The sequence below is a fragment of the Miscanthus floridulus genome, chromosome 10, assembly GCF_019320115.1.
Source record: "Miscanthus floridulus cultivar M001 chromosome 10, ASM1932011v1, whole genome shotgun sequence".
Lineage (NCBI taxonomy): Eukaryota > Viridiplantae > Streptophyta > Magnoliopsida > Poales > Poaceae > Miscanthus > Miscanthus floridulus.
In genome coordinates, this window is record NC_089589.1 from 141,666,983 (window position 1) to 141,739,071 (window position 72,089).

Below are 72,089 nucleotides of genomic sequence, written 5' to 3' on the forward strand. Positions count from 1 at the left end.
TATATATGAGTTTTGCGTGTTTGCTTTCGAAGGAAAGCAACAAACAAAAAAATAGCAAATTTTCCGGCTTTGCCGAGTGCCAACACTGGGCAAAGAAGTCTTTGCCGAGTGCCAGGGGTGTGGCACTCGGCAAAGCTGGAAAAAAATGCTGCAAAAACAACCACTTCCCCAGTTTTGCCGAGTGCCACAGCCTGGCACTCGGCAAAGAGGTCAATTTTGCCGAGTGCCAGGTGGTACCACTCGGCAAAGACTATTTTTAAAAAGATTTTTTTTAAAAAAAAATGGTTTCTTTGCCGAGTGCTGAGCCCTGGCTCTCGGCAAAAATTCAAATTTTGCCGAGTGCCAGTCCCTAGGCACTCGGCAAAGCCGGCGTCAAATGTTGACGACAGTTATTTTTTTGTCGAGTGCGGGCTTGGGGCACTCGGCAAAGACTTTGCCGAGTGTCGATTTTTGGCACTCGGCAAAGAAATTTTTGCCGATAAAATCTTTGCCGAGAGACCTTTGTCGAGTGCGGCACTCGGCAAAGCCTTTGCCGAGTGCTTGGCTGGCTTTGCCGAGTGCCCCCAGCACTCGGCAAAGAGGGCGTCTGCAGTGGTGTATATATATTTTGGCATGCATATTGCGGTCTCAAGATTCACAACCCAATAGATCTTCAAAATAAATGGGGGTAAACATAACCTCGTTTTGTTACTAAACCTATCTTTGTTAAGAAAAGGATGGCAAAGCCCCAAAAAGGGGTACAAATAAAGGAATATGGTGATTTTCTGGTATATATATATATATATATATATATAACTAATACCCTGTAGCTGGCTACAAAAATAACTTATTCTGTAGCCAGTTTGAGTTACGATAATTACTATGTTAATTTACGAGATTATAGTAACTCCTTACTAAGTGGTTTACTACAACATTATGGTAAATATCTCCATGTGTTATAGTAACCCAACTATCGTAAATATGTATTGACATTATCGTAAATTAGTATATAAAATTATCGTAAATGGAGGTGGCTACAGAATAACTTATTTTATAGCTGGCTGTTGAACATACTCTCCCTCTCTCTCTCTCTCTCTCTCTCTCTCTCTCTCTATATATATATATATATATATATATATATATATATATATATATATAAACTGAATTAAGTTGCAGGTGATTCAATGGACATTTGGTAGAGGGTACACATTTTCTTGTCCCTAGCTTTGCTTATTTACTTAGTTATAAATATGAATATGTTCTTTGCTTACCTTTGCATATTCAGTTGATTGTGCATTATGTATGTTGGAAACTCTGACATTAGCTGGTAAAGTCAACTCCTATTATTAACAAATCTTTCGTTTACTTGGGATAGTGCCTTTTTTTTGTAAGCGTGTGGTTGGCGGTGACGACGTGTTGCGCCCTAGGAGTTTGCATTGTTAAACCGCAATGAAAAAAATTGGGTGCACGATGGCATCCATACAAATGTTAATCTTAATCTTTAACACATAAAATTTGGAATAGGAGTATCAGGACAAATCATCGTTTAACTATAAGTAGGGGAAATGAATAAGCTTTGTGTCTATGTGGCATGTACTAATTTGTTATGTCGATCCCAAGTGATTAACATAGGGTTAACAACCAGCCCACCACCACTGCCGTCCAGGGCCACTCTACGTATTCCTCTCTGGTGAGTCTGCTGGGGACAAAAAGGGAGTGTGGACTCATTTTTCTTTTACAATACTTTTTAGATTTAGTTTGTTTAGGGTTATTACAACAAATAAAAGTATCGATGAAATCAGATGATTTTGTGTTAGGATCTTGTTATCTGCGATGACTTTGGTTATTGCCATGACAAGGGGCGCTGATTTCATAGGCAGGTGGCCAATTTGCGGCCACCGTCCGGAAGTGCTATGTTGTCACTCGATCCTCCGCATGAAGATGGAGGGTAGGGCCGGGAGGTAAAAAGAAGTGAGAGACCAGGTGAGAGACACGTTTGTAGAGAGAAGAGAGAGCTGGAGGGAAGGTGGGGGCCTGTTTTTGGAGATATGAATAGCCTGTTTGTAGTACCCTCGAGGAGTTCAAAAAATCATGGGGTTAAGGTCCGTCCACCTTTGTTGCTAGAGAAGAGTTCTTTCAGTTGGCATCTTTGGCTTGTCAAACTGGGAGCATAGCTGCAAAACCTAAAGTGGATCATAAATAGGCCCTAACTAAACCCTCTGTTAATAGATTTATAAATATGGTTGTTTTGGACTGCCCCCATAAGTAAACCCTAAGAATATTTTTTTATTAATCAGGGAAGTCATTGGCTGCTCGTTGCTCATGTCAACAACTTCAGACAGTTTGGCACGTACGCATGACAGGTTCAACGGCAGTGGAATTTATACAAATTTATAAATATTTTGTTCTCTGGACGGATGCTTGGAATAAACCAGCAGTGGGTGGGCGGCCGTCTTCTTGTGCGCCGTATCTGTCCCGGCCGTCTGATGACTAAAACATGGTCTTACACTAGTTTATTCAAAGTCAGCGCAGCTCTGCTTAGTGCGCAACTGCACATTTCAATGGAGGTGCCATCCGGTCAGATCACTATAAATACATGCTGCATGGATGTGGAGTAGCATCTCATCCATCCCATTTGCACTCTACATCCATCGACGATCACTCTAATTCCGATCTTTCGTACATTATACATTTATACAAGTCAAGAGATTGAGAGGAAGAAGATGGTGGCTGCGCGCATGAGCAGGGCGGCGCGGTGGAACCTCGCCGGTGCGACGGCGCTCGTCACCGGCGGCAGCAAGGGCATAGGGTACATTACGTGCTGATGATCTCTTGATTGGGATCTACTAGTACGTTTGTACGAGTTCACTTACATTACATTAACATGCATGGCAGGCACGCGATCGTTGAGGAGCTAGCGGGGTTCGGCGCGCTGGTGCACACGTGCTCACGGAACGCGGCGGAGCTGGAGGAGTGCCGCCGGCGGTGGGAGGAGAAGGGGCTGCAGGTCACCGTCTCCGTCTGCCACGTGTCCGTGCGTGGCGACCGGGAGGACCTCATGGCAACCGTGAGGGCCACCTCCGGCGGCAGGCTCGACATCCTCGTGAACAACGCGGGGCAGTCGATGTTCAAGGACACGCTGGAGTGCACCGGCGAGGACTACTCGAGGATCATGGCGACCAACCTCGAGTCGTGCTTCCACCTCAGCCAGCTCGCGCACCCACTCCTCGCCGCCGCCGGCGGTGGTAGCGTTGTTAACATCTCCTCCATCGCTGGCTTCATCGGGCTCCCGGCGCTCGCCGTTTACTCCATGACCAAGGGCGCCATGAACCAGCTCACTCGGAGCCTCGCCACGGAGTGGGCCAGCGACAGCATCCGCGTCAACTGCGTCGCGCCTGGGGGCATCAGGACTGACATCAGCAGTGATGTAAGCTTTGATTTTAATCTCAGTCAGCTCCTTCCTATGCATATTTTTGTATGTTAATCTTTTCAATTAAAAGCTATAAATGTTATTATTACATGATTATATATGACCTCATGGGATGATTGATTTATTTTGGATTGATGAGCAGAAGACGATAGACCCGGAGCTGGTGAAGAAGGAGATGGCGCGGCTGCCCATGGGGAGGATCGGCGAGCCGGAGGAGGTGGCGTCCATGGTGGCATTTCTCTGCATGCCGGCGGCTTCCTACATGACCGGCCAAGTCATCTGCATCGACGGCGGCCACACCATAGCTTAGCTTGCTAGCTAGTCCACTTGTCACGTTCATCATGTATGTATGCGTACATGACAGACCAGCTGCCGGCACACGTACATTCTGTCTGTACATTTGCATGCATTGTGCTGAGGATGATTTTCTCGTTCTTATTTGTAATCTTCTTGCATCAAATGCATCGTTTAATATAATCTAGTTTTCCTGTGTGAAAGTAAGTCCGAACCTAATGGTTTCAATTGTTTTTAGTCAATCACAAGTAGTAGTGACCTGCTAAGTTGACACCACTAACCGAGCTATATAATGCACCACCGGCTCTTATATCTTACTACATAGATAAAGTAATGGCACCGTTGACATTACTTTTTATAGCAAGATGTCAAAGGTAACAATTACTACTGTAGATCTATAGAGCAATGCCAAATCCATACCCGATATTAACGCTGAAATCAGACCCGGGACAGGGTATAACCGGCAGTGATAGATTTCCCTATCACTGTCGTTTTCCAAACCCGGCAGTGTAAGGAGATATCACACTGCCGGGTCAATGTCAGGTCAAACATCTACCCAGAAATGAGAATATGATTCTCATTGCCAAGTCGGTGGTATTTACCTAGTGTTGGTGGGTGACTTAACCGAACTGACAGTAAAAATGTATTTCTACCAATGGTAAGGTCATTGCCTGTGGAAATATTCTATTTTCACTAGCCTTTTATACTAGCGGTTAAAAACTAGTGCTAGTAGAAATCAATTTATACCCGCCAAAAAAATAGTTTTTGTACTAATGAAACAATGGAAATGGACATGAGTTACTTTTTTTGTGTTTGGCGAGAGGAGGTGATAGACTAAGGTTGAAGAACCTTACCCGGAGGTAGTTGGTCGACGGGACAACCATCATTCTTCATACATAACGAATGTAATTTTCATTCATTTATTAATTAGCATAACCCTTTATTTGCCTATAAATTAGTCTGAATTAATTTATTTATGAATTAAAGCTTATATGTGACCTTAGATTACTTATGTTGAAATAAATAGTTGTGCTCTAGAGGCTCCACTAACACTTGAATGTTATATGCAATGTGAGTCGAAAAACTTGTGCTGTGTAGAGACCCCAAAATGTTTCACTCAACACAAAATTCGTAAATGTTCTATCTGCGTCTAAATGACTCGTGTGTTTCCTAATATCACAATATAGATGATCCACATATATATCTTTTTGTCTGATGCTGATGAGCAATAAATTTTGTTAAAGTCCTTGCAAAGGTGCCAAATTAAGAGCAGTCACCATTCGTGAAAAGCTAGAAAGAAGGTAGTACAAAATTTATACCAAACTTTTTACCTTTTGGTATCTTCTGTAGAAAGGCTCTCTCCTGCTCACCCTCACATAGAATTTTTACCGGCCTTAGCCTTTTGGTATTTTTGTGCTGTTTCAACTGAGCCAGCCAAAATGGGCAATTAAATTGTGTTAACTTGGTTCACTTACACTAAGAAAACAGAATATTCTGGATTTGACTTACCAGCGAATCAGGAACATACACAATTATCTTGTGTCGACTTGCATCACTTGCTGACACGTATGCACCTTCGACATCATTTGACTTCGATTTGGCTCTTTAAAAAATCTCAGCTTCATCTCCTTGCGCGTGATCACCACTACTACTACGAGCTTGTCTGCATAACCATATGTACCGTATCTTCTACAATAAGTAATATATGCCAGTATCCCAGTCTCTATAGTAGGCCATTTCTATATAAGATTAATTAGTATCAGTTTGTGACTTGTGAGCTACCCTAATCATGCTCATGGGAGTTAACTCTAACAGCCACTCCAGTTGTCAGCAGCCTCAGGGGCAACACACCACTTAGATATATCCATATATGTAGGTCAATTTCTTGATGCAACGATGAATGCACCCAAAGATAGTGATGGTCGAGCAAATCCCCCTGCCATCTTCCTCTTACATAGTTCCTTTTTTATACTTATATTATATTAGAGTGTTCCTTGTTTATATTTATATTATACTAGGGTCTTCTTGCCGACATACGATTCAACACACACTATATATATGCATGAATTTGATGCTCAGATAGCAAGAAAAAAAAATAATACATGAGAATCATTATTTGCGATACGTTGACACTGGACAATCAATGGCCGGCTTAGGTCAATGGCACATTTGATTTTTGTAAATTTTTGTCATTTAGCTCAAATGGCCAGATGGAACTTTCTTTTGAGTATCTCAAACTGAGAAACAGAAAAGATATCGACGGCACACCGAGATTGCTCTATCCAATGTAGTCGCTAGCTGGCTGTATAGCACAGATAACACATTCTAGGCCGAATGTCGTTCTCATGCAAAACTGTTTGTTAAACATGTACACTAATAGAAAATATAAAACTAATAGAAATCGTCTCACAAATTTCAACATCTGATGCATGCATTTCATCCTTAGATGGATAGTAGTATATATGGAACCGGTCCAAGAAATGAAGTGCAAGAATTCCGGCTGAGAAAACACAAAGAAATTGAGCTCAATGTGCACTGGAGTGCACTATTGAAGCTCTCCGATGAAGGCACCAAAAGATAACATGAAGTCAAGTCTGAGGCTAGCTGCTGAAGAGTGCACCAGAACCCTTCGATGAGGCATCAAAGCTTCAGTACAAAGAGTACTGCACAGTCGTAGTGGAGAAGATAAATATCATTAGAGCTCTCCAAAGTGCAAGGCATCGGGTGAGCACCAGAAGATAAGGTGCGATCCAGTGAAGAAATGAAGGCTAGGACAATGAACACTGTCCATTGTGGCACTGGAAACATCACTGGGGAGATGAAGCAGCAAACGTCGGATTCCAATGGCTAGTACATATGGCATCACCAAACATCTCTGGTGCTCACTACAAAAGTGGAGTTCGTGCACAACGGCTAGTTTGGGAAGTTGGGGTTATATATACGCCTGTACATGGTCATTTCTAGGGAGTTAGAGTGTGCTGAAGCGGCTAGTGAGTTGACGCTTTCATCCAAGTGCTTACGGGAAATTTAGGTGATTAGTGTTAGTGCTTTGTGAAGGGCTTATGCTAGTTTAGACCACAAAATAGAACTTTCTCTAGGCTTATTCATAGTGCTTAGTGACGCCTGCATTGCTCTTGCTACTTGGTGCTTGCACGCACCTAGCTTGTACTCCAAGGATCTTGTAATCTTGTGAGGTCACACCAATCGTGTCCATGGTGTAGCCGCCGACAGTGTACCAAGGCAACGAGACTTGTGGAGTATTGGTTAGAAGCTCGGTTGTGAAGACAGTGAGGAGCGGTCCAGGAGAAGGACAGATGGGGACCCACTTACTGTGCGTAGGGAAGTCCTATGAGCTATGCATGGAGTTACCCAACCAGTCCAACAAGGACTAGGGAAAGCATGAGCTTCTCGATACCTCTAAAAAAATTGTCGTTGTGGGAGTTTGCTTATCTCTATCTCATTACATTTCCATTCTTACTTGCTTCCCTTAGGTTGTGTGATTTACCTTCCTAGTCTAGCTTGCTAGGTTAGTTGATAGCATTGGACCTAGGGTGCCAAACTCTTTTGCATTAGAGATAGAAACACTCAGCAAAACCGTAGTACACATTTTAGATAGTATCTTGCATAGATTTTGATATGTATATTTTAGAGGCGATTAGTTTTAAGTTACCTAGTCCCCCCCCCTCCTCTTAGGCATCACCTAGTACCCTGCAGTTGTGTTGTCATCTAAATCATAGAAACCATGTGTGACCATGCATATGGGCACATGATCCGTACAATCAAGAGCAATGGTATGCCCTCTACTAGGTCACTATCTTATATACTAGCAGCTTGGATGTCAGATACCATTTGGATTTACCCCGGGCTAACCTATCCTTGAGAGGTTCACCTATTCATGAGTAAGTGGGGTTTTTTACAACTACTGATTAAATCCTTCATGGTTTCCCTGCAAACAAAAGAAGATGTGTGCTTTGTCAGGCAACATTTTTGGACTTGTTCAACGGAGATGACTAAAGCAGGCTCATGCCAAGACCTTGTCAAGATTGCAACAACCTGATCACAAAGGACACAGGAGCTACATTGGATGATACGACCCGTAGATATTACCACAGAGGACAAACCTGGCTTCCTAGCTATAGTGTTGGCTAGTATGAAGCCCCCCCTAAAATATGAGGCGCCAAGCAATACAATCGACAAACCCTGGACTTTGTGTACTATGTCCGACCATCAAGTTCTTATTGTCATGCTATGCCCCATAATTATCAACCCATTACAAATACACTGACAAGTACCAATAGGGTCTGTAGCCACAATAGGTTGGACCCGTTTTCATTTGTTTCTAAGGCTAGTATTCGTGTGTTGCTCTGAAGTAAGCAAAGTTAACACTAATCTTTAATGTCACAAATACACTTGGCTACAAGGTGGACCTTGAACCCTCTATATCCTTCTATACTTTATTTTTTTTGTCTTCGATCCACGAACCAAATTTGATTTGTAGTTAATCACCTCTCCTTCCCCATAAAATTTGATATTGTCGAATACTCAAAGCTACATTGGTGTCTTTATGCTTGTTGATTTATCTATGTAGCTAAAGACTGTCAACATTTACCCTCAATGGGTCTTGGTGCCTAGGACAGTGCCTATGTAAATAGAATAGGCCCTAGGGGCATCACTATAATTCATTCTCTCCAAGACATTATAATTATATATTCATGGACTGGTGATGAGATCCGAGTTTTTCCTAGTCAAAATGATTTGTCTCCCACTCTTTCTTCCACTTATCTCCAAGCATTAATCTCTTTTAATTTCCTACTTACTCTCTCCCTCTTTCTTGCACTTATCTCCAAACAATAATCTCTCTTCATATTGACTCTCTGCCTAAGGTTAATGACAACCATGATTTGTGATGGCACCACCAACTCTAAATTTTGTGTGCCATGTGGTTTGTGAATAATGTTTCGTTTTATAGGCTAATGGTTCATGTAGGAAATTATGATGGATTCTCTTTTTGTATAATTACCTAGCTTGTTTAATACCCCTAAAAATATCATTTTGGTCCCTGATCTACTATGGTGTTCGAGTAGAGGTCCAAAGCCTTCCACACCACCTCTAGATGCCTATGTGTCTGTGCTAGCATGAATGAAAATTGCTAAAAAGTATCTCCTTCCCTATCCACTCAATTTTCCTCCTTCGTACCGCACGTAGACTCCACGCACGCCTCTGTGTTCTGCAACTCGGCCATCGCGCTTGCCTGCATCACTCACCCCTCATCGGACTAGCATGATGTGGCATGGCATGGGGTGGCCTGGATGCACCATGGTTGGCATGACAGGGCTCATCTTCAGAGCTCTAGCTTGTCAGCCAACTCCCACTTTTCCACCTTGACCCGAGCTACTGGAGTGCACCAATACCTTTGCCACCCTCTTATCCTTCCTATGTGCTCACTCTTCAATCCAATCCAAGCTAGAGCCCCACGTCCTACCACTGCTTCATCACCTACCTCACTAGACTGCCACTAATGTCTCCTTGGCATCTGTCCCCATCACAACAACGCTCCTTCCTCAAACCACAACACTACTTGTCTCCATACGTCTAGGAACCCGCTATGAACAAGTGAATGTATCTAGGCCCCAATTTGGTGCTATGGTGTTTTGGCGATTGATGAACACAACTAATTTGTGTTTTGCAATGGTAATCCCATTTGAGTTAGTCACAAGTTGATTGGTCACAAGTGTCTTGGCCCCAAATAATTTGATTGATGATTGGGGTAAGGCATATAGGATATTCTTGAAGACTAAGGATACTATAGAGCCAATTTAGGCTTGATGCTTGGATATTAAAGCTTTATTTTTTCTTAGGTTATACTATTAAAGGGGTCCAAGATATTCGTCTTAAGGGAGCTTAAGTGAGAGCATTTGGATACACTAGAGGCTAACTTGTTGTTAAGATCATGATGGTAAGTGGCTCCATCAAAGTTGTTTCAAGTCAAAGATCTCAAAGAAGTTAGATTGATCGAGATTAGTCTTGAAATGGACATTGAGTTCCTGATGTTTGCCACATGCACCATTCTTGGACATTTGTGCTCGGCTGCCATCCATTATAATGGCTCAAGTGTTAGTTGTTTTCCCAAGCCAAGTACAGGAGGCTCCATATTTGACTTCGTATGATCTTCCACGCATATCTATAATCATTGATACCTTCTAAAATGTATTTTTAATATCTTAATTTATGAGATGTTGAGAGCTAAGTGCTCCCTGCATTCTAAAGTATAAGACATTTTGTTTTTTCTAGGTACATTACTTTTACTACATATCAAGACATAGTGTGTAAGTACAAACGTATCTTGAAAAATCAAAACATCTTATCATTGGGAATAGAGAGTAGTTTTTAATACAAAATTTGCACATATATCTCATTTCCAATCTATATACTTTAGAAGTTAATGATACTTGCAGTAATTAATTTTTAAGATTTGACTAAATTTTGTCAACAAGACATGATGTTATGTTGTTACGACGACTAGAGATTGTAATAATCTAAGTGTTTGTTGTTAAGTTAAATGCATACATAGTTTAATGAATGGTCCTTCATTGACAGTTTTTTTAAATTAGACTAATGTTTTGAAAGAAAAAGGGATATTTCGCAATGCAACAAATGGTTAAACACAACACTCATAAATTAATTAATAAGATAAAAATATATAGCACTTGGCATGAAATACGTGTTGTGTTATACAATGTGCTATACTATATATAGTTTCTTTGCTAATTAAAACTATAGTAAATCCATATCGGTGCATGCGCGTCTTCTTATATATAGAATAACGTTGTAGTAGATTTACTGAATAATAATTAATTGTGGATAAGTCCTATGAGTTTAATATCCCAAAGAAGCACAATGCATGCCCTTGGGACATGGGGTACCGTTCGTTGCCTCCGGGCTGACCTACCATGCGCCATGGTGAGTCTAGGAGGAAGACGCACGACATAAATTTTGCCATCATCGTTTGAGAATTTTGTAAATATATGTAAGGTCTATTACAACAGGTGGATATGCTATAAAACAAATACTAGTCTAGCTTATCTATCAACGCACTCATTATATAGTCGGCATAGGCTAGCACAGGTGGATTACATATTTAAATATTTAATCAAGCATATTTTAACTACTTCCACTATTGTTTAACGATCACTTAAGAGAATAATATTAGGACCAAAATTAGTACCATTTCTTGAAATAAGCGTTACATGTTGTTGGGGACTTGCCGCCAAAGAGAGAGAGAGAGGGGGAGAGTTACAGGTTGTTGAGGAATTGTCCTTGTTGCCAAGGAGAGATAGGGGGAGGATCCTAAAGAGAGGTAGGGAGGTTGAACAGTGAAAAAAGGAGAGTGAGATGGCCGAGGGTCATTTCCCTCTAAGCCTTAGTGCACCATTTATAGGAGGGAGAGATGGTTGTTTGTATTTACTTCCTCCGTGAGGCTATGAGTTACTAACAAGTCCTCAAAGTTTGCAATTAGACCACAAGATGTTTATAGATATGACCCTAAACCTAGTATCTACATTATACTAGATATACAACCTATGCTAGTATGGAAGTATAATGGCCAACGGGTAGTTGGGGAGACCATTAACGGATGGCCAACGGGTTAAGGTACCTATGCCAATATGAAAGTATAATGGCCAATGAGTTAGGGAGACCGTGAATGGCCAACGGTTATGGTCTTACCGACGATTATACAAGTTCAAATATCGCTCTTATTTCACTACCCCAGAACAACCCTTCATTGCCAATTCAAAAACCTCGTCACTGTCGATTTCTTGAACACACAGTAGAAAGTGGCATTGATGGCAGGGCTCATCACTTGATGAGGTTTTCCAGAATACCAAATTCATGCTGAAAATATATAGAAAAAAATTAATACTGGGAAAGACCCCACTTGGTACCCACATGCACGCGCTGCCACAAGTCATGCAATTTTTCACGCAAAAAACACGCGCTTCGCGTTCGTCAGTGTTCAAACCCACGACCTCAGGATTCGCGCGTTCGTCCCATGACCACTCCACCATAAGACACTTCTGTCCATTTGGGATATTCATCCTCCTCATTTTATGTTCATTTGGTTTTGAAATGAGTATTTGGGACCCTAAATGTTTTCAAATGAAAACATTGTCAACCACAAAGTTTTATAACATTTCAAGATCTACAACTTGGTTCTAGTCATTTCTCCATCCGATGTCGTTTGAAGAGTTTGAATTTTAAATACGAGGAAATTCAAATATAAGTTTTCTTGGATAGATGACTTCAAATGAAAAAGTTGTCAACTACAAAGTTGCATAACTTTTCAAGATCTACAACTTTTTTTTGGTTGTTTCTTCATCCGTGGTCGTTTGAAAAATTCAAATTTCAAATGTGAGGAATTCAAATGTAATTTTTGTTGGATAGATGGTTTCAAATAAAAAAGTTTTCAACTAGAAATTTGCATAAGTTTTTGATATCTACAACTTTGTTTTGGTTGTTTCTCCATCTGAAATCCTTCCCTAACACTACACACTTACGTGTGACTATAGAGCTTATGGATTCCTTAGTTATTAACTCTATAAAATCTTGTGAATCAAATATTTCAACATAAAAACGACTTCAAATAAAAAAGTTCTGAACTACAAAGTTGTATAAATTTTTGAGATCTACAACTTTTGTTTTGGTCGTTTGTCCATCTAAGATCCTTCTCTACCACTACACATATGACTATAGAGCATATTGATTCCTTTGGTATTAACTCTATACAATCTTGTGAATCAAATATTCAGCATCAAAACGACTTCAAATGAAAATGATGTCAATAACAAAGTTGTTGATCTCGTTGAGTACTACAACTTTGGTATAAAGTTCGTCTTACTCAGACCTAATATGAGAAAGTTATGATGTTTTTCATACAGTCTGTCACTATCGGGCGGGTCATGTCCCAAACCGGTAGTGATAGTATCACTGTTGGTTCAAGCCATGAACTGGTAGTGATGATAGAATCACTGCTGGATCACACCAATTACCGACAGTGATGACCGAATATCACTAACCCAATATCACAATCGGTTCGCCTATCACTGCCGGTTGATAAGAAATCGATAGTGATGGGCTGGCATTTTGGTCCCTGATCTAATTTGATGTTCGAGTAGAGGTCGTCCAAAGCCTCCCATACATCACCTCTAGATGCATATGTGTCTGTGCCAGCATGAATGAAAACTGCAAAAAAAACCTCCTTCCCCCATCCACTCCATTTTCCTCCTCCGCAACACACACAGACTTCACGCATGCCTTGGTGCTCTGCATCACGGTCATATGCGCTTGCCTACGTCATTCGCCACTCATCGGACTACCATGAAGTGGCATGGTGTGGGGTGGCATAGATGCGCCACAGTCGCCACAACATGGCTCATCTTCAGAGCTGCAGCTCATCAGCCAACTCCCACTTTTTCCACCTTGACCCAAGCTATTGGAGCACACCAATACCTTCGCCAACCTCTTTTCCTTCCTATGTGCTCATTCTCCAATCCAATCCAAGCCAGAGCCCCACGTCCTACCACTGCTTTGATTGATAGATCATATCCTCTGTTGTAATCCTTACTTGATGTACAAGACACGTTGAGGGTTGTTCCCGGCCATATAAAACATAACCGAGTCCTTATTTGGGGCAACTCATTCAACCCATTTTCTCATATTGGACCTCTCTCGAATGGAAAATATTTGTTATTTTTTTACCTAATTTGTAAATATTGGAAAATGATTTATACTGGCACTTTGTGTAAGCATGCGGCCATTCCAGATCGATTTACACCAGCAGTATCCTTCAGAAAGCCATTAGTGTAAATACTTACACATGCGCTTCATAAGTAATGCTAGTGAAATATGTTGATTTTCACTAACCTTTCACATTGCGGTTCATAAAAACGCCAGTACAAATTCAAAATGTACCACTAGTAGAAATGTTGTCTATACTAGTGCACCATTGGTTACAAACCGATGGTGATAATCAATTAACAAAATAATAAAATACCTGGCAACCGATAGCCTGTGCTGCTGCCGCCTCCTGTGCTGCCATACATGCTGTTGTTGCCCGCGATGCCACCCTTTGAAGTCGTTGCTGACTAAGGGGTTGTTTGGGCATGGCTCTAGAGCCAAACTCCAGGCTAGAGATGGCTATAGCTAGCCAAACACCCCAACTCCAAAAAAAGTTGGAGTAGCCGAATTCCATGGAGTTATTGGAGCTCTAGTTCATTCTCTTGGAGCACCTCTTTTCCAGCTCTAGAACCCTCTGAAATAAACCTAGACATAGAGTTCCAAGGAAATTACCTGCCTTTGCCATCGATTACACACTCCAACCCAGCGAACCATTATTAAACTTGTTTCTGACCGCCCCGCCTTGACCCTATCCAGCGCCATCCCCGAATCGGGCCGTCACTCTCCCACTCAACGTCGCAACCCCCATGCTCGCCCTCACCCACGTGGTCGCCGTCGCCCTTGCTCACCCTCACCCGCGTGGTTGCCGCATCCACCGCGCCTCCATACTCCTGCCGCCCTCCCCTCCTTCCCCCGCGCCTCCACTCCTCTGGGATGGGTGACTGAGACCCTAAACACTCTAGGGGAAAGCCAAACAATGCTTCAGATGTGTTGGGTCGGGTTGAAAACATGATTGTGTCAGGTTGTGCTGTAAACTTTTCAGCATTCGTAGTTCACCATAACCCATGCATCAATATCTTCATGAGTTTCAGGAGACCAGCGAGCCAGTAGATTTTCAGAATCTAAATAAAAGTTCTGGGACATTTCTCGCAGTCCGTTTGGGCCGTTTGGGCCGTAGACGAGCCTGGGGTTCTTCTTACCACGTGGGCTGGCCCACCATACGGCACAGTCCAATGGACCGCATATATTGCTTTTGTTCATCATGTGGACCATGTTTTGGGCCCGATCCGGAATACCACAGCCCATAGGGCTATATACATTCATTTATTTTATTTATTATACATGGACAGCCAAATTCTGTTTTCTAACCAAATCATTTCTACACGACGTTGCACCTTCCACATTGTTCCGACTTTGATTCCATTTAGTTTCACAAAAAAAAGACTTTGATTTCATTTCTTGGCTATAAAATCAAAATATTACGTTCATAATAGCTTGTTAGAGCAACTTCAACACAAGAGCTATCCATCTTGTGAAATCTATATTTGAGTATTTTGGGAAAAAGAGGGAGAGTCCAACAGCTATTGTATCTCGTTTTCTAAAATAGCAAGTCATCTATCCTAGAATTTTCACATGCTAGATATAGCTTGCATGTGCCACTAGCCATTTTTCTCACCCAAATGGAAAAGCTATTGGAGTTTTCTGTTTTTTTTGCTGGGGTTTCTATTTTAGAGGTCGGCTAAATCATGAGTTTAGCCATCTATTTTTACCAACTCTGTTGGAGTTGCTCTTACGAAACTCCCAATGCAAAAATCATAATAGTTCTTATAGATATTATGATTAGCTGATGGAGGAGCCAAAGCCCCCCGACCCGCTCCTTCACACCGTCTTCCCCACTGCGCCCCCCACAACGAATCCTCCCAGATCCGCAACACTCCCGGCTTCCCTATAGCAACAAACCTCAGATCCACAATCACCTCCGAACGATCTACTGTTTGATGGGTCCATCTCTCCCTTCCTCACCCAGCACCCCGTGAGTTTGAAGACCCCAACCCAGCGCTGCTCGCGAAGCCGTTCTAGGCGCAGCTGCGGATCCCTAGCTCGCCGGAGGCAACTTTGGCAACAATGGCCTCCTTCAGCACTGCCTGTAGTGGCCATGGGGCCTCCTCCCTAGCTAGGACGGGCGCCCTCCGCCGCCAACGTGCCAGCCCGCCGAGGGCAGTCTTGGTGGCGCAGTAGCAAAGTCCCAGCCCTCGCTCACCCTTCTTTCCCAATGCCGCATCCTTCTACCCCAGCGGTGCCTCAGAGGGTCGCCCCAGTTCTGCCGGTGGGTGGACGATGGCTTATGTGACAACTTCGACGACGAGCCTCCACCGATGGCCTCACCAACTCCCTACCTCGATGCAGTCCACAAGCTATCGCCGCGGGGACCTTCTCCAGTCAGGGAACCAGTGCCATCCCAGGCTAACGCTCTCGGGGATGGGCCTTGCATGGCTAGGCGCTCCATGAGGCCTCATCATAGGAAGCTGCAGCGCGCTCTCCGCGGTCCTCCTGCTCCTAGGAGGGAAATGCGAGTGGGGCTTGCCAGGTCATGAGCGTTGTGGCACAGTGTGTGCCAGCCCACCTGAGACTCGGAATGCGAGTCGTTGAAACCCCCGGCGTCGCTTCTCTGACCCCGATGCGGATCTGGGGCGCCGCGAGCGTTGGCGCAGGCGTCACCGTCCCCGCTGATCTGGTGCAACCATGGACGTTGCACAAGGCATTGAGCCGATGCTAGAGAGGCTCCTGGCCTCTCTCATCATCCACCCCGCGAGGATGTATGTGGATCCGGATGCTGAGCGCTTCCGCCAAGTGCACAGCAGCCGTCGCGGGCCCCGTCGGGTGCTGCCACGGCCAGCAAGGCCAGTCCCTCCGAATCTCATAGGCCAATGCTTCAACTACCTAGCAAGCGACCATGTCAAGGCGCCCTGCACTTCTCTGTCATGATGCCTCAACTCCCGGTGTGAAGGTCACCGGGCCTGGGATTGTTCTCAGGTGGCGGCTACTAGGGGGCAGGCGAGGTCCCCCACTATCGCTTTTGTTCAGCCGTCGCCATGGGGTGCCACACAGGAGGTCGTCGCGACAGTCCAATCTGCACATCGTGGATGACTCGACGTCTGCTCGCTCGGCCTCCATGGGGTGCTCAGCTTGTGCCCCACAACCAGGAAGTCACCCATCCACTCCCAGCAGTCCCTTCCCCAAAGGTGCTGATGGCGGAGACGTCGAGCAGTCGTTGGAGCCAGAGTGGGGCCCCTCGTTTAGTTCCCTCCATTCCGCCTTCGTGGAGACCATGTCCCAGTTGGCTACATCCCTTGGGACCCCATGTCCTATGAGTGGGGCACGATGTCAAAGCCGGGATCTTTGGTTGTCGTTTTGTGTGAGCTCATGGTGGACCGGTGGGGTGCAGCACGTTGGTGGCCAGAGCTTGTGGTGGACCGTCGCTCCGAGGCTTCGCACCGAGCCTTCGACCCTATGCTTGTCGAATTGGACAACTCTCTACACCCTAGGTCGCTGTCTATGGGTGCGGCAGCCCTAGCCTCATTGGGAGTGCTGGGGGCTTGTGAGAACCTAGGACTCCGAGGACTGTGGCGCGCTGGGGGTTGACAATGCCGCCCCTCCGCTTTTCGACTTGCACTACTGGAAACTCGCTTTTTTCTGTGTGTGCGAAAACACACAGAAAAATACGAATACCGTCAGAAAAATATTTTTCTGACGGTGTACCCTCAGAAAAATACCCACAAAAATATGATGACAGAAAAATTCAATTGTTCTGTGCGTTCGCCGTCAGAAACAATTTTTCTGTGGGTGTTACACGCACAGAAAAATTCCGTTAGCCCAGATTAAATTTAAATATTGTGTGCGTTAATCCTCACAGAAAAAAGGAACGGCCCGACAGAAAAATAATTTTTCTGTGGGTGTAACACCCACAGAAAAATTCAGTTAGCCCAGATTAAATTTGAATATTGTGTGCGTTAATCCTCACAGAAAAAAGGAACGGCCCGACAGAAAAATAATTTTTCTGTCGATGTTGTCCCGATAGAGCCGTAGAGGCACACTCATAGGAAAATTTTATTTTTCTGTCGGTCTCGTTTAACGCACAGAAAAATATCAGACCACCGATAGAAAAACCCTTAATCATGCAACAAATTGGATATAATAATTATATACAAAGAGAACAGTAGCAACAACATATTAAATATGAACTGTCCATACTGTAATTTCATCACAACATAATAGATAGCATACATATAAAGATCCAAATGTTCAGCACATTCATTAATGGCATCCGGGCTACATATAGATGATGTCCAAATGGTCCGGCATCGATACATTCAAAAGCATTACCATCTCATCTCAACAGTTCAAGTCTCAGTCAAGAACATGCATCATTGAGTCATATTATAGCTAAAGCTAAAGCTAACAGATTAGAGCCACTACTAGTTAATGTGCAAAAGCACAACTCTACAAAAGAAGAAACCACCATCACATCCATGTCTTGCAACTAAACACAACCATCATATTATCGATACATGATCGCCATTGTTGTCGGAACCTTGATTGTTGTCAACGTTTGCAGCATGAAGATCCCCATTGGTGTGGCCAACATCATTAGCATTGTTGGTAGATTCCGAGGCAGCATGAGAAGACCCAGTTGCCTGAATGTGAACAAAGTTACAGTAAGTGGAATGCAGAAAAGTGAAGGATCCACAACGCTTTCATCTTGAAATGCACAACAAGGCTATTAGGATTTGTGTGATAATATACCCATGTGAGCCTACAACAGTGTGCTTCCCAGAACTGAATTTTGCATAGTACTAAATTGATCTATCAAAGTACATTACCATCCCACTAGAGAAGTCAATCATGCATACAAATGTCAGCCCGATGCCCCCATAGCAAAAACATCATATGACATCACTGATATGAGAATAAGCCAGAGCAACATGTCGATAATGCTTGCGATGCCTTGAAGGTTAATTACCACTTCAATACATCTCCCAAAAAAATATAATGCTCATGTGCATGTTCCAAATCAAGTAGCCAAACATCTCCTCCTTATCTAGAGGTACAAGGCAGTACCAACTGAATAATGCCAGGAACCATCTAAATTACTAGTACCCAAAAGATAGAAGCAACAGCCAAAAAGAGAAACAAGAGAATCAAGGTCTGAAATATTACAAACCAACATAAGGCCACTTCCTCACTGCAATAGCCATGCAAATTCACTGCAGTAGCTATACAACAATCAACATGAGGCCACTTCCTCATTGCTGCACTGTGTGTTGACATTCTGAATAGTACCCCACAAAATACTAATCAGTTTCTACTTCCTTTCCATATTAAAATCTCTAAGTGATGGATATGACAGCTACAAAACATGTTCATGGTGGAATGAAGATATACTCACAATTGCTTGCGTAGCGGACAAGTGTCGTAACGCTTCTTCTGGTACAACCCTTCCTGTCTCCTGGTAAAGGTTCTACAAGTGTATTGCAAGCACATATATTTCAAATTTAAATCATTAGATAATTCACATATAATATTGGTGAATTATTTACAAGAGCATTGCACATACCAGTACCAAGCCTACAAGAACTTTGTTTTGCTGCAGTGCGTTGTCCTTTTCACGATTCTCTCGTTGCAGCCTTCCATTTGCATGACGTAGCTCTTCCATTTCTCGAGACATGTTTTGCATAGTCACTGAATTTGATGGACGCACACTTATTTCCCTTCCGGCTGCCCTGACATCTGAAGACTTAACCGCACCATTTGCTATGGCAAGACGCCCATGCTTTCTCGGGGCACCACTAGACACATCATATAGCGCCTTTCCATTCAAATATTGTTGTCGCTCAACCTCATGCCCATCCACTTCCATGTCTGCACCGTCTCCATCCTCTTCGTTTGTACATTCTATCCTCTTAACAGCAGCAAGGTAGTCATCCTACAAAGACCCAGTTCTAGCACTAGTTAGAAACCCAGTTCCTGAAAATTGAAGGTAGCTACTGTCTGTATCTATTTGCTTGCAGGTAGCTAGCAGCATGGCAGCAGGTCCACCACTAGTTGCAATAGGTTCCAACCAGATCTTGAACCAGTTAGAACTCAGTTTGCACTAGTTACAAACCCAGTTTGACCAGACCCAGCAGCAACAAGTTTCAATCAGACCCAGTTTGAACTGGTCAGATCTAGTTCTAACTAGACCCAACAAGATACGATACTGTACATTAACCCGCCCTTCATACATATCAGTTTAGCGAAAGAAAATATACATCTTGAAAGCTGTATAGCACAAACCAGGTTCAGGACAGGACAAGCCCAAGAGCAAAAAGAAACCCCAAAAGAACAGAATAGGCTTTGCTTAGCAGCATATATCACTTGGTACTTTGGCAACAGCTTAATTGAGCACAGCATATATACAGTTCCTATTCACTAGTAGAGAAACGACTTTTGATCCACTTCGAAATTTGGCTTTAGTCCTGGCATTTTTTGCACCCGGGACTAGAGAAACCTTTAGTCCCGGTTGGTGTCTCCAACCGGGACTAAAGGTCCCTGCCCAACGGCTACTGCGCTCGGCACAGTGGCAGGGGACCTTTAGTCCCGCTTGGAGACACCAACCGGGACTAAAGGTGGACCTTTACTCCTGGTTGGAGCCACCAACCGGGACTAAAAGTCCTCCAACCTTTAGTCCCGATTGGTAACATCAACCGGGACTAAAGGTAGACCCTTTAGTCCCGGTTGGTAACATCAACCCGGACTAAAGGACCCTTTAGTCCCGGTTGGTAACACCAACCTGGACTAAAGCTTGAAACTGTAACCGGTAGTCTTTTGAGCCGGGACTGACAGCGTGCTGTCCCGGTTGCATTTATTGCCATGCTCTAAGCTCTAAGCTCTAAAGCTCTAAGTTTTAGTGCATTTATTGCCGTGCTTTATGAGCTGATGACCAGCACTGAACTTTTAGTCCGGGTGCTTTACTTGTACCTGCTTGCATTTACGACCTGATGACCAGCACTGAACTTTTAGTCCCGGTGCTTTACTTGTACCTGCTTGCATTTACGAGCTTTAGTCCCGGCTTGCATTTACCTGCTTGCATTTATTGCTGACACTGAAAACGAAGACCTTTAGTCCCGGCTGGTCCGATGCAACTGAACACGACCAAATCAATTAGTCCCGGCTGGTATTACGAGCCAGGACTAAAGGTATACCTTTAGTCCCGGCTGGTATTATCAGCCGGGACTAAAGGTCTTTTAGTCCCGGGCGTTTACAGGAGCCTCGATGGGCCAGCCCAGTACGCAATATGCTGGAATTGCTGGCCAGTCCCACCTATTAGCACCACCTCGCTTGCTCAGAAGAGTGAAAGCTAACTTAAAAGCTCAGCTCTTGAACCAAGCAGCACGAACTTGAACAGGATTGTACCGCTGATCCTTGACTAAAGGTCCTTCGTACTATAGTTTATATAAAATGTTGAACATTATAAACGTACGTATATTCTAGCAGCGTAGAATGCGTATTCAAAAACCAAAACGAATCATCAATTAAAAATAAGAAAAAAAGGAAAATAGAAATAGAAACAAAAAAAACCTGGTAGCAGCGTGAAAATAGAAAAAAAAGGAAAATAGAAATAGAAACAAAAAAGGAAAAAAACCTTTAGTCTCGGTTGGGGTTACCAACCGGGACTAAAGAGTGCCGGCCTCGTGGCATGTCAGGAGGCACCTTTAGTCCCGGTTGGTGTTACCCACCGGGACTAAAGGTCCCCCTTTAGTCCCGGTTCCTGATCCGGGACTAAAGGACCCCCTTTAGTCCCGGATGCTTGCTCCCGGGTGGGGAACCGGGACTAGAGGGGGTTTCCCACCAGGAGTAAAGCCCGTCTCTGTACCAGTGATTCCATGCTTAAAATCCACACACCAATGGAGCAAGCAGCAAGAACTTAAAGAAGAAAGTGCCATAGCAGACCATTTGGACAGCTAATAAATCTTATCAAATCAAAGAAGAAAGTGCAACAGAGGACGAGATTGAAAAGGTCGCATATCCCTTGCAGAGATGTGCTTGAGGCTACGAGGTGAAGGCCGACAATGAAGCAAGTAGTCATAACACTACAGCTTTTACTAGCAATCCTTCTCTGTTGAATCGAACAATGGGGCTAATGTACTCTATAATGCATGTACTCTATAATGCACCATCTGTAATATCACCATTAAAAGATGTAAGACGTATTAATCTTATACTGTTCTTAGTTAAATCCATACAGTAGAATAGCTGTATGTAGAAATTTATCTTACTACTAGTAGATCATAAAACGAGCACTATGAGTCTGACAATTGCATGTTACTATCAATTGCATGTTACTATGACGGGGCCTATATATGATAGCTGCACAGCATTGGTCATCTATATTGGAAAAGTATTTTGAAAATTGATACAGGTAAAGTTTACCATAGTTTATTTTTTATTTAATTTCTTAAAATAATAAATTTCTCCCTGCGTGACTTCATGCAGATATATCCAGCCAGGTTATTTGATGCTGGATGCTTCATTGGATTTGCAACCAGCCAGTTACTGAATAATTAAAAATAATGTTAACATGGACAACATGGATGAAGAAACATTCCACAAAATTGTTTGTGATGAGCTGGAACACTCGATCAAGCACTGCCACCATGACAGGGTAGCATACAACTGTTGAACTAGGCCATAGCACCTCACACTTGATGACTGATACAGTGCATACTCATTTTTTTTCTTCAATTGCTATATCAAGTATTGCAATTTGTTTCAATGTTTCTCATGGTTCGTCCTTATTTTTGTGAGGATATGTTCTAGACCTGCTGTCCAAAACCCAAACAAACTGAAACTACTCAGATTTACCAACTATAGACAGAAATTTTCATGACTCGTCAATTGATAGATCATCAGTGCACTGGTCTCCAAGAAGACTCTATGCATTAAAACAACAGCAGTTTTCTAGCGCATTTGACTTATTTGTGCCATCCTAAGGATTGGAGCAAAAAGTGTCCAAACTAACAGTAGCTCTTGTACATCCAAATTAAATAAGTTGAGAGCTAGGGTTTCACTAGTGCCTAGTTTTATACTGAATCTATTTTCATGGAAATCATTGCTTCAGAAATGAAATATTGAAATAGAAATGCACAGGTTGATGATAAAGTGTTTTCACGAGAAATGAATGATAATAATTATAGAACAATAATAAACCAATAGTTTTCTTATTATGAAAGGTATTATTTGTCGGTAACAATTGATCATGTTTGAAGAAATCATTAACCTGATGTGTATAGTTTCAGAACTTGAACAATGTTAGTAAAATCAGGTAGTTACGAGAGGGACACATGATATAAAAGTAGTATCACCTATAAATGTTGCAATAGTAGTAAAATGGATAGTCCTCACACCTGCATCTCATCGCTAGATGGCACTGCAGCATCAGCTGAAGCATAGATGTACCTCTGGTACCGCTCAGTCTTAACCAGACTGATATTAAGGCAATAAAATAATGAATAAGTGATATTAAGGCTACTGTTGAAATGGTTGGTTTTGCTTATCCCTATCCAATGTTATGTGCACAGATATATGACTACAGCAAGCCAGAAAGCCACCAGCAACCTTTCAAACAGCAATTCACCAAGAGGAAAGGCACATCACCAGCAAGGCAGTTTAGTTAGCTTCTTCCAAATGTCATATATTAAAAAAACAGAGGAAGTACAAAGATTAACTAGGACCACATATAGTTAGACACATGTCAGCTTAGCAAGGAAATGTACATCTTGAAAGCTGTACAGCACAAACCAGGTTCAGGACAGGACAAGCCCAAGAGCTAAAAGAAAACCCCTAAGGAACAAAATAGGCTCATTGAGAACCCAGAGGCATATACTACAAAAAAGAAGAATTCCTACATAGGATTAGGTGAGATATGGCCCCCTTTTTTATCTTTAGGGGGGGCAGTAATATCTTCAAGTAAACTCAACATCACTCGAAGTAGTATACACCCTAGAACCGTACAGTATAGGTGGATGGTGCCCAGCAAGCTCAACCAACATTTGATCCATCTGATCAACTTCATCAGTGCCCTCTCTATTTCCCACACCATCATATCCATCATGTGAAATCAGCCCCTCACCATGCTCAGTCCAAGTTTCATAGTCTTCCTTAAAACCATGCCTACACAAATGCATCTCTATAGTGTATCTTATATGCCTAAAGTAGTTCCGACATTGTGCACAAGGACACTTAATAGTATCATTTTCAGCTACGCCAGGAATTGAAAATGAACTATTCAAGAATTCATTGGTTCCATCAATCCATTCATTTGAGGGAGCTTTGCCACGTTGCCAACCATTATACATCCATGTTCGGCTTGACATATTAACTAGTTCTGTTTCAAATATTAATATATTAGATATCACAACAAAGGAAGCTCAATTATTTTTGGTGCAAGGACAGACATTCCAAACTCAGACAAGTGGGCACACAAATAAAATGTAGAATAACAACATCGTCATACAACAAATAAAACTAGTGAACAAAGAAGTGTACCTTGAGTCTCACAGGTACTCAACAACTCTTCACTGTCTACCTCCAACAGGAACCTTCAGTCCTTGTTTAGCCCAAAATCTTTACTGCAGTACATCAGGGACATGAGATTAGAATTTCCAGTAAAAAAAATTCATGCTATTAGTGAGGCCACTATGGCTGATATGCTGCCTATAGGTACTGAATAGGTACATGTCATGAAAATATCAATATTATATATTCTAGAGGGAAGAGGGAATACAACTGGTGTCGGAAGCAATATGCGCAGGTATCTTCAATGACTTGGGTAGTGGAAGCAACGTGGATGTCTACGTGATAACCAAGGTACATGTTTTCTGTTTTTATTTTATAGTTCCAGGGCCAAACCCTGGTCCAGATCCATTGCAAAGGAACCAAAGTAACAAGCATTTACAAAATTTTAGAGCAGAGCATCCTCATCATGTGAGGGACATAGGTTAATCTCAAATGCCACACATGCAACAAAGGGAGACCTTTTCTGTAATCTCTAGAGAAAATGATCTAGGGGTTAGTTGAATTCCCCCCCCCCCCTGCATCCTATTCCTGGGATAACAACATCAAAGATGGGCCACAAAAAGCTACGGGGCAACAATTTGGTAAGCTATTATTAGAGAAGCATTTGACTGCACAAACATTATAGGAACACGAACCCATAATATCTTCAACCATGAAACATATTTGGCACAGTACAGTACATCAGAATCCACAAGACGCAAAGTATTGAATGGTAAAGGCAACCATTTGGCAACCATTTGTCGAACACATATGAACACTACCAAATAATAAGATCAGATGATGCGCAACAATTTACCGGCGGATATGTCGCAGGGAGGTCGCGTGCAGGTGCGTCGCCGGCAAATCTGGCACAAGCCTCGCCCGGCAGCGGGCCTGGGGAAGCGCACGGGAGGGGTCGTGCTGGAAGGGGCGATGTCTGTCGGCGGGCTGGGGTGGTGGCCGACAGCGCACAGGAGGGGCCGCGCCGAGAGCGCCAGCCGCGGAGAGGTGAACCTGGGGCGGCGCCACGGGAGGGGCCGCGCCGAGAGGGCCGGCCGCGAAGAGGCAGATCTAGGGCGGCGCGCCGGGATGTGCGCTGGACGGGAGGGAGACCAGGGGCTACGGCCGCCGGCGGGCTGGTGGCTACGGCCGTCGATGGGCTGGAGGCAGATCTAGGCGACAGTGGACCTAGGGCAGCGAGCGGCGGCCATAGAGCTGTGGTGCCTAGCGGCGGGCGGCGAGCGGCGAATGTGCAGATGGGGGTGGTCTTGTGCGGCGAGCGGCGGACTTGGAGCCAGGAGCGGCGGACTTGGAGGCTCTGCGGAGTTCGGCCTCGGTGGCGCGGCGCGTTTGGGATAGCGTCGGTGGCGGCCGCGGGACGATTTAGTTTTAGGGTGTTTTTGTTTTCGTTTTTTTTCACTCTCTTTTCTATTCTATACCGCGCCACTGTGCCTGTGTCTTTTTCTGTGAGTTAAAAACCCACAGAATAATTGCTATTTCTCTGTGGGTGTTCACTGTTTTTCTGTGTGTATTGTCACGCACAGAAAAATAACTCAATTATTCTGTCGGTTTTTATATATTTCTGTGGGGATTTTTTGAAACCGACAGAAAAATTACAATTTTTCTGTGTGTTTTGAGAAACACGCACGGAAAAAATCAACACGCACAGAAGTATTCGAGTTTCCAGTAGTGTTGGGCTAGAGGATGCACTACAACCTGTGGCCAAGGATCTAGAGGAATTGCGCTGTGACGAGGAAAACAATGAACATGCTGTTCCGATTGCTTCTTTCTCATGTCGCCACATTGGTGGAGGCAGACAAGAATTCTACCCTGGCACCACTGTCAGTCGCTCCTGCACCGTGCGATGCGCTGCTGAGCCCTGCTGTCTAGCGATCAACTTCTACGCCCTCTGCAGTCGTGCCTGTGGGTGATGATGTGGCCCAAGTAGCGACCCTGAGCGCTTAGCTAACAGCAGCGACTGTCGGATCACCTACAGTGCCCACGGCCTCCTTGTAGGGCTTTATCACATCCCTGAAGCTGCCATTGGATGAATCGCTGATGGCATCCCCCCGCGCCGGCTTGTATCGCGTCTTGACGACTCCGTGTTTGTCCCTAGGCGCAGTGACAGGTTAGCTGCCAAGTCCATCCACCGCGACCCAAACCCGGAGAAGCAGGCGAAGCGCGTCCTTCTCAACAAGTGGACATGCAGGCCAGCCAATGGGTCGTAGACACCGGATGCGGCCATTGCGGCGAAGTTCCATGAAATGTTTGCTGGGCTGCTTTCTGCCTCCATGTAGGCTGCCATGCGTGAGTTGTTTGCGATGGCTGGAACGCGCATGGGCGGAGTGCTGCCCCTGTCAGATTGAGCATGCCTAGTGGGCAGCGCTGACCCAGCTCTTTGGTCGCACAATTAGTTTCTTAGTTAATCAAACCAGTGTGCGTTCCACCGCCCTACGGTGCCTTTTATTTGTATTCAACCCCATCACTAATAGCATCTCACTGTGACGTGATATAGGACGTGTAAGCTTCTAAACTTCTTCTTAATGAAACACGTGCTAAGCACGTTCTCAAAAAAGTTCTTATAGATATTAATTGCACTCTTAGAAAAATAATTTACTGATGTGGTAGATTATTTATTGAAGAGAAAATTTAATAATGTGGCAGATTATTTATTGAAGAGAAAACCATTGCCTCTTGAGAAAACATTCCCCCGCGCTCGCCCACGTAGGGGAGTATTGTGTGAGCCTGATTGCTTGGCCTCCCCGCCACTAACTTTGTACGCCCTATCCCTACACGTGCTCCCACAAGTCTTCCCTCCCTCTACCTCCTAGATCTTGTTATTTCCGATCGCGGTCCGCCCCAATCGTCCATGGTGAGCCAAAACCCATCCACAAATCTCATAGAATGAATCGGTTAATGAAAACTAGTTCTTGGCGAGGCATTCGTGTCCCTAGAACCGGTGATGCTGTGACTCGTGTTGTTGTAACTCATGATCAAGATGCCAATGTTCCTACTGCTCATGCCACTGGACAGCTGCTCAGAATACCAGTGTTCCTAGCACCAACGCTCCCTCAACCAGTTCATCGCCTATCTTTGGATGGTGGACAATAACCTTTCCTGATGCCAATGATTCATCTTCTAGCAAAGAGTATGGTGCTACTGATTTGAATGAGGAAGCAACCATTGAAACATCTACAATCTCTCAACTTAGAAGATGGAGTTTGACTTGGTGCGGTCTCCATGATCATACTTTGACACAGGAGAGTGTAAGGCTAGTCTCAGTGAGAGTTTCATTTGCAGTTTAATAGCCCGCCACATATGCATTTGTGATGACATGGCAATGTTTTAATGAAGAGAGAGAAGAATTGACATTCATGGGGATGAAACTCTCTTAGCACGATTACCAACCCTCTATAAGTCATAGAATAAAATGTGTATGAAACCATAGAATGAACTTGCATTGAGAGTGGGTGTTTCATTAAAGTTTCATTTCATTCTATATGACATGGCAGTCTTGGAAACAACGTAATGAAACTATCCACTGAGACGGGCCTAAGTTGCACTTTTTTTTTGCTATAGAAAATACCTATCGAAACTATGCATTTGGAGTGGCGTAAGCGGAGCAGATATTTGCCATCTACACCCATACGCAAGTACACTACTTGTACTTGTACCGTTGTACCCTAGTACAAAATTAGTCAATAAGACGAGTATTATTGATATGTAACTGCTGATTTAGCCAATAATGATTGATGATGGGAGTTACCTATACCTAGTACTATCATTCTAGAAGGCCACTGGTCATGCATCCCACAAGGAGACAAGTGAGTTTGTTGCAAAGATGAATGCACCCGAAGATACTGACGGCGGAGCTAGCAATCGCCCTGCCATGTTATACATAGGGGTGTTAGGTTCATCCTCCTAAACTTTTAGTCGCTGTTCTATCGGATGTTTGACACATACATGGAGTATTAAATGTAAACTAATTACGAAACTAAATGCACATATTGAGACTATTTTGCGAGATGAATTTTTTAAGCCTAATTAGTCCATGATTTGACAATGTGGTGCTACAGTAACATGTGCTAATGATGGACTAATTAGTCTTAATAAATTCATCTCATGGATTACTGACGGATTCTGTAATTTATTTTTTATTAGTATCCGAACAGCCCATGTGACACCTCCTAAACATTAATCACCGGATCCAAACACCCACTTATATTATAGAGTTCTTTGTCTATGTAGAGTGGTCGTCTTTTTGCCGACATAAGTACCATTATTTTGAGATGCATTGACACTGGCAAATCAACTGATGGCCGGCTTATTAAGTCAACGCTGCATGCATTTGGCTTTATTTCTTAAGTTCTTCTCGTCAGATATCCCTACTACACAGATGATTTTTGTAGCAATGGCATATTTTCTTTTGTAGGGGCGGCCAATCACCAGCCACCCTTAAAATGTACGTGCCTATAACCTGTAGGACAAGCCGCCCCTACAAATGGACCGCTCCTCTAAAGTTTTGGGTGTAGTTTCCCACACAAAATATCGGCCCGCGCCCGTGACTTGAATACGTGGTGGAGGACGCGCTCTCGGGGTTCAAAGTATTGGCAGTCAAAAGCAAAGGAGGCAGGCCTTGTCAGTTTCAAAACAAAGGCATGGAGCGCCGCATGCACTAACTACTCAAAAGTTTTGTCCCACCCACACGCCATCTCTCCTCCTCTACATCCACTCACACATTTCCACCCCAAACAAGCGACATAGCAGCAGAGAGGCAATGCGGCCGGCTGCCGGTGCTCTCCATCGCCGTGGGCGTCGTCGTCTCCATCAACATGGCAGGCTCCCGGTGCGGCCGCATCCCCATGCTACCCGCACGGCCGATTCTCCCCGGCAGGCCACTACGGCGGCACTGGCAGACCCTGCGTGCGATCTCCTCGGTGGCGGCGGAACCGGCGCGGACCACGGCAGCCAAAGATTCGGTGAGGCGTGGTGGCTCGCACAGCGTACCCGGGGAGGCCTCTGGGGAAGCACAAGCATGGCCCAGTGCGACCTCTTGCATCTCGTCGGTGGCGGCACCGACGCGGGTGAGGCTAGCGTTGGTGCTGGCGGCGCCCGATGTTGGCGCGGCGGCAGTGACCCCGATGAGGGCCAGGCCAGCAGTAGCGGGCGGCGGCCCCGCTGCAGACCTGGCCGCGCGGCAACAAGTGTGGTGACCCGACGCTACCGCAGTGGGTGGCCAGCCACGCAGCGTTGGTCCTAGCGAGCAGCAGGGTTTCGGAAGGTGGGGCGTGGAGCAGCTGGTCGACCGCGGCTGGTGGCGTGGCGGCGGTCCCCGCCGAGCAGCGCGGTTTTGGACGGCCGGGCGTTGGCCCGGCTGGTCGACCGCGGCTAGCCACCATTATTTAGTTATTTTCAATCGTTTTGTAGAGGTGGTTCTCGTTTTTTAGCCGCCTCTAAAAACCTTGTTTTTGGGGGAGCCGCCTCTAAAAATCCACCATTTGTACAGATGCTTTGATAGGAGTGGCTGGCCCAACCGCCCTACTGGCTCAGCAGCCGCCCCTAAAATCACGACTGTAGTAGTGTGTAGCGTGTGTATATCAAACTAACAAGGGAGGAGTGGTATGTGGACGGCACTCAGAGAATTGTTTTTTTTGTTCACTTTCTTATATGCAATGCTTTAGTTAACCGTTGTCTGCAGAGAATTTTCAATCGTTAATTAATTGTTGATGTTTTGCAATGACAGACCAATTTACAATTCAAATCCCTGTCCGCTGTCATTAAAAATATACACACTAATGTCTATTCCAAGAATGAGGTAAAACCTACAAAGAACTTGTTGCATAAGCACACATATCTTAACCATTTTGCAGGGCATGTTTTGATACATGAGCTAATTACTAGCCAGCTAAAAAATTAGCTATAGTGCATTCAAAGAGTAGAGCTAATTGGTGGCTAATCTTTTGGCCAAGTGTCAACTAGTTGTTAGCAACTAGCTAGCCAACACAGTTGAAAAAAACAAGCTAGCTAACCATAACTAATTTGGACTAATTTTTAGTTAATCGGTATAAATTATAGTTTTCTTATCCATATTTCCTGATGGGCAGTAAAAGTCTGGATCATTTGACCCAAGTTGCTTAGTTAACTTACCGGGCAATCATAGTTTGATTCTCGAGATATTTGAAAATTTGTTGTAAATAAGTACCCAGCGAAGTATTTCGCTGGTAGCCTGATATGGACAGCCAAGCGGATCCTCGTTTCAATTTAACTATTCATAATATTTTATTATAAGGGCATAGGGTATTATATATTTTTTGGCATGCATATTGCGGTCTCAAGATTCACAACCCAATAGATCTTCGAAATAAATGGGGTAAACATAACCTCGTTTTGTTACTAAACCTATCTTTGTTAAGAAAAGTATGGCAAAGCCCCAAAAAACGGGTACAAATAAAGGAATATGGTGATTTTCTGGTATATATATATATATATATATAAACTGAATTAAGTTGCAGGTGATTCAATGGACATTTGGTAGAGGGTACACATTTTTCTTGTCCCTAGCTTTGCCTATTTATTTAGTTATAAATATGAATATGTTCTTTGCTTACCTTTGCATATTCAGTTGATTGTGCATTATGTATGTTGGAAACTCTGACATTAGCTGGTAAAGTCAACTCCTATTATTAACAAATCTTTCGTTTACTTGGATAGTGCCTTTTTTTTGTAAGCGTGTGGTTGGCGGTGACGACGTGTTGCGCCCTTGGAGTTTGCATTGTTAAACCGCAATGAAAAAAATTGGGTGCACGATGGCATCCATACAAATTCTAATCTTAATCTTTAACACATAAAATTTGGAATAGAAGTATCAGGACAAATCATCGTTTAACTATAAGTAGGTGAAATGAATAAGCTTTGTGTCTATGTGGCATGTACTAATTTGTTACGTCGATCCCAAGTGATTAACATAGGGTTAACAACCAGCCCACCACCACTGCGCCGTCTAGGGCCACTCGACGTATTCCTCTCTGGTGAGTCTGCTGGGGACAAAAAGGGAGTGTGGACTCATTTTTCTTTTACAATACTTTTTAGATTTAGTTTGTTTAGGGTTTACAACAAATAAAAGTATCGATGAAATCAGATGATTTTGTGTTAGGATCTTGTTATCTGCGATGACTTTGGTTATTGCCATGACAAGGGGCGTTGATTTCATAGGCAGGTGGCCAATTTGCGGCCACCGTCTGGAAGTGCCATGTTGTCACTCGATCCTCGTTGCTCAGTGTAATATTGCCGCACCTCCGCATGAAGATGGAGGGTAGGGCCGGGAGGTAAAAAGAAGTGAGAGACCAGGTGAGAGACACCACTACAGGAAACTGGATCTTTGCCGAGTGCGTAGAGGTTTGCCGAGAGGCAAAACTCGGGCACTCGGCAAAGATCCACTTTGCCGAGCGCCAAACCCAGCACTCGGCAAAGGACGATTTGCCGAGTGCCTGACTCTCGGCGAACTCAGGCACTCGGCAAATTAGTTCTTTGCCGAGTGCCGGGCTCTCGGCAAACATGGGCACTCGGCAAAGAGTGCCAGGGGCAAACGGCATCCATGGCCGCCACCTTTGCCGAGTGCCTGCCGTTAGGCACTCGGCAAAGACCTGCCACGTGGCCAGCTCGGGGGCCACCAGGCCGGCTCGCCTTTGTCGAGTGCCACGTGGTCGGCACTCAGCAAAGGACCTCTTTGCCGAGTGCCAGACCTAGCACTCGGCAAATAATTTTTTTTTTTGGTTTTGGCCGCCAGTTTTTTTTTGAAGCATTCCTACAGTACCATGATCAACATGTTCAAATTTGGCACATTTTTAGTACATTTTGCTATATTTTTCACTTTATTTCGATTTGTTGAATTTTTCCGGAAAATGTAGGTTTGAACTGCGGGTGCATCGAATATTCGATTTGAATGATTCAAAAAATGATATTCTTGTTTTTGAGTGTAAAGTTAGGCCAAATCCATGAACTGACCCAAAATTTCGATCAACGTGCGCACGGAGCAATGCCACCATCTTCCGTGCGGGCGGTTTTTTAATTCTAAAAAATGCAAACGAATTCCGAAAATCGCAAAACTTGTCGAGATGTCATGATATCGTATGCGTATGCTGTGGTCAAAATTTCAAAAAGTTTTGAGCACGTTGCACGTACGATGTTCACAAACCAGTACATCCCCACATGTGACTCGGACCGGCAGTTCCTCTTCCTCGTCGGACTCGGACCACGGGGGCGAGGCGACACCAGGGGAGATGCCTTCCTCAGGTTCGAACAAGGTCTACTCGTGCGGGCTCTCGTCCCTCCCTTCAGCACTGCTCGCGCCTTCCCGTCGCCCGGTGATTCGACCCTGCGGTGACAAGTAAGTAACCATTGCTGTTTTCACTACTTGTTCATATGACATGTTGAAAATCGTACTTCAGACTAACAATTCTTCTTAATGACTGGTGCAGTAACTGGACGATGGTGAGCGGAGGGGGCAATGCACGCCATGTCAATGGCATCCAGAGCCTCCTGCTTCGGAAGCACTACCCTGGCAGGGTCACCCACGCCGGGGTGACAGGGCCGCCCTAGTCATGGGAGCACTTCGCCAGCGTCGTGGACCCCGACCACGGCACCCTTGCGACGAGGATCAAGAGGGAGTTCTGGGTGAGTCTTCATCGCACCACATTGCTCAATACTACGCATTCGTTGGACGTTCTTGAAATAATGAAATGATACAAGATGTCTGTATGCAGGACTACTTCACGTGAGAGGATGGGAAACAGGCCGAGGCGGCGCGAGTGCAGGACAAGGTCTGCAGAGAGCGACTTAAGGACCTGTACCACGAGGGGCGTATCCAGTGCATCATCACCTACAACGCCGACGTGCTGGCCGGGTGGTGAGGAAGAGGGAAGCCAGGCAGATGATGCTCCAGAGGGAGACCGACCTCACTAGGGAGCAGTACCTCCAGGTAAGTAGGAAACATTCATTCTGATTCCTTCCATGAAAAATAAGTAGGCTTCAATTCATCTTCTGACATGTCAAATACTTGATGTCATGCAGATGTGTCCTGCTTGGTGCTCCAAGTACAAAGACTGCTGGGTGGACATCGTGAACATGTGGGTCTCGGAGGACACGTACACTCAGCGCAGAAGCCGTCGGAGGTGCCACCTGGAGATGAAAGGGCCGTCACACCACCAAGGGAACCGGCCCCTCCCAGTCTACATGGAAAGATGGGTTCGCTTCTGTTGATCTATTTATTTATTTATTCTAGCGCTCAATTGTCATTACTTGTAATCATCTTTGTGTTTTCCTCGCAGTCCCAGTCGCATGGTGGCCAGGAAATCAACGAGTTCATGGGGTACGCCCTGGCTCACAAGGGCCCAGCGACAGCGGCGGACAACGTCTACAACCCGGAGGACGGGGCCGACGCGTACACCAACGCAAGCGTCTACCCCAAGCTTGCCGAGTACACCTCGGCGGCTCACACGAGCCATGGGGAGGACTTCGATCCGGCCACCCAACCCCTGGATACGAACCTCGTGATGAGGTTGGGAGGAGGGAAGCAGCACGGCCGGTACTGGATGGCCAACAACGCAATCGAGTCGTCCTTTGTTCCCAGACTAAGCCAGATTCGACAAACCAGCACGAGCTCCTCCAACATCCCCATAGCACCTCGGCAGCCGAGCTCCACGCAGATGATGGCAGCATTTTAGGTAAGTACATTTTTATTCGTCGTTCACTGGTTTTACACAAGTACCTGGCCTTTGCATTGTTTAAACCGCGCGGGTGTAATATTGCAGGCCCAGCTGGCAGAGTTGCAGGCCTAGCAGATGGTCTAGGCGGAGGCCCATCTGCGGCAGCTGGAGGCTGTCCAGCAGCACTCGACGCGTCAGCTGCAGGACGTGGCGGCCTACTTTCAGGGCCTTCAGATCCCGGGTTTGGTCCTGCCTCCGTTGCCTCCCTCGCTGTTCGCTCCACCCCCCTGCTCCTAGTCCTACAGGGACTCCGGTGAGTATATATGGTTGTTTATTGCTTTAGCTTGTGCGGCCATCCTGCAGGTACTAATGAGATCGCTTCTCCTTTGTGCAGGCACAGTCGGCGGGTTCGAACCTGACTCCTCCAGGTGGCCCTTCTCCACAGCACGGGTGGCCGGTTGGCACGGTTGGCCCGACTCCACAGTACACGTGGCCAGGTGCCGTTCCTCCGTCTACGCAGCACGGGTACTCCGGGTGGACAGGCGGCCATCTTCCGCCGCCTGGGTGGACGTTCTAGGGTGGCCCTCCACAGCAAGGGTGGCCTTCGTGGCCATCTGGGAGCTCTTCACACTCTGGGGGCCATGGGGACCAAGGGACGCAGTAGGTACCTCTCATTTCACTTTTGGACTTGTGATGGTTATGTTGGACTAGTGATGGATTGGCTTCTGTGAGGGTTATGTTGGACTAGTGATGGATTTGTATGGATGTACTTGTGATGGATGGATGGATTTGTTACGGATGAACTTGTGGATGGATTTGTGTTGAATTGTATGAATGGAATGTGATATATATGTGTGTTGAATATATGTGATATTGCATGGATGGAATGTGAAAAAAACTGAAAAAAAATTTACCCAGATTTGCCGAGTGCAAACACTCGGCAATGCTGGGGAAGTTTTTCCTAGCACAACAGCTTTGCCGAGTGCTGACAGGCACTCGGCAAAGTGACAATAAGTTTGCCGAGTGTCAGCACTCGGCAAAGATTGTTTCAAAAAAAATTACTTTGCCGAGTGTCTGTCAGACCGGCACTCGGCAAATATTATTTTTTTAAAAAATTTAAAACTCTTTTCCGAGTGCCTGCCACGTCAGCACTCGGCAAAGAAACCGGTAGATGACGGTGGACGTTAACTTTGCCAAGTGCTGACATGGCACTCGACAAAGGCTTTGCCGAGTGCCAGACAGGTGGCACTCGGCAAATAATTCTTTGCTGACTAAATCTTTGCCGAGTGCTCTTGCCGAGTGCGGCACTCGGCAAAGCGTTTGCCGAGTGTAGAGCGGGCTTTGCTGAGTGCGGCCTGCACTCGGCAAAGAACCAGAATCCTGTAGTGCACGTTTGTAGATAGAAGAGAGAGCTGGAGGGAAGGTGGGTGCCTGTTTTTGGAGATATGAATAGCCTGTTTTGTAGTACCCTCGAGGAGTTCAAAAAAACATGGAGTTAAGGTCCGTCCACCTTTGTTGCTAGAGAAGAGTTCTTTCAGTTGGCATGTTTGGTTTGTCAAACTGGGAGCATAGCTGCAAAACCTAAAGTGGATCATAAATAGGCCCTAACTAAACCCTCTGTTAATAGATTTATAAATATGGTTGTTTTGGACTGCCCCCATAAGTAAACCCTAAGAATATTTTTTTATTAATCAGGGAAGTCATTGGCTGCTCGTTGCTCATGTCAACAACTTCAGACAGTTTGACACGTACGCATGACAGGTTCAACGGCAGTGGAATTTATACAAATTTATAAATATTTTGTTCTCTGGACGGATGCTTGGAATAAACCAGCAGTGGGTGGGCGGCCGTCTTCTTGTGCGCCGTATCTGTCCCGGCCGTCGGATGACTAAAACATGGTCTTACCCTAGTTTATTCAAAGTCAGCGCAGCTCTGCTTAGTGCGCAACTGCACATTTCAATGGAGGTGCCATCCGGTCAGATCACTATAAATACATGCTGCATGGATGTGGAGTAGCATCTCATCCATCCCATTTGCACTCTACATCCATCGACGATCACTCTAATTCTGATCTTTCGTACATTATACATTTATACAAGTCAAGAGATTGAGAGGAAGAAGATGGTGGCTGCGCGCATGAGCAGGGCGGCGCGGTGGAACCTCGCCAGTGCGACGGCGCTTGTCACCGGCGGCAGCAAGGGCATAGGGTACATTACGTGCTCTGATGATCTCTTGATTGGGATCTACTAGTACGTTTGTACGAGTTCACTTACATTACATTAACATGCATGGCAGGCACGCGATCGTTGAGGAGCTAGCGGGGTTCGGCGCGCTGGTGCACACGTGCTCACGGAACGCGGCGGAGCTGGAGGAGTGCCGCCGGCGGTGGGAGGAGAAGGGGCTGCAGGTCACCGTCTCCGTCTGCGACGTGTCCGTGCGTGGCGACCGGGAGGACCTCATGGCAACCGTGAGGGCCACCTCCGGCGGCAGGCTCGACATCCTCGTGAACAACGCGGGGCAGTCGATGTTCAAGGACACGCTGGAGTGCACCGGCGAGGACTACTCGAGGATCATGGCGACCAACCTCGAGTCGTGCTTCCACCTCAGCCAGCTCGCGCACCCACTCCTCGCCGCCGCCGGCGGTGGTGGTAGCGTTGTTAACATCTCCTCCATCGCTAGCTTCATCGGGCTCCCGGCGCTCGCCGTTTACTCCATGACCAAGGGCGCCATGAACCAGCTCACTCGGAGCCTCGCCACGGAGTGGGCCAGCGACAGCATCCGCGTCAACTGCGTCGCGCCTGGGGGCATCAGGACTGACATCAGCAGTGATGTAAGCTTTAATTTTAATCTCAGTCAGCTCCTTCCTATGCATATTTTTGTATGTTAATCTTTTCAACTAAAAGCTATAAATGTTATTATTACATGATTATATATGACCTCATGGGATGATTGATTTATTTTGGATTGATGAGCAGAAGACGATAGACCCGGAGCTGGTGAAGAAGGAGATGGCGAGCCGGAGGAGGTGGCGTCCATGGTGGCATTTCTCTGCATGCCGGCGGCTTCCTACATGACCGGCCAAGTCATCTGCATCGACGGCGGCCACACCATAGCTTAGCTTGTTAGCTAGTCCACTTGTCACGTTCATCGTGTATGTATGCGTACATGACAGACCAGCTGCCGGCACACGTACATTCTGTCTGTACATTTGCATGCATTGTGCTGAGGATGATTTTCTCGTTCTTATTTGTAATCTTCTTGCATCAAATGCATCGTTTAATATAATCTAGTTTTCCTGTGTGAAAGTAAGTCCGAACCTAATGGTTTCAATTGTTTTTAGTCAATCACAAGTAGTAGTGACCTGCTAAGTTGACACCACTAACCGAGCTATATAATGCACCACCGGCTCTTATATCTTACTACATAGATAAAGTAATGGCACCGTTGACATTACTTTTTATAGCAAGATGTCAAAGGTAACAATTACTACTGTAGATCTATAGATCAATGCCAAATCCATACCCGATATTAACGCTGAAATCAGACCCGGCACAGGGTAACCGGCAGTGATAGACTTCCCTATCACTGTCGTTTTCCAAACCCAGCAGTGTAAGGAGATATCACACTGTCGGGTCACTGTCAGGCCAAACATCTACCCAGAAATGAGAATATGATTCTCATTGCCAAGTCGGTGGCATTTACCTAGTGTTGGTGGGTGACTTAACCGAACTGACAGTAAAAATGTATTTCTACCAATGGTAAGGTCATCGCCAGTGGAAATATCCTATTTTCACTAGCCTTTTATACTAGCGGTTAAAAACTGGTGCTAGTAGAAATCAATTTATACCCACCAAAAAAATAGTTTTTGTACTAGTGAAACAATGGAAATGGACATGGGTTACTTTTTTTTTTGTTTGGCGAGAGGAGGTGATAGACTAAGGTTGAAGAACCTTACCAGGAGGTAGTTGGTCGACGGGACAACCATCATTCTTCATACATAACGAATGTAATTTTCATTCATTTACATAACCCTTTATTTGTCTATAAATTAGTCTGAATTAATTTATTTATGAATTAAAGCTTATATGTGACCTTAGATTACTTATGTTGAAATAAATCGTTGTGCTCTAGAGGCTCCACTAACACTTGAATGTTATATGCAATGTGAGTCGAAAAACGTGTGCTGTGTAGAGACCCCAAAATGTTTCACTCAACACAAAATTCGTAAATGTTCTATCTGCGTCTAAATGACTCATGTGTTTCCTAATATCACAATATAGATGATCCACATATATATCTTTTTGTTTGATGCTGATGAGCAATAAATTTTGTTAAAGTCCTTGCAAAGGTGCCAAATTAAGAGCAGTCACCATTCGTGAAAAGCTAGAAAGAAGGTAGTACAAAATTTATACCAAACTTTTTACCTTTTGGTATCTTCTGTAGAAAGGCTCGCTCCTGCTCACCCTCACATAGAATTTTTACCGGCCTTAGCCTTTTGGTATTTTTGTGCTGTTTCAACTGAGCCAGCCAAAATGGGCAATTAAATTGTGTTGACTTGGTTCACTTACACTAAGAAAACAGAATATTCTGGATTTGACACAATTATCTTGTGTCGAGTTGCATCACTTGCTGACACGTATGCACCTTCGACATCATTTGACTTCGGTTTGGCTCTTTAAAAAATCTCAGCTTCATCTCCTTGCGCGTGATCACCACTACTACGAGCTTGTCTGCATACCCATATGTACCGTATCTTCTACAATAAGTAATATATGACAGTATCCCAGTCTCTATAGTAGGCCATTTCTATATAAGATTAATTAGTATCAGTTTGTGACTTGTGAGCTACCCTAATCATGCTCATGGGAGTTAACTCTAACAGCCACTCCAGTTGTTAGCAGCCTCAGGGGCAACACACCACTTAGATATATATATCCATATATGTAGGTCAATATCTTGATGCAACGATGAATGCACCCAAAGATAGTGACGGTCGAGCAAATCCCCCTGCCATGTTCCTCTTACATAGTTCCTTTTTTATATTTATATTATATTAGAGTGTTCCTTGTTTATATTTATATTATACTAGGGTCTTCTTGCCGACATACGATTCAACACACACTATATATATGCATGAATTTGATGCTCAGATAGCAAGAAAAAAAAATAATACATGAGAATCATTATTTGCGATACGTTGACACTGGACAATCAATGACCGGCTTAGGTCAATGACACATTTGATTTTTGTAACTTTTTGTCATCTAGCTCAAATGGCCAGATGGAACTTTCTTTTGAGTATCTCAAAGAAACAGAAATGATATCGACGGCACACCGAGATTGCTCTGTATCCAATGTAGTCGCTAGCTGGGCCATGTATAGCACAGATAACACATTCTAGGCCGAATGTCGTTCTCATGCAAAACTGTTTGTTAAACATGTACACTAATAGAAAATATAAAACTATTAGAAATCGTCTCACAAATTTCAACATCTGATGCATGCATTTCATCCTTAGATGGATAGTAGTATATATGGAACCGGTCTAAGAAATGAAGTGCAAGAATTCCGGCTGAGAAAACGCAAAGAAATTGAGCTCAATGTGCACTGGAGTGCACTATTGAAGCTCTCCGATGAAAGCACCAAAAGATAACATGAAGTCAAGTCTGAGGCTAGCTGCTGAAGAGTGCACCAGTACCCTTCGATGTGTTAGAAACGATAGGCAATATAAACGACGAAGAACAGTAGATCAAACACAGGGGACATGCGATTTTAACGTGAAAAACCCTTCTAAGGAAGAAGGGAAAAAACCACGGGCACCAGCCAGCAAATCTTCACTATATCGGGTGAGGTTACAAACGTCGGGGATTTACAACTTTTTGTTCCCAACACGACGGCTTACATGAAGTATATAGCTGGAAAACCCTAATAGACGACGATCCTCTTCGCTTCGGCCCAAGCCTCCCGGCGACAGGCCTCGCTTCGCTCTAGCAGAAATTAGCCTTTTATCTTGTACATAACTGAATTTGGATCACAACTCAATAAACTCCACCTTGAGACAAATTCCTTCTTGTAGCATAAAACGAACCTTCACCCTGAAACAACAAAGAAATACTTCCGGTGCCAAATAGCCTCTCAAGCTAAATAGTTATACCAACTAAGCTTGAGCAAAGCTCAAACTTAGCAACAGGAACTGGCTTTGTCAACATATCAGCAGGATTATCATGTGTGCTTATCTTGCATACCTTCAGCTTACCTTGCGCGACAACATCGCGAACATAATGGTATTTGACATCAATGTGCTTCGTTCTCTCATGGAACATCTGATCTTTAGGGAGACATATAACACTTTGACTGTCACAAAATAAATTAATGCAAGAATCATCTCCACAAAGCTCAGCAAACAAACCCTTCAACCAAACCGATTCTTTACATGCTTCAGCAACAGCCATATATTCTGCTTCAGTGGTAGACAGGGCAACAACGGGCTGCAATGTTGCCCTCCAACTCACAGCACAACCACCAATAGTGAACACATAACCTGTGAGAGATCTTCTCTTATCTAAATCAGTAGCAAAATCTGAATCCACGTAGCCAGTGAGTCCCTTACCAGTCTTGCCAAACTTCAAACAAGCATTTGTTGTGCCACAAATGTACCTGAAAATCCACTGAACAACCTTCCAATGTTCTTTACTAGGATTAACCATGTATCTACTAACCAAACTCATAGCATATGATAAATCAGGATGAGAGCAAACCATGGCATACATCAAAGAACCAACATCACTAGAATATGAAACTCTTGACATGTACTCAAAATCCTCATCAGTACTAGCACATTGTAAAGCTGATAATTTGAAATGAGAAGGAATAGGAGTACTAACAGACTTTGCATCATGCATATTGAAATGATAAAGAACTTTCTTAATGTAACTTTATTGACTAAGAAATAATAAACCAGAATTTATGTCTCTTGTAATCTCCATACCTAGAATCTTCTTAGCAGCACCAAGATCCTTCATCTCAAACTCACTACTCAACAGTTTCTTCAACGTAGTGATTTTTTTCTTGCTCTTGGCAGCAATCAACATATCAACAACATATAACAGCAAATATATATAGGTGATCCATCAACAAATTTAATGTACACACAGCTTACATGAAGTATATATAGATGGAAAACCCTAATAGGCGACGATCAAGCCTCCCGGTGACGGGCCTCGCTTCGCTCCAGCAGAAATTAGCCTTTATCTTGTACATAACTGAATTTAGATCACAACTTAACACGATGGGGCATCAAAACTTCAGTACAAAGAATACTACACAGTCGTAGTGGAGAAGATAAATATCATTAGAGCTCTCCAACGTGCAAGGCATCGGGTGAGCACCAGAAGATAAGGTGTGATCCAGTGAAGAAATGAAGGCTAGGACAATGAACACTCTCCATTGTGGCACTGGAAACATCACTGGGGAGATGAAGTAGCCAACGTCGGATTCCAATGGCTAGTACATATGGCATCACCAAACATCTCTGGCTCTCGCTACAAAAGTGGAGTTCGTGCACAATTGCTAGTTTGGGAAGTTGGGGTTATATATACGCCTGTACATGGTCATTTCTGGGCTGTTAGAGTGTGCTGAAGCGGCTATTGAGTTGATGCTTTCGTCCAAGTGCTTAAAGGAAATTTAGGTGATTAGTGTTAGTGCTTTGTGAAGGGCTTATGCTAGTTTAGACCACAGAATAGAACTTTCTCTAGGCTTATTCTTAGTGCTTAGTGACGCCTACATAGCTCTTGCTACTCGGTGCTTGCACGCACCTAGCTTGTACTCCAAGGATCTTGTAATCTTGTGAGGTCACACCAATTGTGTCCGTGGTGTAGCCGCCGATAGTGTACCAAGGGAACGAGACTTATGGAGTATTGGTCGGAAGCTCGGTTGTGAAGACAGTGAGGAGCGGTCCAGGAGAAGGACAGATGGGGACCCACTTACTGTACGTAGGGAAGTCCCATGAGCTATGCACGGAGTTACCCAACCAGGAGCTTAGCCCTTCCTAGTCTAGCTTGCTAGGTTAGTTGATAGCATTGGACCTAGGGTGCAAAACTCTTTTGCATTAGAGATAGAAACACTTAGCAAAACCGTAGTGCACATTTTAGATAGTATCTTGCATAGGTTTTGATATGTATATTTTAGAGGCAATTAGTTTTAAGTTACCTAGTCCCCCCCCCCCTCTTAGGCATCATAGACCCTGCAGTTGTGTTGTCATCTAAATCATAGAAACCATGTGTGACCATGCATATGGTCACATGATCCGTACAATCAAGAGCAATGGTATGCCCTCTACTAGGTCACTAGCTTATATACTAGCAGCTTGGATGTCAGATACCATTTGGATTTACCCCGGGCTAACCTGTCCTTGAGAGATTCACCTATTCATGAATAAGTGGGGTTTTTTACAACTACTGACTAAATCCTTCATGGTTTCCCTGCAAACAAAAGAAGATGTGTGCTTTATCAGGCAACATTTTTGGACTTGTTCAACGGAGATGACTAAAGCAGGCTCATGCCAAGACATTGTCAAGATTGCAACAACCTGATCACAAAGGACACAGGAGCTACTTTGGATGATACGACCCGTAGGTATTACCACAGAGGACAAACCTGGCTTCCTAGCTATAGTGTTGGCTAGTATGAAGCCCCCCTAAAATATGAGGCGCCAAGCAATACAATCGACAAACCCTGGACATTTGGTATACCTCCCCACATGGGCCAGAACCTATAGAAACTTTGTGTACTATGTCTGACCATCAAGTTCTTATTGTCATGGTACGCCCCATAATTATCAACCCATGACAAATACACTGACAAGTACCAATAGGGTCTGTAGCCACAATAGGCTGGACCCGTTTTCATTTGTTTCTAAGGCTAGTATTTGTGTGTTGCTCTGAAGTAAGCAAAGTTAACGCTAATCTTTAATGTCACAAATACACTTGGCTACAAGGTGGACATTGAACCCTGTATATCCTTCTATACTTTTTTTTTGTCTTCGATCCTCGAACCAAATTTGATTTGAAGTTAATCACCTCTCCTTCCCCATAAAATTTGATATTGTGGAATACTCAAAGCTACATTGGTGTCTTTATGCTTGTTGATTTATCTATGTAGCTAAAGACTGTCAACATTTACCCTCAATGGGTCTTGGCGCCTAGGACAGTGCCTATGTAAAAAGAATAGGCCCTAGGGGCATCACTATAATTCATTATCTCCAATACTTATAATTATATATTCACGGACTGGTGATGAGATCTGAGTTTTTCCTAGTCAAAATGGTTTGTGTCCCACTCTTTCTTCCACTTATCTCCAAGCATTAATATCTTTTCCTACTTACTCTCCTCCTCTTTCATGCACTTATCTCCAAACATTAATCTCTCTTCATATTGACTCTCTGCCTAAGGTTAATGAAATCCATGATTTGTGATGGCACCACCAACTCTAAATTTTGTGTGCCATGTGGTTTGTGAATAATGTTTTGTTTTATAGGCTAATGGTTCATGTAGGAAATTATGATGGATTTTCTTTTTGTATAATTACCTAGCTTGTTTAATACCCCTAAAAATATCATTTTGGTCCCTGATCTCCTATGGTGTTCGAGTAGAGGTCCAAAGCCTTCCACACCACCTCTAGATGCCTATGTGTCTGTATTAGCATGAATGAAAATTGCTAAAAAGTATCTCCTTCCCTATCCACTCCATTTTCCTCCTTCGCACCGCACGCAGACTCCACGCACGCCTCTATGTTCTGCATCTCGGCCATTGTGCTTGCCTGCGTCACTCGCCCCTCATCGGACTAGCATGATGTGGCATGGCATGGGGTGGCCCGGATGCGCCACGGTTGGCATGACAGGGCTCATATTTAGAGCTCTAGCTTGTTAGCCAACTCCCACTTTTCCACCTTGACCCGAGCTATTGGAGTGCGCCAATATCTTTGCCACGCTCTTATTCTTCCTATGTGCTCGCTCTTCAATCCAATCCAAGCTAGAGCCCCACGTCCTACCACTGCTTCATCACTATGGGGGGTACGACCCCTGATACCCACGGCAGGCCACATGGGCTACGCCCCCAGGGGTGGCCCAGCCCACAAGACGACGGCGTGCACGGCACTAGTTGACGTGCACCGCAATATATTATATAGTACCAAATAGGATACTTTCCTTGTAACCCTACCCCTCCAGAGTATATAAGGAGAGGCAGGGGTCCCATAGTCGACATCTACATACATCTCAATGCAATACAATGGAACACAGGATGTAGGTATTACGTCATACTGACGGCTAAACCTGTCTAAATCTTGTGTCTCGATTCTTGTATTACCATCTAGTTCGTATCACGCGCACGCCCACTGATCAATCTACCTTCATGGGATACCCCTCGGTGGACTGCCGAGCATCTTTTGTCAACAGTTGGCGCCCACCATGGGGCTCATGCGCGCTGATCCCTAGCGAACCAGATGGTGTAACTCAAGATCAACATCCTTCGACAACCATGGTGCATGTCTTCGTACGCTGATTGACACCGCCAAGCTCCGACTACGTTCGTCCTACTCCAACACGAGATCAACTTCATTCTAGCTGTCAAGCGAGCTGCCCGCGTCACCGACCAGATAACGCCATGCGCCGCCAACCAGACATTCTGTCTAAAGCTAAGTCACGCTTTAATATTCTTCTAAATATTCTCCAATCTTCATATATCGCTATGATGTTTCTCCGAGCTATTTTCTCCATGTTTGCTCTCCAAACGATTTTCTTTCATGTATTCCATCTTAAAGATGCATACTGCTAAGTCTAAGGCGACCCCCCGAATAGTCATGTTGACGCTCGGATGTCCCAGAGACGGCCCTATCTCTGGCTCCTCCCTACACGTGCACGAGCGTCTGCCCTCTGCATTATGGGTGGTCAACAGCGGCTCCTTAGCGACGCTTTGTTCTTCCTACATGCACACGGGCTCCGCGCTCTATGTTATGGTTAACAGACTAGCTAAGGCTGGAGACTCAGCTACACACTAATTGGTCGGGCGGTTTATATTAAATATAAATACATCTTCACACCAACTGATCGCTGAGCTACATACACTATTTCTTCTCTGGGGTTCATATATTTCTACATCATGTACTACCCATTCTACATATTTGTATTGTAGGATCATCGTCCAGGTGATCGGACCACCTGGTGCTTGGACTTCTCCACCGATCAACTAGTCCGACCACTAGGTTCATGGACTTCATCGCCGACCAGTTGATCGGATTGTTTGTCGATCGCTTCTACTCGATGCTCACTTCACCGCCGACTAGTGGACCGAACTATTCGTCGCTCGTGCTTCATCACCAGCTATGCTAGGGACTCCTCGGTGCTCGGTCATCGCCGGCTATGCCGGGACTCCTCAGTGCTCGGACATCGCTAGCTACGTCGGGGATTCCTCGGTGCTCAGACATCGCCAGCTACACCGGGGACTCCTCGGTGCTTGGACATCGCCATCTACGCTGGGGACTCCTCGGTGTTCGGACATCGCCAGCTAAGCTAGGGAGTCCCTTGGTGGTCGAATCTTGTTACATCTCATCGGTGTGCTATCAAGCTGCTCCATGCTGTTCGGATCAGGGTGCTGATCTTGGGCAGCACGTCTGGGGTCTTGATACGCGTATGTCAGATGACGTCGGCAAGCTTTTAGACTTCTTTTCTTTGACCCTACTACAAGATTTATTCTTTATCTTCTAGCAGGCTCGAGGACTAAGTGGCTACACTTCACCTAGCGGTGAATGTAGTGCTTATTTCTTGATTTACCCTCCTTATTGACGGAGTCTAAGTGGTACACTTCTCCTAAGTGGAAGAATTTTCAAATTTTATCTTGAACTCCTTACATCCTTATGGCAAGCCTTACTAGGGATACACTGCTCGGCGACGGTTCACACTGCTCGACGATGGCTCACACTGCTCAGCGATGGTTCACAACTGCTCGACGACGGTTCACAATTGCTTGGCAACTCATCACGGTGGTCAGACCATGAGTTTGACTGCTCGGCTTCGTTCGCACCTACTCGGACAAGCTCAAGACAGCATTGCACAATGGATACAAGGCGCTCGAGGACTAGCTGTGGGGGGTACGACCCCCGATACCCATGATAGGCCACATGGTCTACGGCCCTAGGGGTGGCCCAGCCCACAAGACGAATGTGTGCACGGCACTGGTCGATGTGCACCGTAAGATATTGTATAGTACCAAATAGGATACTTTCCTTGTAACCCTACCCCTCTAGAGTATATAAGGAGAGGCAGGGGTCCCCTAGTCGACATCTACATACATCTCAATGCAATACATCGGAACATAGAATGTAGGTATTACGTCATACTGACGACCGAACCTGTCTAAATCTTGTGTCTCGGTGCTTATATTACCATCTAGTTCATATCACGCGCACCCCCACCGATCAATCTACCTTCGTGGGATACCCCTCGGAGGACTGCCGAGCATCTTTTGTCGACAATCACCTACCTCACCAGACTGCCGCTAATGTCTCCTTGGTGTCTGTCTCCATCACAACAATGCTCCTTCCTCAAACCACAACGCTACTTGTCTCCATACGTCTAGGATCCCGCTATGAACATGTGAATGTATCTAGGCCCAATTTGGTGCTATGGTGTTTTGGCGATTGATGAACACAATTAATTTGTGTTTTGCAACGGTAATCCAACTTGAGTTAGTCACAAGTTGATTGGTCACAAGTGTTTTGGCCCTAAATAATTGGATTGATGATTGGGGTAAGGCGTATAGGATATTCTTGAAGACTAAGGATACTATAGAGCCAATTTAGGCTTGATGCTTGGATATTAAAGCTTTATTTTTTCTTAGGTTATACTATTAAAGGGGTCCTAGACATTCGTCTTAAGGGAGCTTAAGTGAGAGCATTTGGATACACTAGAGGCTAACTCATTGTCAAGATCATGATGGTAACTGGCTCCATCAAAGTTGTTTCAAGTCAAAGATCTCAAAGAAGAAGTTAGATTGATCGAGATTAGTCTTGAAATGGACATTGAGTTCCTAATGTTTGCCACATGCACCATTCATGGACATTTGTGCTCGGCTGCCATCCATTATAATGGCTCAAGTGTTAGTTGTTTGCCCAAGCCAAGTACATGAGGCTTATGTAGCTGGGGGGTAGGGTTATAGGTCGGTTAGATCAGAGAGATAACCGGTAAGTAATAACAGATTACATGAGTCATGGGATCGTAATATATCCTAATAGATTACGCCGTATCTTTAGGATATCTTCCCGGAATCTTGCGGGGCGCACCGAGCAGCGTCGTGCTCCGCAAGACTTCGTCTTGTGGGCTGGACCGCCCCTGGCAGCACAGCCCATGTAGTCCGCCGTGGGTATACGGGGTCATACCCCCCACAACCATTCATGGACATTTGTGCTCGGCTTCCATCCATTATAATGGCTCAAGTGTTAGTTGTTTGCCCAATTCAAGTACATGAGGCTCCATATTTGACTTCGTATGATCTTCCATGCATATCTGTAATCACTGTACCTTCTAAAATGTATTTTTAATATCTTAATTTATGAGATGTTGCGAGCTAAGTGCTCCCTGCATTCTAAAGTATAAGACATTTTGGTTTTTCTAGTACATTACTTTTACTACAATTCAAGACATAGTGTATAAGTACAAACGTATCTTGAAAAATCAAAACATCTTATCATTAGGAATAGAGAGTAGTTTTTAATACAAAATTTGCACATATATCTCATTTCCAATCTATATACTTTAGAAATTAATGATACTTGCAGTAATTATTTTTTAAGATTTGACTAAATTTTGTCAAAAAGACATGATGTTATATTGTTACGATGACTAGAGAGAGTAATAATCTAAGTGTTTGTTGTTAAGTTAAATGTATACATAGTTTAATGAATGATCCTTCATTGACAGTTTTTTTAAAATTAGACTAATGTTTCGCAATGCAACAAATGGTTAAACACAACACTCACAATGTGCTATACTGTATATAGTTTCTTTGCTAATTAAAACTATAGTAAATCCATATCGGTGCATACGCGTCTTCTTATATATAGAATAACGTTGTAGTAGATTTACTGAATAATAATTAATTGTGGATAAGTCCTATGAGTTTAATATCCCAAAGAAGCACAATGCATGCCCTTGGGACATGGGGTACCGTTCATTGCCTCCGGGCTGACCTACCACGTGCCACGGTGAGTCTAGGAGGAAGTCGCATGACATAAATTTTGCCAGTCATCGTTTGAGAATTTTGTAAATATATGTATGGTCTCTTACAACAGGTGGATATGCTAGAAAACAAACACTAGTCTAGCTTATCTATCAACGCACTCATTATATAGTTGGCATAGGCTAGTATAGGTGGATTACATATTTAAATATTTAATAAAGCATATTTTAACTACTTTCCACTATTGTTTAACGATCACTTAAGAGAATTATATTAGGACCAAAATTAGTACATCTCTTGAAATAAGCGTTGCATGTTGCTAGGGACTTGTTGCCAAAGAGAGAGAGGGGGAGAGTTACAGGTTGTTGAGGAATTGTCCTTGTTGCCAAGGAGACATAGGGGGAGGATCCTAAAGAGAGGTAGGGAGGTTGAACAGTGAAAAAAGGAGAGTGAGATAGCCGAGGGTCATTTCCCTCTAAGCCTTAGTGCACCATTTATAGGAGGGAGAGATGGTTGTTTGTATTTACTTCCTCCGTGAGGCTATGAGTTACTAACAAATCCTCAAAGTTTGCAATTAGACCACAAGATGTTTATAGATATGGCCCTAAACCTAGTATCTACATTATACTAGATACACAACCTATGCTAGTATGGAAGTATAATGGCCAACGAGTAGTTGGGGAGACCATTAATGGATTGCCAACGGGTTAAGGTACGTATGCCAATATGAAAGTATAATGGCCAATGAGTTAGGGAGACTGTGAATGGCCAACGGCTATGGTCTTACCGACAATTATACAAGTTCAAATATCACTCTTATTTCACTACCCCAGAACAACCCTTCATTGCCAATTCAAAAACCACGTCACTACCGATTTCTTGAACCCACAGTAGAAAGTGGCATTGATGGCAGGGCTCATCACTTGATGAGGTTTTCCAGAATAACAAATTCATGCTGAAACTATATAGCAAAAAAATAATAATACTGGGAGAGACCCCACTGGGTAGCCACATGCACGCGCTGCCACAAGTCATGCAGTTTTTTCATGCGAAAAACACGCGCTTCGCATTCGCCGGCGTTCAAACCCACAACCTCAGGATTCGCGCGTTCGTCCCATAACTACTCCACCACAAGACACTTATGCCCATTTGGAATATTCATCCTCCTCATTTTATGTTCATCTAGTTTTGAAATGAGTATTTGGGACCCTAAATGGTTTCAAATGAAAACATTGTCAACTACAAAGTTTTATAACATTTCAAGATCTACAACTTGGTTCTAGTCATTTCTCCATCCGATGTCGTTTGAAGAATTTGAATTTCAAATACGAGGAAATTCAAACATAACTTTCCTTGGATAGATGACTTCAAATGAAAAAGTTATCAACTACAAAGTTGCATAGCTTTTCAAGATCTACAACTTTTGTTTTGGTCGTTTCTTCATCCGTGGTCATTTGAAAAATTCAAATTTCAAATGTGAGGAATTCAAATGTAATTTTTGTTGGATAGATGGTTTCAAATAAAAAAGTTTCCAACTAGAAATTTGCATAAGTTTTTTATATCTACAACTTTGTTTTGGTTGTTTCTCCATCTGAAATCCTTCCCTAACACTACACACTTACGTGTGACTATAGAGACTATGGATTCCTTAGGTATTAACTCTATAAAATCTTGTGAATCAAATATTTCAACATCAAAACGACTTCAAATAAAAAAAGTTCTAAACTACAAAGTTGTATAAATTTTTGAGATCTACAGCTTCTGTTTTGGTCGTTTGTCCATCTGAGATCCTTCTCTATCACTACACATATGACTATAGAGCATATGGATTCCTTTGGTATTAACTCTATACAATCTTGTGAATCAAATATTCAGCATCAAAATGACTTCAAATGAAAATGCTGTCAATAACAAAGTTGTTGATCTCGTCGAGTACTACAACTTTGGTATAAAGTTTGTCTTACTCAGACATAATATGGGAAAGTTATGATGTTTTTCATACAGTCTATCAGTGTCGGGCGGGTCAAGTCCCAAACCGGCAGTGACAATATCACTGTTGGTTCAAGCCATGAACCAGTAGTGATGATAGAATCACTGCTGGATCACACTAATTACCGGTAGTGATGACCGAATATCACTACCCAAATATCACTGTTGGTTCTCCTATCACTGCCGGTTGATAAGAAATCGATAGTGACGGGCCGGCATTTTGGTCCCTGATCTAATTTGGCGTTCGAGTAGAGGTCGTCCAAAGCCTCCCACACATCACCTCTAGATGCATATGTGTCTGTGCCAGCATGAATGAAAACTGCAAACAAACCTTCCCCATCCACTCCATTTTCCTCCTCCGCAACACACGCAGACTTCACGCATGCCTTGGTGCTCTGCATCACGGTCATATGTGCTTGCCTACGTAATTCGCCACTCATCGGACTACCATGAAATGGCATGGTGTGGGGTGGCATAGATGTGCCACAGTCGCCATGACATGGCTCATCTTTAGAGCTGCAGCTCATGGGCCAACTCCCACTTTTTACACCTTGAGCACCGCGCCATCTGTGCCCTCGCACCGCCGGAGCACCGCCCCACGCTGTCCACCGCCCCACGCCGGAGCACCGCCCCACGTCAAAGCACCGCCATACCCTGGAGCACCACCCCACACTAGAGCACCGCGTCATCCGTGCCCTCATTCCTCATCCACGACGCCGACCGTGCCCCTCCTCCTCCACGCCTACACTCCCACCGCCGAGGCCTTCAGGAGCACGCGAACAACTGCTTTCCCACCCCATGGTGAGTGCGTGGCTCACTGCCTGCTATGTGTCTGATGAAATGTCCCACTGTGTTGCTGCTTACTTGAATCAGTAGAGGTGTTGCTGTGAATCAGTAGAGGTGTTGCTGCTTACTTGAGTCCAGTAATACTTATTTTGGGGGAATGTTTGTGTAACACATTTTTACCAACTCACTTCTAAGAAGAAAAAAGTTGACTTATGTCTACATTAAGTGATAGTACGTGATTATGTTTCTTGGCTATTCGTGTACCGCTGGTTATGGACAAGGGTTTGCCTCCCTATTGTTAGAAATCTAAAGAAGTAAATTTTGAAAGAAGTCTATGTGCTGTGTTTGTCAACACAACAATTCAGACCTAAATAAGGACGCATGTGAGGTTATAGTTATTCAAATTTGTTTCAATCTATCTGGAGGATTTGTTCATGTTGAACACACAATAAATTATCTCATGCTTGCTGAGGATCTGGTCTAATAGAAGAACCTGTGCTTTAGCAACCAACCTAATGTGAAGTTTGTGAATACTAAGGCAAAATCAATGGTTCTAATTTGTAAACTAGGAACAAGAGTAGTGTAGATTCGAATTAAGTGTCACTAGTAGAGATTTGCCATATAACTTGAATAATAACTCTTGTTCAGTGAGTTACCATTACCACTTACCACATGCCTAATTTACTTAAATGTATAGGCAACCATGGCATGGTATGTAGTGCATGTTGGTCACATGCCTAGGATTTATCGAACCTGGGAAGATTGCTATGCTCAAGTCAATCGCTACCCTGGTAATTTGCACAAAAAGTACAACACAAAAGCTGAAGCTTGGAGGGCCTACTATAGTCATCCAGCCTACCTTGCAAACCATGGGCAACCGACCTACTATGGTCCAATGAATGCAAACCATGGCCATCCGCTGGCACTTGAGATTGAAGAGAAGCCACCCGCCAAAGATGTGAAGATTAGGAGAATTGCTCCATGGTCTTGGAAAGATGCCATGCTTTTATTTATGGCTATGTTCATTGCTTTTCTTATTTGGAAGTTGATGTAGGCTTAGTTTCATAGAACAGTAGGTGGACTTTGTTGTATGTGGTCAATCAAACAATAAATTTGTTCTAGGTGAACATATGCTATTATTTAACTTTGTTGTATGTGGACTTATTATTAGACTTTGCATTAAATATATTATATATATGTATATATATATATGAACATATGCTATTAGTAGTTGTACGTAGCCAAAACTAACCACGATCATGTCACAGCCATGACTCGTCCTCGCCTGTTACCTCGTCGCTGAAGAATAGATTGGCAACAAGAAGTGGCTGATATCGCTGGGATGGGAGAGCTGCATGATCTGACAAATGGTGACAGTGTCAATCAGGACGGTGAGAACGAGCAGCCATGGACCCCGTCTGGCCTGCTCGATCTGGGTCAAAATGACCAAGATGGCCAGGTAACTTTGGTATCATGTGACTATGTAGCCACACACGCTAATCAATTGAGAGGGTCATAGCTTATTTGGTGTCTCCAGCAGGAGCCTCAGCCGACCGAGGAGCTAGAGGGTTTGGGTAGCAGGAATGCCAGATTCAAGCGAGGCGTGTCAAAGATTCCTATTGGTAGGAATACAAACTAGCACATCACCGAGTTCTATGAATTCGGGGATCCACTCTCACCGCCTATAGCTTTGACCAAGTACAAGACTATCCTTAGGTTACTTGTTAGGGACTTCATCCCGATTAGGTACAGGAAGTGGATTGAGAAAGATGATGACCCGTGGAGGGTTCCCAAAAGTGAGAAGGACAACATATGGGATATCAAGATCCTAGAGTATTTCACTTTCCAAATGGAGTATGACAAGGAGTTAGTCAAGAAAAAAGCAAAAGAAATCATGGGGACATGCTTCAAGAATTTCAAGGGGACATTGTACAAGAATTTTGTCTTCCAAAATAAAGAGCTAGATTTTGATGGTGGACAGTTTAGCAAGCCGAAGGACTTCTGGCAGGATTTCAAGGATTATAGGTCATCTAAGGAGTACTTAGAGATGAGTAGGAAGAATAAGGAGAACTTGTAGAAAGCGATGAATCCTCATCATCTCGGCTCTCGTGGCTACGCCAAAAAGATGCCAGAATTTGAAGCAGAACTTCAAAAGATGGATCGTCTTGCTGAGGAAGGCGTTCATGTTGAGACCGCCGATTGGGAGCCAAGATCGGTAATATACTATATGGGGAGGAATATACGCCACGCAGAGGACGGGAGCTTTAGCTCCACAAATCCACCCATGAGCGAACTCATCCAGGGGATCTCCCAAGTAACTGAGGAGGTGAGGCAAGGGACTCGCACTTCTAATAAGTAGAGAGACGTGCTCACCCAAGCAGTCGAAACCATGGAGCACCCTCGTCGCACTAGAAGAACTGGTGTTGTTCCTTAGAAACTAGCATTCCCCCAAGAATCTAACACTTACTGGAGTCGCTCGAGGGGTAGAGCGGATCAGGAGGCAAAGCATTTGAGGCGACTAAAAAAGATGGAAGAAAGAATGGATGCATGGATTGAGGCGACTGTTGAAGCACAAGTCCAGCAAATTTTGCTGTCCAAGGGGTCAGGAGTACAACAAAACCTTACTCCTACTACCTTTAGCCCACAGTTTAGGGGTCGCAGCAGCTGCGGATCGACCCCGCTCGATGAAGAAGATGTGAATGTGCCTCATCCAGTGGACGGCATCACTGAACCCATCAATGTCAAGTTGTACATCCGTCAGGAATGGACAAAGGACAATGTGGCGCTCGGCTAGGCCTAGCCTACGGGAGACGGGACCATTAATGGCCGCCCAATTCCACAGGGGTATGCTGGCGTCACCATTGACATAATACTTGATAAGAAGTATAACAAGATACACAATGAGTACCTCGTAGCGGAAGACAGGCTGAAACTTGGTCATAACAAGGGATCTCAAGTGGCCTGGCGCAAGCGCTTCATTAAGCTTGACCACCAATTGTACTATGATGATGAAGACGACTGTGAGTATTCGCCCACCCACGATGATCACTCACCATCTCCCAACAGAGATCACTCCCCTCCTCATCCCTTGCCATCACCCCCAAGAAGACAGAGGTCTCCTTCTATTCCTCCTCGTCCGACTCCATCTTCATCAGCCCCGAGAAAAGAGAAGACTCCTCTCCCTCCTCCATCTTCATCAGCCCCAGGAAAATAGAATTCTCATTGTCATCCTCCACCTCCTCCACCTCAGCCCGAAATAAGATCAAAGGCATCCTCGTAGTCATAGAAAAGGTCCTTGGATTCGGTCACTAATGCTCCCAAAGTGGACCAACAAAAAAAAGGTTGTTCAATGGCAGCATTACAAACTTGTTGGAAGGAAAATTTATAGCACACATCTCGAAGGAAGATTGTATTAGTTTCATCAATCTCTGTGCCTCACTATCTCCATTTTTGTTGAAGTCCGAATTTGAAAGGCAAACACAGAATCAGTACGCTACAACAAGAGCCGATGAATTACACAATGAAGATTTAAGGAAGATACAGAAGTTCATCGAAGACAACCCCGAATTAACCATGGAAGAGGCCGCAAACATCTATTATGATGTACAAGGGACGGGAACACCTGCAATGAAGTATGAAAGGGGCAATCTTTTGGTTCCCGATCACGAGTATAAAAATTTGACAATATATATTTGCCAGTTGCATGAATATTACATGGCTCAAACAATAGAGATGGAGGACTTTGGTTTTGAGGTTATTATCCGTTCGCCACATGTTTTTCATTATCCTGAAGAAGAGAAGTTCAATGTCGAGTGGGAGTGCTTGTTCCAGCTATACTAGAAACGCTCTCTCGATACACAAATGTTGACGCTATGGACTATGTAAGTACCCTACACGCACGATATTACAATTAACAACTCTCTCGGGACACAAATTGTTAACTTTTGAGCACTTTCTATGATTTTATGTAGGTGTATAGCAAAATTTTGTATTCTAAAAAGCAAATGGGATAACATAGGCTTCTTGGACCCCTTGCGAGTCAATGAGAAGACATGTCTAGGCCTCCATGGATGTGACGTGGAAGACCTAAATCAGAGATTGATTACTATTTTCGACGTATTCAAGATGAAGAACAAAACACACATACTTCTAGCCTACAAGTGCGAGTATGTGTTCTCGGCTTTTAATTTTATGCTTCTTTTTTCATTAAGATTATTCGATAATTAGGATTCTATGATTGTAGCTACCATTTCATCTTCATTTGTGTTAATCTTGCCAAAAATCTGAACGAGATGTGTGACTCGAAGAAAAAGCTATTTCATCATCTAGATGCACCGGTGGCAGTGCTGAATTAGTAACCGATCCTAATAACATATTGTTTTCTATTCACATATACCACTTTCTAACGTTTCTCCTTTTAATGTTGCTCAGTGTCTGAAGAAGACATATGGGTGGGACACAGGTCCCATTCAAGGTTGTCGAAATGGAGGGGAAGTACCTAAAACAGCCGGCGGGAAACAATAAATGCGTGTTTTATGTAATATGGGCAATGCTTCGCTACATCGGCGGGAAATCGGAAGAAGCCAAAAAGTTGGTGTGTATAATCCCCATTTCATTTATGTCTGTTAATCATTCAACAAAATGATTTACTGATTCCTCTTTGGTTATCATCTTTTTTGAACGACAACGCAAGAAATATAACCACGAAAGGTTGTTAGACATGGAGATCATCGCGCTGTAATCGGAGCTGGAAAAATTCATCTTAGCCGAGGTATTGGAAAAAGATGGAGTATTTTTCATTGCACAATCCATGAAGTTCAAGGACCAGTATGGCCCAGAGTGGCTCGCTAGATTATTGTAAGAAGTCCGAGAAGTATTGCACAATCTGTGAAGTCCGAGAATATTTCTTTTTTATTTTGAGGGATTAAGATCTTGATAAGAACATTTGAACTATAACAGTAACATTTGTAATGTTTAATATTGTTGGACCTGTCGTCTACGTAGCATATATAAAGCGAAACCTGATTCCACGGAAAAATATAAATTAAAATAAATTATAAAACAATAAAATGCGAACGTGACATCAGTGCCGGTTAGCAAAAAACCGGTAGTGTTGTCGTAAACATCACTGCCGGTTAGCAACAAACAGGCAGTGATGGCACAGCCGGCTAGAGCCACAGGCCGGCAACGTTGGCTTAGCCATCACTGCCGGTTCTTGTCACAACAGTACCGGTTGAAACACAAACCGACAGTGTTGGTGGAACTGAACTCTACTGGATGGTCTTATGAACCGGCAGTGTTGGTGGAACCGAACTCTGCCGATTGTGTAAAGAACCGACAGTGAAGTTGAAGAACACTGTCGGTTTGTAGGAACCGATAGTGATAGTTTACACTCATCACTGTCAGTATGGTTGTGCCGGTTCAAAATTCGGTAGTGATAGGGTATTTTGAACCGGCAGTGAAGTACTATTCTGACGTAGTGTCTCCCCGTGGCCTAGCCCAGCGTAGCCCAGCATAGCCGCCTGTGCTCTCTACTCCTGCTGACACGTCAGGCCCACATGTCAGGGTCATCTCCTTCCAATGCTCGTGTTCGTCACGGACACTGCTCATGCCGCCAATTCCGCCTTCGCCACGCCGCGTCTTGGCGTGCTGCCCACGTTGCCCCGAGCCCCCATAAATAGTGCCTGACCCCGCACCGCCACCTTCCTATCTCGCCCCAACGCAGCCGCCTCACATAGAGCTAGCAGCAGCGCCGCCGCAGCCATTGAAGCGAGCCGCCGCTGTCGAATTCACCGATTCACCGCTCCTCCGCCATTGCGACCGCAACCCCGAGCTCCGCGAGAAGGTAAGGAAACCCTGGGTGCTTCTCTTGCTTTCTCCAAATGGTTTACATTACAAGAAGGATCTGCGACCCAATGAGCACCTGTTGCGACATTGCTCAAAGCAGCACCAGCAGCGACCTTATTCTGGAGTATTCCGCGGCCGCCCACTCCCTTGCTTCTCCGACGATGAGCAGTAGTACCATTGTTGAATTAGACGATGGTCCTCCAATGGTTCTAGCATTACGTTCCTTCCAAAGCACCCAACCAAATAAGGAACGTCAGGGAGTCGAAGCCCTTTCGGATCACCTTTGGTAACAGTTTCCTAGCCCGCAACCACCAGACAGAAGTTTTCCTGACGAACGACGATGCTCCCATCCTAGTGAAGCTTTTGAAGTACCTGGAACCAGACTTCCCTTTTAAAGACACCCCAGCAGGATGTGTTCCAACATTTCCGGACATTGCGCGCAAAGAACGCAGTCATCCAAGGCCTGTAGGCCATGCCTCCGTGACCGACAATTATATCCAAGTACGCATACTCATTCCTTTGAATGCATGTACACAACATACCTCTACCAACACCTTCCAAAAACTATGTCGTTAGATTTCAAAATTAACAAAGTCATCATAGATGTCTTGATGTCAAAGTCCAACATCTATATGACAAAAAGAAATAACACTATTAAATTTTGGAATAAATCTATATAAATTTGAACACACTTGCTTGTCAACTGATATTAGCAATAAGTGGACTAAACACGCTTATTGTGGTCCACATATTGGCCACTTATTTTGGTCCACTTATTCTTAAGTTGATGTCGAACACAAAAGATCGCCTCAATAGCACTGCTGTAGTATCAGTTGGTGTTTAGTCCGGCTCAGATTATTTGTCACTGCAATGACAAAATAGGCTCAAGTTACTAGTACTATATTTGTCACTCGCATCGCAAACATTGTACTACAAGTACTTGTTGAAGTTGAACACACAACATACACAAAAACGGAGGATGGCAGCTGCGACCAGCGGAGAGGTGGAGCCTGGCCGGCGCAACAGCGCTGGTCACCGGTGGCAGCAAGGGGATCCGGCATGCGATCGTGGAGGAGCTGGCCGGGTTCGGTGCACGGGTGCACGCGTGCGCCCGCAGCACGATGGACCTGCAGGAGTGCCGCCGGCGGTGGGCCGAGAAGGGGTTCGACGTCACCGTGTCCGTCTGCGACGTGGCCGTGCGCGCCCACCGGGAGAGGCTCATGGAGACAGTGGAAGCGACCTTCGACGGCAAGCTCGATATCCTGGTAAGCTGAAGGTGAAACCATGCGTCTCCTCCGGCTCGGGGAATCCCATCGATCAACCGCAGCTTGACGGCGAAGTAAGTGCCCGTGCAGGTGAACAACGCGGCGCTGCTGCTCATCAAGCCGCCGGGGGAGTACACGGCGGAGGACTACTCTCGGATCATGGCGACCAACCTGGAGTCGTGCTTCCACCTCAGCCAGCTCGCGCACCCGCTCCTCCGGAACGCCTCCGTCGCCGGCGGGGGAAGCGCCGTCCACATATCCTCCATCGCAAGCTTCCTGGCCTTCCCACAGGAAACGCTCTACAGCGTCACCAAAGGTACGTGACGGTTTTCTTGTTTTTTTTCTTTTGGAAAAATGATAGTACAAACGTAACACGTCCTTTCGAAATGAAAGGACAAAATAGGGGAACTAGAGACGGGATGAATGGAGCCAAAAACAAATTCCCAATGAACCAAGGAGGCCAAAAACAAATTCCCAATGAACCAAAGAATTTGGACCTACTTGCTCTTGTTGTCATGCCCATGTGCTTACGAAGTTGCTACACATGGTCTATCCTTCACTGACTGTGGTGCATCGGCGTGAATCCCCCGCTTCACCTTCGCCTTGCCATGGACCGCCATGACAAGCTTAACACCTGCACATCGTAAGCCAAAAGACATGTTTGCAACACTGCGAGCTTGCTTCTGGTTCGTTAGTCATAAGCAATAACAGCTTAACTACAAAGACTGAATGTGCATGACAATTACTCATCATACACTATGATAAGGGCACATCTAAACCTTGTCATTTTAGAATAAAAACTCCAAATCATTTTTGGTCTCACTCTAGTGTCCACATATGCATAAATTTATATATCTTTGGGTTGCCCTTACATTCATGATGGTTTATGCAGGAGGACTGAACCAGCTGACGAGGAGCCTTGCTACTGAGTGGGCCCATGATAAGATCCGTGTGAACTGCCTCGCACCTGGCGTGATCATGACAGACATGGCTAAAGAGGTACTCCATGGGTCCTAAAAGGATTGTCATTCTTGTTTTAGGAGTCAATCCATCTGAACTTTAGCAATTACAAATAAAAAAGTACTAATATTTATGATGCTTAATGAGTACTATTAGATATATAATGAAATATATTTTCAATTCTCTGGGGGTACAAATGTTGATACTATTTTCTATGAACATTCAAATTTAACAATGTTTGACTTAGCCAAAATCTAGAATAACATTGTTTTTAGATGAAGAGAGTAAGTATATATTTTCTTACGGTCTAAACGACAGAATCTATCAAACATAATGTTGTCGAAAAGGATGCAAGGACTTTGAGGATCGACTAAGCAGGAAGCTAAAAGAAGCAAGTATCTATATCTGTTTTGAGTCACATCCATCACCAGTTCAGGGAATCTTGGTGCGGTGTGTGGTCGGGAGTAGCCGTGCTGTGGATTTTTTTTAGTTAATGGGTCCCACAGTAATATGTCTACTCCTGCTATATAGCCTCTGGTGGCCTCTGAAAGTACTAACATTCTTGATATAAAATAAACACCATTAGAATAATTATAGAGTATATTTTTATAATAAATTCATTAAGATACATAAATGCTAATACCATTTTTTTGTAAACTTATCAAACTGCCTGAGCTAATTTGACTGATGCGGATCCTATAACTGCGTTCTTTTATGAACAGAGAAAGTATTTTAGAATTGTAACAAGTACAACCTAACGTATCAACACATACAGCTACCGGCAGCGGTGGTGCAACAAGAGTTGTCACGCATCCCGATGCAGCGGGACTGGCGAGCCGACGGAGGTGGCGTCCCTGGTGTCGTTCCTCTGCTTGCCGGCGGCGTCCTACGTCACCGGGCAGGTCATCTGCATCGATGGAGGCCGCACCATTAGCGCCTGATGGACGACGTACGGAACTGATAGAGACGGGTTTGTTTGCTCGGTCGTCAATAATAATAATTCAGCTTGGACAAATTATCCGCTGGAAACATGGAACCGACAGAAACGTGCCAACCACTTCATTATTACTCTCTGTGACGTTTTGTTTTGGGTCGGGTTGAAAACATGATTGTGTCAGGTCGTACTGTAAACTTTTCAGCATTCGTAGTTCAGCTGCTCAAAATGAAAGATCTTTCACCAGAACGCACGCATCAATATCTTCATTAGTTTCATGAGACCAGCGACATAAATTATTGTTTTTCATCTCTTCCGGATTATGACAAACAATGGTCCACAACATGAAGCCACATAAATTACGGACAGCAGCGGATCAAGAAAAAAATTTTAGGAGGTTGAAAAACACATACCTCCGACTGCTGCTTGATCTTAAGTCTCAGCTCCACCTACACTATAGAACTTTGACTAAAAATTGATAGGACCTCCAAGGAAGTTCCACTGCTCCGGTATGGGTAGGGGGGCTCGGGCTTGAGCCCCTCTCCCCCGCCCCACCGTTGGATCCGCCCTGATTACGGAATACAGTAGATTTTCAGAATCTAAATAAAAGTTCCGGGGCACTTCTCGCAGTGCGTTTGGGGCGTAGACGAGCGTGGGGTTCGTATTACCACGTGGGCTGGCCCACCATACGGCACAGTCCAATGGACCGCATATACTGCTTTTGTTCATCATGTGGACCATGTTTTGGGCCCGATCCGGAATACCACAGCCCACATGGCTATATACATTCATTTATTTTATTTATTATACGTGGACAGCCAAATTCTGTTTTCTAACCAAATCATTTCTACACGATGTTGCACCTTCCACATTGTTCCGACTTTGATTCCATTTAGTTTCACAAAAAAAAAGACTTTGATTTCATTTCTTGGCTATAAAATCAAAATATTATGTTCATAATAGCTTGTTAGAGCAACTCCAGCACAAGAGCTATCCATGTTGTGTTATCTATATTTGAGTATTTTGAGAAAAAAAAGAGAGAGAGTCCAACAGCTATTGTATCTCACTTTTTAAAATAGCAAGTCATATGTCCTGGAGTTCTCGCATGCTAGATATAGCTTGCATGTGCCGCTAGCGATTCACCTTACCCAAATGGAAAAGCTGTTGGAGTTTTCTGTTTTTTTTTGCTGGGGTTTCTATTTTAGAGGTTGGCTGAATTATGAGTTTAGCCATCTATTTTTACCAACTCTGTTGGAGTTGCTCTTATGAAACTCCCAATGCAAAAATCATAATAGTTCTTATAGATATTATGATTAGCTGATGGAGAAGCCGAAGCCCCCCGCCCCGCTCCTTCACACCGTCTTCCCCACCATGCCCCCACAATCAATCCTCCCAAATCCACAACACTCCCAGCCTCCCTGTAGCAACAAACCTCAGATCCGCAACTACCTCCGACCGATCTATACTTTGATGGGTCCATCTCTCCCTTCCTCACCCAGCACCCCATGAGTTTGAAGACCCCAACCCAGCACTACTCGGGAAGCCGTTCCAGGCGCAGATGCGGATCCCTAGCTCACCGGAGGCCACTTTGGGAACGGTGGCCTCCTTCAGCACCGCCTGTCGTGGCCATGGGGCCTCCTCCCTAGCTGGGATGGGCACCCTCCGCCGCCAACGTGCCAGCCCGCCGAGGGCAGTCTTGGTGGCGCAACAGCAAAGTCCCAGCCCTCGCTCGCCCCTCTCTCCCGACGCCGCATCCTTCTACCCCAGCGGTGCCTCGGAGGGCCACCCCAAGTTTCGCCAGTGGGCGGACGATGGCTTTTGTGACAACTCCGATGACGAGCCTCCACCGATGGCCTCACCAACTCCCTACCTCGACGCAGTCCGCAAGCTGTCGCTGCGGGGACCTTCTCCAGTCAGGGAACCGGTGCCGTCCTAGGCTAACGCTCTCGAGGACGGGCCTTGCGTGGCTAGGCGCTCCATGCGGCCTCGTCATAGGAAGCTGCAGCGCGCTCTCCGCGGTCCTCCTGCCCCTGGCAGGGGAATGCGGGTGGGGCTTACCAGGTCACGAGCGTTGCGGCACAACGTGTGCCAGCCCACCTGAGACTCGGAATGCGAGTCCTCAACCCCCCCCCCCCCCGACGCCGCTTTTCCAACCCCGATGCGGATCTGGGGCACCGCAGGCGCAGGTGCAGGCGTCGTTGCCCCCGCTGATCTGGTGCGACCATGGACGTTGCGCAAGGCATTGAGCCGCTGCCAGAGAGGCGCCTAGCCTCTCTCATCGTCCATCCCGCGAGGATGTCTGTGGAGCTAGTTGCTGAGGGCTTCCGCCAAGTGCACAGCCGCCATCGCAGGTGCCGTCGGGTGTCGCTACGGCCAGCAAGGCCAGTCCCTTCGAATCTCATCGGCCAATGCTTCAACTGCCTGGCAAGCGACCACGTCAAGGCGCCCTGCACTTTTCTGTCGCGATGCCTCAACTGCAGGTGTGAAGGTCACCGGGCCTAGGATTATTCTCAGGCGGCGACTACTAGGGGGCAGGCGAGGTCCCCCACTATCGCTTTCGTTTGGCCGTCGCCGTGGGGTGCCACACAGAAGGTCGTCGTGATAGCCCAATCTGCACATCATGGATGACTCGACGTTTGCTCGCTCGGCCTCCATGGGGCGCTCAGCTTGTGCCCCACAACCAAGAAGCCACCCATCCACTCCTAGCAGTCCCCTCCCCAAAGGTGCCGGTGGCAGAGACGTCAAGCAGTCATTGGAGCCAGAGTGGGCCCCTCGTTTAGTTCCGTCAATTCCGGCTTCATGGAGACCATGTCCCAGTTGGCTAATATCCCTTTGGACACCATGTCCTTTGAGTGGGGCGCGATGTCAAAGCTAGGTTCTCCGGCTGTCGTTCTGTGTGGGCTCATGGTGGACTGGTGGGCTGCAGCATGTTGGGAGCCAGAGCTCGTGGTGGACCATCGCTCTGAGGCTCCGCACCGAGCCTTCGACCCTATGCTTGCAGAATTGGACACCTGTATGTGCCTGGGGTCGCTGTCTGTGGGTGCGACAGCCCTAGCCTCGTTGGGCACGCTGGGGGTTGACAATGCCGCCACCTCCGCGTTTGGACTCGGGCTAGAGGATGGACTACAGCCTGTGGCCGAGGATCTGGAGGAATTGTGCTACGATGAGGGTAATGATGAACATGCTGCTCCGGTTGCTTCTTTCTCATGATGCCACATTGGTGGAGGCAGAGAAGACTTCTACCCTGGCACCACTGTCGGTCACTCCTGCACTGTGCAATGCGCTGCCGAGCCCTGCTGTCCAGCAATCAACTTCTGCGCCCTCCACAGTCGTGACTATGGGCGATGATGTGGCCCAAGTCACAACCCCGAGCGCTCAGCTAACAACGGCGACTGTCGGATCACCTACAGTACCTGCGGCCTCCATGCAGGGCCTCATCACATCCCTGAAGCTGCCATTGGAGGAATCGCTGATCACATCCCACCACGCTGGCTTGTATCGCGTCTTGACAACTCCATGTTCATCCCAAGGTGCAGTGACAGGTTAGCTGCCAAGTCCATCCACCGTGACCCAAACCCGGAGAAGCAAGCGAAGTGCATCCTTCTCAACAAGTGGACATGCAGGCCAACCAACGGGTCGCAGACACTGGATGCGCCCATTGCGGCGAAGTTCCAAGAAATGTTTGCTGGGCCGCTTTCTGCCTCCATGTAGGCTGCCATGTGTGAGTTGTTCCCGATGGCTGGAACACGCATGGGCGGAGGGCTGCCCCTGTCAGATTGAGCATGCCTAGCGGGCAGCACTGACCCAGCTCTTTGGTCGCACAATTAGTTTCTTAGTTAATCAAACCAGTGTGCGTTCCACCGCCCTGCGGTGCCTTTTGTTTGTGTTCAACCCCATCACTAATGGCATCTCACTGTGACGTGATATAGGACGTGTAAGCTTCTAAACTTCTTAATGAAACACGTGCTAAGCACGTTCTAGAAAAAGTTCTTATAGATATTAATTGCACTCTTAGAAAAACAATTTACTGATGTGGCAAATTATTTATTGAAGAGAAAATTTAATAATGTGGTAGATTATTTATTGAAGACAAAACCATTGCTTCTTGAGAAAACATTCCCCCACGCTCGCCCACGTAGGGTAGTATTGTGTGAGCCTGATTGCTTGGCCTCCCCGCCACTAACTTTGTACACCCTATCCCTACGCGCGCTCCCATCAGTCTTCCCTCCCTCTGCCTCCTAGATCATGTTATTTCCGATCGAGGTCCGCCCCAATCCATGGTGAGCCAAAACCCATCCGCAAATCTCATAGAATGAATCGGTTAATGAAAACAAGTTCTTGGCGAGGCATTCGTGTCCCTAGAAACAGTGATGCCGTGACTCGTGTTGTTGTAACTCGCGATCAAGATGCCAATCACTAGTAGAGAAACGACCTTTGATCCAGCTCGAAATTTGGCTTTAGTCCCGGTATATTTCGCGCCCGGGACTAGAGAGACCTTTAGTCCCGGTTTGTAGGTCCAATCGGGACTAAAGGTCCCTGCCCAACGGCTACTGCGGCAGACTTTTGCTGCAGGGGACCTTTAGTCCCGGTTGGAGCTACCAACCGGGACTAAAGGTTAACTTTTACTCTCGGTTGGTCCCTCCAACCGGGAGTAAAAGTCTACTCCCGGCTGGAGGCTCCGTCCGGGACTAGAAAGAGACCTTTAGTCCCGGTTGCTGTCTTCAACCGGGACTAAAGCTTGAAACTGTAACAAGCAGCTTTTGAGCTGACACTGACAAGGTGCTGTCCCCTGCTTGCATTTGTTGCCGTGCTTTACTTGTACTAGGAAGTAGCAATATGTATCAATTAGTCCCGGCTCTACTTGTTGCCGTGCTTTACTTGCCGTGCTTTACTTGTTGCCGTGCTTTACTTGCCGTGCTTTACTTGTTGCCGTGCTTTACTTGCCGTGCATTTGTTGCAATTAGTCCCGGCTGGTATTACGAGCCGGGACTAAAGGTTTACCTTTAGTCCTGGCTGGTATTATTAGCCAGGACTAAAGGTCTTTTAGTCCCAGGCGTTTACAGGAGCCTCGATGGGCCAGCTCGACCTGAAGCCCACACATAGGAGAGAGCATATACCAGAATGGAGCGGCCCAGTACGCAATATGCTGGAATTGCTGGCCAGTCCCACCTATTAGCACCACCTCGCTTGCTCAAAAAGAGTGAAAGCTAACTTAAAAGCTCTGCTTTGGAGCCATGCACCACGATCTTACTTGAATAGGATATGTTCTATAAGATCGTACCGCTGCATCCTTGACTAAACATTATAAACGTGTAGAATACGTATATTCTAGCAGCGTAGAATGCGTATTCGAAAGCCAAAATGAATCATCAATTGAAAATAGAAACAAAAAAAAGAAAAAAATATTGAAAGTCCCGGTAGCAGCGTAGAATGCGAACAAAAATTGAAAGTCCCGCTAGCAGCGTAGAATGCGAACGAATCATCAATTGAAAATAGAAAAAAAGAAAAAGAAAATAGAAACAAAAGAAAAGAAAAGAAAAACCTTTAGCCCCGGTTGGTAATACCAACCGGGACTAAAGGGCCGGCCCACGTGGCCAGGCCGGGAGTCCTCTTTAGCCCGGGTTGGTATTACCAACCGGGACTAAAGGTGGATCTTTAGTCCCGGGCGAGAAACCGGGACTAAAGGAGGGGCCCTTTAGTCCCGGATTCGTGCTCCCGGTTGGAAAACCGGGACTGAAGAGGGTTAAGAACTGGGAGTACAGCTCGTTTCTCTACTAGTGAATGTTCCTACTGCTCATGTCACTGGATAGCTGCTCAGAATACCAGTGTTCCTAGCACCAACGCTCCCTCAACCGGTTCATAGCCTATCTTTGGATGGTGGACAACAACCTCTCCTGATGCCAATGATTCATCTTCTAGCAAAGTGTATGGTGCTACTGATTTGAATGAGGAAGCAACCATTAAAACATCTACAATCTCTCAACTTAGAAGACGGAGTTTGACTTGGTGTGGTCTCCATGATCATACTTTGACACGGAGAGTGTAAGGCCAGTCTCAGTGAGAGTTTCATCTGCGTTTAATAGCCCGACACATATGCATTTGTGATGACATGGCAATGTTTTAATGAAGAGAGAGAAGAATTGACTTTAATGGGGATAAAACTCTCTTAGCACGATTACCAACTCTCTATAAGTCATAGAATAAAATATGTATGAAACCATAGAATGAAACTTTGCATTGAGAGTGGGTGTTTCATTCAAGTTTTATTTCATTCTATATGACATGGCAGTCTTGGAAACAACGCAATGAAACTATCCACTGAGACTAGCCTAAATTGCACTTTTTTTTGCTATAGAAATTACCTATGGAAACTATGCATTTGGAGTGCCGTAAGCGGAGCACATATTTGCCATCTACACCCATACGTAAGTACACTCTTGTACTTGTACCGTTGTACCCTAGTACTAAATTAGTCAATAAGACGAGTATTATTGATATGTAACTGCTGATTTAGCCAATAATGATTGATGATGGGAGTTACCTATACCTACTACTATCATTCTAGAAGGCCACTGGTCATGCATCCCTCAAGGAGACAAGTGAGCTTGTTGCAAAGATGAATGCACCCGAAGATACTGACGGCGGAGCTAGCGATCGCCCTGCCATGTTATACTTAGGGTGTTAGGTTCCTGCTCCTAAACTTTAGTCGTTGTCCTATCGGATGTTTGACACATACATGAAGTATTAAATATAAACTAATTATGAAACTAAATGTATAGATTGAGACTGTTTTACGACATGAATTTTTAAGCCTAATTAGTCCATAATTTGACAATATGGTGCTACAGTAACATGTGCTAATGACGGATTAATTATGCTTAATAAATTCGTCCCGTGGATTACTGACGGATTCTGTAATTTTTTTATTAGTATCCGAACATCTCATGTGACACTTCCTAAACATTAATTACCGGATCCAAACACCCCTTATATTAAATATAGAGTTCTTTGTCTATGTAGAGTGGTCATCTTTTTGCCGACATAAGTACCCTTATTTTGAGATGCATTGACACTAGCAGATCAACTGATGGCCGGCTTATTAAGTCAACGCTGCATGCATTTGGCTTTATTTCTTAAGTTCCCGTCAGATATCCCTATACTACACAAACGATTTTTATAGCAACGGCATATTTTCTTTTGTAGGGACGGCCTAATCATCAACCGCTCCTACAATATGCGTGCCTACCCATGGGACAAGCCGCACCTACGAATGGGCCGCTCCTATAAAGTTTTGGGTGTAGTTTGCCAGACAAAATATCAGCCCGCGCCTGTGACTTGAATACGTGGTGGAGGATGCGCGCTCGAGGTTCAAAGTATTGGCAGTCAAAAGCAAAGGAGGCAGGCCTTGTTGGTTTCAAAACAAAGGCATGGAGGAGCTGCGTGCACTAACTACTCAAAACTTTTATAGGCGCGGCCCAATCATCGGCCGTCACTACAATGTGCATGTCTAGAATCCATGGGACAAGCTGCCCCTACAAATGGGCCGCTCCTATAAAGTTTTGGGTGTAGTTTCCCAGACAAAATATCAGCCGGCGCCCGTGACTTGAATACGTGGTGGAGGACGCGCGCTCGAGGTTCAAAGTATTCACCCTATTCGTTTGGGCTTGTCTGGCTAAGCTGTACTTTTTCAGCCAATGAACAATATTTTTCTCTCACACCAAATCAGCCAACAGTACTTTCAGCCATGGCTTATCAGCCAAAAAAAGCCCAAGCGAAAAGGGCAATTGACAGTCAAAAGCAAAGGTGGCAGGCTTGTCGGTTTCAAAACAAAGGCATGGAGGGGCCGCGTGGCGCATGCACTAACTACTCAAAAGTTTTGTCCCACCAACACGCCATCTCTCCTCCTCTTCATCCACTCACACATTTCCACCCCAAACATGAAACACAGCAGCATAGAGGCAACGCGGCCGGCTGCCGGTGCTCTCCATCGCCGTGGGTGTCGTCGTCTCCAGCAACGCGGTAGGCTCCCGGTGCGGCCGCTTACCCGTGCTACCCGCACAGCCGATTCTCCATGGCAGGCCACTACGGCGGCACTAGCAGACCAGGCGCGTGATCTCCTCGGTGGCGGCGGAACCGCCGCGGACCACGGCAGCCCAAGATCCGGCGAGTGCGTGGTGGCTCGCACAGCGTACCCGGGGAAGCCTCTGGGGCGGCACAAGCAGGGCCCAGCGCGACCTCCTTCATCTCGTTGGTGGTGGCACCGACGCAGGTGAGGCTAGCGTTGGCGCTGGCGGCGCCCCGACGTCGGCACGGCGGCAGTGACCCCGACGAGGTCCAGGCCGGCAGTAGCGGGCGGCGGCTCCGCTGCAGACCTGGCCGCACAGCAACAAGTGCGGTGACCTGACGCTACCACGGTGGGTGGCCAGCCACACGGCGTCGGTCCTACCGAGCAGCACAGTTTCGGAAGGCGGGGCGTGGAGCAACTGGTCGACCGCGGCTGGTGGCGTGGCAGTGGTCCCCGGTGAGCAGCGCGGTTTTGGACGGCCGGGTGTTGCCCGGCTGGTCGACCGCGGCTAGCCACCATTTTTTTTATTATTTTCAATCGTTTTGTAGGGGCGGTTCTCTTTTTTTTAGCCACCTCTAAAAACCTTGTTTTTGGGGAGCCGCCTCTGAAAATCCACTATTTGTAGAGACGCTTTCATAGGGATGGCTGGCCCAACCGCCCTACTGGCTCAGCAGCCACCCCTAAAATCACGACTGTAGTAGTGTGTAACGTGTGTATATCAAACTAACAAGGGAGGAGTGGTATGTGGACGGCACTCAGAGAATTGTTTTTTTTTGTTCACTTTCTTATATGCAATGCTTTAGTTAACCGTTGTCTGCAGAGACTTTTCAATCGTTAATTAATTGTTGATGTTTTGCAATGACAGACCAATTTACAATTCAAATCCCTGTCCCTGTCATTAAAAATATACACACTAATGTCTATTCCAAGAATGAGGTAAAACCTACAAAGAAATTTTTGCATAAGTACACATATCTTAACCATTTTGCAGGGCATGTTTTGATACATGAGCTAATTACTAGCCAGCTAAAAAATTAGCTATAGTGCATTCAAACAGTAGAGCTAATTGGTGGCTAATCTTTTGGCCAAGTGTCAACTAGTTGTTAGCAACTAGCTAGCCAACACAGTTGAAAAAAGCAAGCTAGCTAACCATAACTAATATGAGCTAATTTTTAGTTAATGGGTATAAATTATAGTTTTCTTATCCATATTTCCTGATGGGCAGTAAAAGACTGGATCATTTGACCCAAGTTGCTTAGTTAACTTACCGGACAATCATAGTTTGATTCTCGAGATATTTGAAAATTTGTTGTAAATAAGTACCCAGCGAAGTATTTCGCTGGCAGCCTGATATGGACAGCCAAGCGGATCCTGGTTTCAATTTAACTATTCATAATATTTTATTATAAGGGCATAGGGTATTATATATATTTTGGCATGCATATTGCCATCTCAAGATTCACAACCCAATAGATCTTGGAAATAAATGGGGTAAACATAACCTCGCTTTGTTACTAAACCTATCTTTGTTAAGAAAAGGATGGCAAAGCCCCAAAAAAGGGGGTACAAATAAAGGAATATGGTGATTTTCTGGTTCATATATATATAAGAAAAAACTGAATTAAGTTGCAGGTGATTCAGTGGACATTTGGTAGAGGGTACACAATTTTCTTGTCCCTAGCTTTGCTTATTTACTTAGTAATAAAACATGAATATGTTCTTTGCTTACCTTTGTATATTCAGTTGATTGTGCATTATGTATGTTGGAAACTCTGACATTAGCTGGTAAAGTCAACTCCTATCATTAATAAATCTTTCGTTTACTTGGATAGTGCCTTTTTTTTGTAAGCGTGTGGTTGGCGGCGACGACGTGTTGCGCCCTAGGAGTTTGCGTTGTTAAACCGCAATGAAAAAAATTGGGTGCACGATGGCATCCATACAAATGTTAATCTTAATCTTTAACACATAAAATTTGGAATAGGAGTATCAGGACAAATCATCGTTTAACTATAAGTAGGGGAAATGAATAAGCTTTGTGTCTATGTGGCATGTACTAATTTGTTATGTCGATCCGAAGTGATTAACATAGGGTTAACAACCAGCCCACCACCACTGCCGTCCAGGGCCACTCTACGTATTCCTCTCTGTTGAGTCTGCTGGGGACAAAAAGGGAGTGTGGACTAATTTTTCTTTTACAATACTTTTTAGATTTAGTTTGTTTAGGGTTTACAACAAATAAAAGTATCGATGAAATCAGATGATTTTGTGTTAGGATCTTGTTATCTGCGATGACTTTGGTTATTGCCATGACAAGGGGTGCTGCGTTCATAGGCAGGTGGCCAATTTGCGGCCACCGTCCGGAAGTGCCATGTTGTCACTCGATCCTCCTTGCTTAGTGTAATATTGCCGCACCTCCGCATGAAGATGGAGGGTAGGGCCGGGAGGTAAAAAGAAGTGAGAGACCACCTTTGTTGCTAGAGAAGAGTTCTTTCAGTTGGCATCTTTGGCTTTTCAAACTGGGAGCATAGCTGCAAAACCTAAAGTGGATCATAAATAGGCCCTAACTAAACCCTCTGTTAATAGATTTATAAATATGGTTGTTTTGGACTGCCCCCATAACTAAACCCTAAGATTTTTTTTTAATTAATCAGGGAAGTCATTGGCTGCTCGTTGCTCATGTCAACCACTTCAGACAGTTTGGCACGTACGCATGACAGGTTCAACGGCAGTGGAATTTATACAAATTTATAAATATTCTGTTCTCTGGACGGATGCTTGGAATAAACCAGCAGTGGGTGGGCGGCCGTCTTCTTGTGCGCCGTATCTGTCCAAATCCGGCCGTCAGATGACTAAAACATGGTCTTACACTAGTTTATTCATAGTCAGGCAGCTCTGCTTAGTGCGCAACTGCACATTTCAATGGAGGTGCCATCCGGTCAGATCACTATAAATACATGCTGCATGGATGTGGAGTAGCATCTCATCCATCCCATTTGCACTGTACATCCATCGACGATCACTCTAATTCCGATCTTTCGTACATTATACATATATACAAGTCAAGAGATTGAGAGGAAGAAGATGGTGGCTGCGCACATGAGCAGGGCGGCGCGGTGGAACCTCGGCGGTGCGACGGCGCTCGTCACCGGCGGCAGCAAGGGCATAGGGTACATTACGTGCTCTGATGATCTCTTGATTGGGATCTACTAGTACGTTTGTACGAGTTCACTTACATTACATTAACATGCATGGCAGGCACGCGATCGTTGAGGAGCTAGCGGGGTTCGGCGCGCTGGTGCACACGTGCTCACGGAACGCGGCGGAGCTGGAGGAGTGCCGCCGGCGGTGGGAGGAGAAGGGGCTGCAGGTCACCGTCTCCGTCTGCCACGTGTCCGTGCGTGGCGACCGGGAGGACCTCATGGCAACCGTGAGGGCCACCTCCGGCGGCAGGCTCGACATCCTCGTGAACAACGCGGGGCAGTCGATGTTCAAGGACACGCTGGAGTGCACCGGCGAGGACTACTCGAGGATCATGGCGACCAACCTCGAGTCGTGCTTCCACCTCAGCCAGCTCGCGCACCCACTCCTCGCCGCCGCCGGCGGTGGTAGCGTTGTTAACATCTCCTCCATCGCTGGCTTCATCGGGCTCCCGGCGCTCGCCGTTTACTCCATGACCAAGGGCGCCATGAACCAGCTCACTCGGAGCCTCGCCACGGAGTGGGCCAGCGACAGCATCCGCGTCAACTGCGTCGCGCCTGGGGGCATCAGGACTGACATCAGCAGTGATGTAAGCTTTGATTTTAATCTCAGTCAGCTCCTTCCTATGCATATTTTTGTATGTTAATCTTTTCAATTAAAAGCTATAAATGTTATTATTACATGATTATATATGACCTCATGGGATGATTGATTTATTTTGGATTGATGAGCAGAAGACGATAGACCCGGAGCTGGTGAAGAAGGAGATGGCGCGGCTGCCCATGGGGAGGATCGGCGAGCCGGAGGAGGTGGCGTCCATGGTGGCATTTCTCTGCATGCCGGCGGCTTCCTACATGACCGGCCAAGTCATCTGCATCGACGGCGGCCACACCATAGCTTAGCTTGCTAGCTAGTCCACTTGTCACGTTCATCATGTATGTATGCGTACATGACAGACCAGCTGCCGGCACACGTACATTCTGTCTGTACATTTGCATGCATTGTGCTGAGGATGATTTTCTCGTTCTTATTTGTAATCTTCTTGCATCAAATGCATCGTTTAATATAATCTAGTTTTCCTGTGTGAAAGTAAGTCCGAACCTAATGGTTTCAATTGTTTTTAGTCAATCACAAGTAGT

General features: G+C 45.1%; 2 protein-coding genes and 3 pseudogenes across 2 annotated transcripts; all 5 read left to right on the forward strand.

Annotated features, from left to right (window-relative positions):
* Positions 1-2,702: 2,702 nt before the first annotated feature.
* On the forward strand, positions 2,703-3,719 carry LOC136485907 (tropinone reductase homolog At1g07440-like). The gene is made up of 3 exons (XM_066482714.1): positions 2,703-2,788; positions 2,875-3,406; positions 3,552-3,719. The coding sequence occupies exons 1-3, from the start codon at positions 2,703-2,705 to the stop codon at positions 3,717-3,719; spliced, it is 786 nt and encodes a 261-aa protein (XP_066338811.1).
* A 28,531-nt stretch (positions 3,720-32,250) lies between these two features.
* Positions 32,251-33,604, forward strand: LOC136489860 (uncharacterized; annotated as a pseudogene).
* A 2,192-nt stretch (positions 33,605-35,796) lies between these two features.
* Positions 35,797-36,793, forward strand: LOC136485908 (tropinone reductase homolog At1g07440-like; annotated as a pseudogene).
* Positions 36,794-57,484: 20,691 nt separating this feature from the next.
* LOC136485909 (noroxomaritidine/norcraugsodine reductase-like) lies at positions 57,485-59,986 on the forward strand (annotated as a pseudogene).
* Positions 59,987-70,833: 10,847 nt separating this feature from the next.
* Positions 70,834-71,852, forward strand: LOC136485911 (noroxomaritidine/norcraugsodine reductase-like). The gene is made up of 3 exons (XM_066482715.1): positions 70,834-70,919; positions 71,008-71,539; positions 71,685-71,852. The coding sequence occupies exons 1-3, from the start codon at positions 70,834-70,836 to the stop codon at positions 71,850-71,852; spliced, it is 786 nt and encodes a 261-aa protein (XP_066338812.1).
* The last annotated feature ends 237 nt before the right edge of the window (positions 71,853-72,089 follow it).

Coding starts and splice junctions, on each gene's coding strand:
- LOC136485907 (XM_066482714.1), top strand. CDS start 2,703: ATGGTGGCTGCGCGCATGAGCAGGGCGGCGCGGTGGAACCTCGCCGGT. Junction 2,789..2,874: donor GGCGGCAGCAAGGGCATAGG/GTACATTACGTG, acceptor CATGCATGGCAG/GCACGCGATCGTTGAGGAGC. Junction 3,407..3,551: donor GGACTGACATCAGCAGTGAT/GTAAGCTTTGAT, acceptor ATTGATGAGCAG/AAGACGATAGACCCGGAGCT.
- LOC136485911 (XM_066482715.1), top strand. CDS start 70,834: ATGGTGGCTGCGCACATGAGCAGGGCGGCGCGGTGGAACCTCGGCGGT. Junction 70,920..71,007: donor GGCGGCAGCAAGGGCATAGG/GTACATTACGTG, acceptor CATGCATGGCAG/GCACGCGATCGTTGAGGAGC. Junction 71,540..71,684: donor GGACTGACATCAGCAGTGAT/GTAAGCTTTGAT, acceptor ATTGATGAGCAG/AAGACGATAGACCCGGAGCT.